The 72,089-nt window shown below is 36.0% G+C and overlaps 3 protein-coding genes, 1 long non-coding RNA gene and 1 other non-coding gene across 7 annotated transcripts; all 5 read right to left on the bottom strand.

The window, feature by feature from the left end:
* Nucleotides 1-25,405: 25,405 nt before the first annotated feature.
* Nucleotides 25,406-29,039, bottom strand: LOC103982016 (uncharacterized). Its single transcript, XM_009398808.3, has 3 exons — nt 28,441-29,039; nt 26,059-26,380; nt 25,406-25,913 (listed from the first exon to the last, which is right to left on the bottom strand). The coding sequence occupies exons 1-3, from the start codon at nt 28,962-28,964 to the stop codon at nt 25,695-25,697; spliced, it is 1,065 nt and encodes a 354-aa protein (XP_009397083.2). The 5' UTR covers nt 28,965-29,039; the 3' UTR covers nt 25,406-25,694.
* A 3,986-nt stretch (nt 29,040-33,025) lies between these two features.
* LOC135636395 (22.0 kDa heat shock protein-like) lies at nt 33,026-36,035 on the bottom strand. Its single transcript, XM_065148083.1, has 3 exons — nt 36,025-36,035; nt 35,871-35,952; nt 33,026-33,307 (listed from the first exon to the last, which is right to left on the bottom strand). The coding sequence occupies exons 1-3, from the start codon at nt 36,033-36,035 to the stop codon at nt 33,026-33,028; spliced, it is 375 nt and encodes a 124-aa protein (XP_065004155.1).
* Nucleotides 36,036-43,075: 7,040 nt separating this feature from the next.
* On the bottom strand, nt 43,076-50,054 carry LOC103982015 (probable serine/threonine-protein kinase WNK5). Of its 3 annotated transcripts, none has more exons than XM_009398806.3 (8): nt 49,109-50,052; nt 47,860-47,897; nt 47,519-47,746; nt 45,710-45,945; nt 45,340-45,497; nt 44,896-45,232; nt 44,139-44,483; nt 43,076-43,746 (listed from the first exon to the last, which is right to left on the bottom strand). In XM_009398806.3, exons 1-8 carry the CDS (start codon nt 49,202-49,204, stop codon nt 43,262-43,264), a joined length of 1,923 nt encoding a protein of 640 aa, XP_009397081.2. In that variant the 5' UTR covers nt 49,205-50,052; the 3' UTR covers nt 43,076-43,261. The 3 variants fall into 3 exon arrangements, with proteins under 3 accessions (XP_009397081.2, XP_009397082.2, XP_065005309.1); XM_009398807.3 differs by having other exon boundaries at nt 45,710-45,933; nt 49,109-50,046; XM_065149237.1 differs by lacking the exon at nt 47,860-47,897 and having other exon boundaries at nt 49,109-50,054.
* Nucleotides 50,055-56,569: 6,515 nt separating this feature from the next.
* On the bottom strand, nt 56,570-58,942 carry LOC135637006 (uncharacterized). Its single transcript, XR_010496129.1, has 2 exons — nt 58,727-58,942; nt 56,570-57,454 (listed from the first exon to the last, which is right to left on the bottom strand). It is a non-coding gene; the product is annotated as an uncharacterized LOC135637006 (long non-coding RNA).
* Nucleotides 57,634-57,740, bottom strand: LOC135637378 (small nucleolar RNA snoR99). Its single transcript, XR_010496240.1, has one exon. It is a non-coding gene; the product is annotated as a small nucleolar RNA snoR99 (small nucleolar RNA).
* Nucleotides 58,943-72,089: the final 13,147 nt, after the last annotated feature.

Raw genomic sequence — 72,089 nt, 5'->3', positions numbered from 1 at the left:
AATTCTTTCATTCGAAGAAAATAATATTGTTAACTTGATTTGAAAAATAATTTTTCTTTTTTGATAATATTCTTAATTCATAGATAAGAATATTTATTTATTTTATTAAAATTAAATTTATTTATTTTATATTTATTTCCTTTTTCTCCTCCCAGAGTAGATATCACATGTAACAGCTATAATATCTAATTTTATTTAATAAGAGATAAACTAAATTTTTTTCACATTATATGATTAAACTCATCTCGAGTCCATATAATTGAATTATGATTCGGCCTTCATAATTCAATTAAATAGAGATGAACAGACCGATAATAATGATGATATAATAAAAATAATTCATTTTGGCTCAAAGAGTAAACTCCCAATGAATGACTCGTGCCTTTGCATATCTCTCGCATGGATGATAAAATTAGGAAAGATAATTGAGTCCTTGCACTAGTTACACATTAGAAACAAAAATTATTGACTCATTCTGTGATGATGCATCATAGCATTCTAGCCCCTTTTTATGGGCTAAATTACAAGCAAAAAAATATAAAAATAAGAAACTTTATAATTACATAAAATTAAATATATAGTTTATTTTTTTGAAGAATATAATCTTTTCTAATTTGATTTTAGAATAATATTCTCTTTTGATAATATTTTTATTTGATAAAATTTTATTTAAGATATGGAGCCAAAAATTTAACTCTCTAAAAATTTTGGGATATGAGCCGTACAACTATTGACACTGGGCAATATTACCATCATAACATTTGATACTATAAATTTGGACTTCGATAGTATTAACATCATCATAAATTTGAATTCTGAATAGTAGTATCGTCGCTATAGATGGTACTACTATAGTTATTATAGGCAATACGTTGAAAATGCTAACACAAATAATACTTATCAGTTGACTCAAGTGGTACTATTGCCTAAACTTAATGTCACCATCACTTAGGTCTAATTTATGCTACTAGTTTAGTCTTCTAATAGGCTCAATTCGGCTTCAAGCCAAATAGTTTTCTTAACTAGTGCGGTTTAATACTGACTTAAATTAACTCAAAATAATATCGATTAAGATCTTGATAAGTCAACTATATATTTGGTATATTTACAAAGATTTTAGCATATTGTATGCTCTTTCGGTATATTATTCGATCTTCTAGTATTTTGTTTGAATTTGTAACACATTGTCCTTTCCTTCGGTATATCACTTATTTTACCGGCACGTCAGTTTTCCTATGACATTTAATCTTCTGGTGTAATATTTGATCCTTTAAACATAATGTCCAAACGTTTAGTGTGAAATTCGATCTCTAATACATCAACCAATCCTCTAGCTTGACATATAATTTTTGACATAATGTTTGACTCTCCTGCTTAAATAGTTATTCCTCGTAACTTATTGAATAAGCTAATATACGAACTTAACTTAGTATGAAATGAAAGCATTATAAAAATCGTAAGATCTATGAAGCTCATTTTATGGCTTATGCACTAATCACTAAGAAGGCTTCTTTCGAGTCATATAACCTATGTGAAACATAGCTCATGGCTAATCAACTTATTGAAACTCTAAAACTATCCTTCAAATGCATTTTATTTTAGCCCAGAAAGTTAGCTGCTCAGCTCTTCACCAGGCTTGCTCTTACATACGTTGGAGCATGATTTCAAGTTGGCAATCAGAAATGGTTCGGCAATCAGAGATGGTTTCAAGTTGGCAATTAGAAAAGGATTGAGCTATCCACACCAATAATGTAATTGAGTGCAAAATCATAGAATGCAATTTTAAGAAAATTTTGTAAACAACTAGAGCATTACCTCCTTTCTTCCAAAGTTGCGAGATACCTTCTACTTTCTACTCTAGCTTGTTTCATTGAAGAAAAAAAATATAGCAAGCAATTAATCTAATGTAGTTACGAAACAGTTGGCTAATATCTATATTATTTATGTGTGCTATGTGACTTCAATTCTTTGTGTGTGACATTCTCTATTTCATTACTATCTAACTTAACGCCTCTCTTAAATCTTACTGTATTCTTTATTTCTTATTGTATTCTTTAGTATACGTGTGACTTCAATTCAATTCTTTTCTTGAATTTCACTATCAAAATAACATAGAAAGTAGGAAGCTGTTTTAATTTGTATCATATGAGGTGCACTCACATTCAACACGCGCTAGCTTATGTAAGTTTCCAAGCACAGAGGCATAGGACTATAGACGAGAAAGAACCCAACTTAATAAATAAGCTAAGTACTGAATAAGAGTATCAACAAGGAAACAAAAAGAAAGGTGCCGATATGAGTTTTTAAAGCTATGCTATAGTTGGCTACTGACTTGTATAAGTGGATAGTGCTATCTTAAATTCAATGAGTAGAGTTCAAACAAGTAATGGAACAAGCAAGACTATGTTCATTAGCGGGGGCAGAATGGAGTGCTAAGGCTTATTACTCGGAGGTGCCTCAATCAGTTCTACTTTTCAGTGCCTCAATCAATTATATTCTTCAGTGAGAAAGCCTTTTTGTCACTGATTCATTTCTTTAATAAGGGAGTTTCAGAGTTAGGTACCCCATACACAAATTACATTCAGGACAGAGCTAGAGTTGAGTTTAGTTCTAAGTTGTGCGTTAGCGAGTTACTCAGAGTTGCGTGTTAGCGAGTTGAGTTAGAAAGACGTTATGCATTGGGGAGTTCTGCGGTGCTGACATCAATCTTCTATTCTAGGTGTGAGTTAAGTAAAGAGTCACGAAAACAAGAAAGGGATGAGTCAAGTAAGGAGTCAGGCTTCCATTCAAGGGATGAGCCAAGTAAACAAGCAATGGCGACTACAATGGCACAAGACATTGTGCATTAGCGAGTTACTTTAGCATTAGGAAGTTTGCAAATAAGATCACTATTAGCAAGAGGTCCATCTCTTTAGGCTCACAGCCAATAGGGTTCCTCGATGATAGATTAGCTATTAGCATACTTTAACCACTGTTCAACGATGAGAAAGAAGGGTTACAGCTTCACCGAGCCCATTAGTATTAGCATCAGGCAAGGGTTCTTCAGCGACCAGCAACTATTCCTGTCATTTCATACTCGTTCCAGAAGCCAACAAGCAACATTGTGCATGACTGAGCTCTTGGGACGCATTAGTATGGGAGTTTCGGGAACAAGCAACGTTCTTTGAGTTGTACATTAGCAAGTTCACTTGTTGAATTTAATTGAATCTGAATGACACCTAAGAATTGCATGAAAAACAAATATAAGTGAGTAACCAGACTGCTTTGCTTATCTTCTTGAAAAAGAGAATGCAACTGCTTGACTGAGAGCTCTCAGGCCAGGACGAGATACTTCTCTTGCAACAATAGTTGGGCCAGTATAAGGAAAAAGAGTAAGAATTCAATTTCATATTATCAAATCAATTAGCATAAGAACCGGTAAACTATTAGAGCTGGCCTAAGAAATTTATCAAAAGGTAATTTAACAATCCAATAAAGATAATAAAGCAGAAAAATAAAAGAGACAAGAACATCAAATTTACATGGTTCAAACAATTGACCTACGTCAATGGACGGAGGAGCAAAACACTTTCAAAGCCCAGGCTTTTATTTATAGTTACAATTGGAGATAACAAGCTTGATTTTCCCGATGTGGGACTATGTGGAACTTCCTAAACTAAAGCCTCAACGGGCAATTACCAATAATGAACACTAACCAAGTCCAAGCACTGCTTGAACCTATAAACCGGAAGAGGCTTTGTAAGCATATCAGTTGAATTGTCCTTTACATGAATTTTCTGAACAAGGACCTTTCCCTCAGCAATGGTACCCCGAATAAAAAGAAACTTCACATCGATGTGTTTCATCCTCTCATGATACATCTGGTCTTTAGTCAAATTAATAGCACTTTGACTATCATAGTAAATTGTAGTAACACCTTGATGCAGATATAATTCGTCGAACAAATCTCTTAACTATAAAACTTCTTTGATCGCCTCTATCACTGCCATATATTCTGCCTTTGTAGTAGATAAAGCCACGATATGTTGTAAGGAAGCTTTCTAACTAAATGCACAACTATCAATGCAAAAAATATAGCCTATCAAAGATCTTCGTTTATCAAGATCCGCAGCATAATCAGAGTCGACGAAACCAACCAAAGTGTCACAATTTTTTCTAAACTCCAAACAAGCATCTGAAGTCCCTTGCAAGTATCTGAGAATCCACTTCACAACTTGCCAATGTGTTTTACCTGGGCGAGACATATATCTGCTAACCATATTGACTGCATGTGAAATATCTGGATGAGTACAAACCATTGCATACATAATACTACCGTTGGCATTAGAATATGGAACTTGCACCATATATTCTTCCTCTTCAACTGATTGTGGTGACTGAGCAGTAGATAGCCAAAAATGACTAGCAAGAGGAGTACTCACTAGCTGAGCATTTTTCATGTCAAACCTCTCGAAGACTTTCTCGAGATAATTTTTCTGGGTCAGAAATAATTTTCCAACTCCTCATTCTCTTTTGATCTCCATGCCAAGAATTTTCTTAGCTGCTCCCAAATCTTTCATTTTAAAGTCACTACTCAACTGCATTTTCAAAGTGTGAATTTTTGATAAATTCTTAGCTGCAATAAGTATGTCATCAACATAAAGCAACAAATACACAAAAGAGCCATCGGTTAACTTCCGGAAGTAGACACAGCTATCGTACATGCTCCTCGTGTAACCATGACCTAAAATAAAAGAATCAAACCTCTTAGACCACTGTCTTGGAGACTACTTCAATCTGTACAATGATTTCTTTAACAAGCAAACATGGTCTTCTTTACCGTCAACTTCAAATCCATGAGGTTGCTCCATGTAAATTTATTCTTTAAGTTCACTATGTAAGAAAGCTATCTTGACATCAAGTTGCTCTAATTCCAAATCATACATGACAACTAAAGCAAGAAAAACACGAATAGAGCTCTGTTTAATAACAGGTGAAAATATATCATTAAAATCAATACCATGTACCTGACTATAGCCATTTGTAACCAATTATGCTTTGTACCTTACATCTTCAACCCTTGAAATACCTTCATTCTTTTTTAAGACCCATTTGCATCCAACAATTTTCTTACCCAAAGGCGGCTTCACAAGATCCTAAGTTCTATTTTGATAGAGAGATTCAATTTCTTTATTCATCGCAATCAACCATTTAGCGAAATTATCATAAGAAACTGCATCTGAGTAGGTAGTAGGCTCACTAACTTCTCTTGTTTCTTCTGCAATAGACAAAGCATATACAACCAAATTTGCATATATTTGTGGTGGTCGAATATCTCTCCATGGTCTATCCTTGGCTATGGAATATTGTTCTTCCTCTAGATCATCTTCGTTAGTAGACTCGGGAACATCTACTAGAATTCTTTGAGTAGAAGAGTTCGATTGAAAAGAATCAGAACAACTAATCTCAAGCTCCACCTGCTTCTGCACACTATTATTTGTACAACTAGTAGATTCCTCTTTGGAAGATAACATAGATAATTCATCAAAAGTAACATCTCTACTGATTACAAATTTTGGGGATTTGGGATCAGAACACCATAATCTGTATCCTTTCACCCCAGAAGCGTACCCAAGGAAAATATACTTTTTAGCTCGAGGCTCTAATTTTCCTTCATTTACATGCATGTATGCTGGACACCCAAAAAATTTTAAATCAAAGTAATCAACAGGAGTACCTGACCAAACTTCATCTAGAGTTTTAAAATTAAGTGCTGCACAAGGAGCGCGGTTGACAACGTAACAAGCCATATTAATCGCCTCTGCCCAAAAGTCCTTTGTCAATCCTATATTTGAGATCATACACCTTGCTCTCTCCAAAAGTATTCTATTCATACGTTCGACCACACCATTTTACTAAGGCATCATCCTAACAATGCGATGTCGAACAATTCCTTCATTTTTGCAGAATTCATCAAAGTCACATTCACAAAATTCCATGTCATTATCTGTTCGAAGTCGCTTAATCTGTTTACCTGTTTGCTTCTCAATCAAGGCCTTCCATTATTTAAAGGTTAGAAAATTATCATTTTTATGCTTCAGAAAATAAACCTAAACTTTCCTAGAATAATCATCAATGAAAGTCAACACATACCTGGCACCACCCTTAGACTGAACACGAGTTGGACCCCAAAGGTCTGAATGAATATAGTCAAGAGTATCTTTCGTTTGTGAACTATTGGAGAATTGAAGCTGACTTTTTTCTGCTGTCCAAAAATGCAGTGTTCATATAAATTCGGTGGTCTAGTACTCTGTCCGTAAAGAAAACCCCTTTTGCTCAATATGCTTAAACTTTTTTCGCTCATATGACCTAAACGCATATGCCATAATTTGGTGATGTCAGAATCATACAATGATGATGACGAGACTGCAACCGAGCCTATGATAGTAGTTTCCTGTAAAATATACAAGCTACCAGACCTACAAGCTTTCATAACAACAATAGCACTTCTAGAAACTTTCATAAATCCACCTTCAGCTGCATATTTACACCCAAGAGCATCTAGGGTGCTTAAAGAGATGAGATTCTTTTTTAAATCAGGAACATGTCTAACATTAGTGAGCGTCCTTACAATACCATCATGTATTTTAATTCGGATTGTGCCTCTACTAACAACATCACACGCGACATTATTGTCCATCAAAATAATTCCACCATTACAAGATTCATATGTGGAAAACAAATCTCTATTGGGACACATGTGATAAGAATAATTCGAATCTAAAATCCATTCATTTTTAGACCTCATCCTATCATTAGGAGTAAAGAAAATATTTCCAACATTCTCATCAGTTGCTACAGTAGCTTTAGCGGACTCAGTAGTTTTCTCAATATTTTTTTTTCCTTTTGCTTTAATTTATTTTTCAATTTAAAGCAATCAACCTTAATGTGCCACATTTAATGACAATATCTGCACTTCAAATTTCTATGTTTGGATTTAGATCTAGATTTAGATCTACTACTATTAAATTTCCTTTTATCTATTCTACCCCTAACAACTAGACCCTCAGCCTGATTCCCTCTACTTTCCCTAGTGATATCCCTATCTATATACTCCTTAGATATTAGTGCAAATTTAATTTCCTGATATGAAATTATTTTTTTCTATAAATCATAGTATCACGAAAATACTTAAAGGATTGGGGAAGAGAACACAAAAGTAATAGGACCTTATCTTCGTCATCAATTTTCGCATCTATATTCTCCAAATCCATAACTAAGGAATCGAATTTATCAAAATGTGAGAGTATAGATGTACCTTCAGTCATCCGAAGCATATACAAACTATGTTTCAAGTAGAAATGATTCTTGATTGTTCTCTTCATATACAAGGCTTTAGCTTATCCCATATACTCTTAGCTGTAGTCTCCGTAGCTACCTCCCGTAAAACCTCATCCGAGAGATTTAAAATAATGCTTGAACGAGCCTTCTTATCCATACTCGCAAGATCTTCCTTTGACGTATCATTTGGAATGTTCTCAACTCCTGGAATGTTCATATACAAGGCTTTAAGCTTATCCCATATACTCTTAGCTGTAGTCTCCGTAGCTACCTCCCGTAAAACCTCATCCGAGAGATTTAGAATAATGCTTGATCGGGCCTTCTTATCCATACTCGCAAGATCTTCCTTTGACGTATCATTTGGAATGTTCTCAACTCCCTGTAATGCTAAATTAACTCCGTCTTGAACCAAAATGACCTCCATCTTGAGCTGTCATATGTCGAAGTTAACATTTCTGTCGAATTTCTCGACAACGATATTTGTTTTTGTAATCGTTGCCAAAAGATCCCGAAACCAGGCTCTGATACCAGTTTGTTAGAGCTTGCCCCAAGAAATTTACAAAAAGGTAATTTGACAACCTAATAAAGATAATAAAGTAAAAAAATAAAAAAGATAAGAATATTGGATTTATGTGGTTCGATCAATTGACCTATGTCTACGGACGGAGGAGGAGCAAAACACTACTATAAAAGAGACAATTACAAATACCTTAGGAAAATGTTCCTAGGCTATAAAACATATGAAACTACTAAACAAGAAAAATCTAAAGCAAACAATTAGATTTTCTTGTAGTGCATCTTGCTTCAATGTCCAAACCCTTATTTATAGTTGCAATAGGAGATAACAAGCTTGATTTTCTCGATGTGAGACTTGCCAAACTAACATAAACTTTATTCAAAACTTACTAATGCACGTAAATATCAATTTCTAGTTATTACTAATGCCCTTGCTCGTTTGCTTCTTCGCTTGTTGAATATGGTGCACATAACCACTTCCCTTGCTTGTTGAAGAGAGTAAAAAGAGATTGTTCCTACTCCTATTCTACCTAACCTAACCTAACCTAACTGCTTACGGCAAACTCCACTCTACTTATTGACAATGCGCTGAAGAATGAAGTAAGGCAAAGGGTGAACTTACTATCGCCCGTGTTTGTTTGAATCTTTCTCGCATATAATACAATGGAGTAAACAACCATCATTGCTTCTTCGCTTAGTAGCAGAATAGTTTATACTGGCCAGATGCGCACTGCTAGATGCTTCATAAGTGGTGGTTTACCTTTCCTTTCCTTTCCTTTTCCTTTCGAGCTTTCAACCCTTTCCATTCCTTTTGCACCCCTAAAATAATAAGCTAGTTTTCAACCCTCTCCTTTCGCACCCCTGAAATAATAAGCTAACTTTCTCCCCTCACACTCCAGTACTTGACTTCTTACCCTTGCTTCTTCTTTCGCACACGAATGCTCTATAGGGGAATGGTGAACTCGCTAATAAGGGCTTGCACAACGACGAACTCAGGCGAATCTGGAACCTGCTTGTTAACTTGTTCTCTCAACTCGAAAGAAATCATTTAATGCTATCAATATAAGCACAGTAAAAACACTTCACTGCTTACTCCCGACAAGAACTCAGTTAGGCAGCCCGCAATTCCAACCAATAAGTTAATGCATCGTTGCTTGTTTACTTGTTCTCTCGTGCATGCTTATTGAGTTTACTTGTTCATCGTTCTATAAGTATAAAAATATATAATATGCTAAGTTAAATATGAAAATAATCTTTTATACTAGGATTGAAATCAAATACTTAGATCTGGTTTAACGATGCATACATTTTGATGCCATCTGTTCAGAGATATCTGTTTGATCTACAAGGCACCGTCTTTAATCCAATATCACTGTCAATCTGCAAAGAAGAACTAGATTCTTTCTCCACTCTTCCTATCCTTTCATAGGACTACCTAGATTAATGGTTTAGGAAGAGAGTTGAGGGAAAACTGTAATCCCTCAATTATGTTCGCTGTGAGCCTCAACTATGTTCGCTGTGAGACGTGAACACGTTTAGTCCCTATCTATTTATAGGCGAGAGCAGAAGGTCTAGAATAAGATATTAGGAGATTTCCTCCTATTAAGGTTATCTCCTAAGGAATTCTACTTTAAGTGATTTCTATTCTATTGGCTAAAATATTTCATCAGAATCCAATTAGTTATATTATATATATCTTATCCAATTATAAAGGGCCATAAAATCTAACATTTTCTCACTTGATCCATTAATTAATAAGATATAAAAGAGATATTCAAAATCAAAATAAATAAAATAAAATTTGTTTGAAAATAATTTTACTTAATTCGATTCCAAAGAATTTTGAAAAAGTATTTTATATATGACCATGAATTTTAAAATAAGTTAATAAATCTAATAAATATAATAATACTGTATTAAGTTCAACCATCAATGCGAGTCATAGTGGTTGTATTTCATCAATATCATACTCCCTTCTATGTACTACAATATTGTTAGTCTTTCTTAATATAGTCCATAATGACTCCTGTAATTTGTCTTGTCAAGGCAATCCTATTATTACATTCAACTATAATATGTATAAACATAAATGTAAATAGGATAGCAGAAACAAATAACTTTAATTAAGGAAGAAGAATGTCAATAGCATTCATATAAACATGCATTACCATATCTTTTATGATTTGCTCATAAGCCTCATTCTAAGAATATGTTCTTTATACTATAAGGCTTTTGTCAATGGATCAACAATCATTATAGTGGTGCTCAGGTTATCAATTGACACTCATTATTTTTGGACTTTTTCTCTAACCACTAAATACTTCATCTCAATGTGCTTGGAACCACTAGAGTACTTGCCATTCTTAGAGAAGAAAACTGCTACGGTGTTATCACAAAATATCTTCTGTGGTCTGGCAATTGATTCGACTATACCAAGTCCTGAGATTAAATTTCGTAGTCATAAAACTTAATTTGTGGTCTAAAAGCATGCCATAAATTCAGCTTCCATTGTTGATGATACAATAAGCGATTGCTTTGTACTTTTCCAAGAAATTACCCCACCAGCTAACATGAATACAAATCCTGAAGTGGACTTCCTACTGTCGAGGCAATTTGTAAAATCAGGTACTGAATATCCTATCATTTCAAGCTGATTTGATCTCTTATATATGAGTATATAATCTTTCATCCCTTATAGATATCTTATTACTTTCTTTGTAGCTTTCCATTGTTTCATTCCTGGGTTGCTTTGGTATCTTCCTAGCATTGCAATTGCAAACCTGATATATGGTATTGTACAGGTTTGAGCATATAATAGACTTCCAACTACGCACCCATAAGGAATATTCTTTATTTGATTCTTTTCTAAGTCATTTTTTGGACACTAGTTTTGATTGAATTTTTCACCTCTAATAATAGGTATATCATTGGCTGAGTAAAGCTGTATATTAAATCTCTCCAAGATACGATTAATATATCCTTCTGAGACAATCCTAATAATCTTTAAGATCTATCTCTGAATATCTCAATGACAATAACATAATCTGCCTCATTCATATCAACCATCTTAAAGTTCTTGTTAAGAAATATTTTAGTTTCATGCAATAAACCAAGATCACTACTGGCAAGTAAAATATCATCTACATATAAGATCAATATAATAAACTTGCTCCCACTTACCTTCAGATATATACACTGATCAACAGTGTTTTCCTTAAATTCGAAGAAAGTAATGGTATTATGAAACTTTATATACCATTGTCTAGAAGCTTGTTTAAGGTCATAAATAGATTTCTTAAGTTTACAAGGCTAACCTTCTTTTCCCTTTTCTATGGATCCTTTTGGTTGTTTTATATAGATTTTCTCATCTAGATCCTCGTTCAGAAATATTGTTTTCACATCTATCTGATGTAACTTAAGATCATAATGAGTTACTAATGCCATGATGATTCTTAATGAGTCCTTTCTGGAGAAAAAGTCTCATTATAGTCGATGTCTTCTTTTTGAGTAAAATCTTTGGTTACAAGTCTGATTTTATATCGTTCGATATTGCCCGTTGAGTCACATTTTGTCTTAAAAACCCATTTACAATAGACTCTTTTACAATTATTGGGTAATTCAATGAGTTCCCAAACACCATTCTGGACTATTAATTTGAACTCTTCTTTCGTTGCATTATACCATTTTTCAGAATCGTTACTTTCTATGGCTTGTAAAAATGATAAGGGATCTCTTGTTATTCATATATCATAATCTGATACTTGTATATATACCACATAATCATCAGAAATGATATGTTTCCTTTTTCTTTGAGATCTTCTCAAATCTGTCAATTGTGATTATTCTACAAGATCATTAGTGGCAACATCAATATCATGTGAGAGTTCTTCGATATTATTTTATTGTTCACCCTCATCAATACTCTCATTGATTTAAGGAACAATAATTTCTTGAATAGGAGATGATATGGGAGAATTAATATGAATCTCCTCAATATCAAAATTGATCATTTGAGATTTTTTACTCCCACTGATTTCGTCATTTTCTAGAAATTTTGCATTACCAAATTCTACTATCCTCGTACTATAATTAGGGCAATAAAATCTATATCCCTTGGATTTTTCTGGATAACCAATAAAATATCCTGAAATAGTTCTTGGATCCAATTTCTTTTCATATGGATTGAATACTCTTATCTCTACAGGACATCCCCAAATATGTAAATATCTCAGACTAGGCTTCCTACCAGTCCATAATTCAAACGTAGTTGATGGAACTGACTTACTAGGAACTCTGTTCAAGATGTACATAGTTGTCCTAAGAGCTTCTCTCTACATCGACTCAAGTACAGAGGAATAACTTATCTTGCTTCTAACAATATCCATAAGAGTACGATTTTACCTTTCAGCAACACCATTCTGCTATAGCACACTTAGTAATGCATATTGAGTACAAAAATCCTGTTGTTTTAGGAATCTAGCAAAATAACTAATATTCTAACTAGATCCATCATATCTATCATAAAATTCACCACCCTTATCAGATCTGACAATTTTAACTTTTCTATCTAATTATCTCTCGACCTCATTTATGTACACTTCAAGAATATCAACGACTTGAGACTTTTTTATGTATTAGATAAACATAACCATATCTGGACAAGTTATCTATAAATGTGATGAATAATCTCAAGGAGTTCTTTACTTCTTGTGGTATTTTTCTTTATATGTTTAGTTTGCATTCTCTTAATGCAATATATACAAACATCAAAATCAGTGAAGTCTAAATGTTCTAAAATATTATCCTTTACTAATCTTTCAATTATTTCCTTAGAGATATGTCTCAATCGCTTATGTCACAATATAGAAGATATTTTATTATTGAAATTACGTTTCAATTCAACACTTGATTGTAAGGTCATTAATGTCTTTGCAAACTCAAGATCCAAATTAATTCTGTATAAATTATCACACATAATTCCAGAACTAACTTTTATTGAATCATAAAATATATTGAGTTTACCACTACCAAAAGAAAGATAATATCCTAACTCATCAATTCTAGATAGAGAAACTAAATTTCTAGAAATAGTAGGAACATAATATGTGTCAACAAGATCCATCAAATTACTCGTCTCTAAGCGTAAACGATAAGTTCCCACTAATAGTATGAACCTCTCATGTTCTTTTGATTTCCGGATTGAAAGAAATTCCTGCATGTTATTGGTAATATGAGTTGAAGCACTAGAATCAATCCACCAAGTATTAGAAAGAACTTCTATAATGTTTGATTCGAAACATACAAATGTTATGTTAATACATTTCTTTTCGAATTAAGTCTTGCGTTTAATGCAGTCCTTCTTCACATGTCCTTTCTTGTCACAAAAGAAGCACTTTACAGAAAAGGCTTTCTTTTCATTAGTCTGTTTAACATTTCCAGAACCGGCAAATTTCTTTGATTGATGATGCTTCAATTTTATTTTCTTGTTACTAACTCCTTGAGTCACAATCATGACATTATATGAACTTTCTTGGTTTAATCTCAATTCTTCCTGAACACACATGCTAGTGTATTGTAGTGAATCTTGAATGGGCCAAACTGAGAAGGAAGGGAATTGAGAATAAACTGCATGAGGAAAGACTCATCAACATTCATGCCTAATTTTTAATTTTTACAACTTTATCAACCATATTGAGGAAGTGATCTTGAATTCCTCAAGTGCCATCATACTGAGCCATAGTTCTTTCATTGATGTGCCAACCAATAACTTATTAGCAGATTTAAATATGTCCTCAATAACCTTTAAATATTCCTATGCGCTAATTGCAGTTGGTAATAAAGTCTTTATATTATTTACAATTGTCATTCTTATGAATATTAAACTACGCCTATTAGATCTTTACCAAGCCTTCATTTCATTAACTTGTTCTATAGTACTTTCATTAGTTCAGTCTGCAGGCTTTTCAACAAGAAATGTTAAATCAAGATCTAATACACCCAGTGTAAATTTCACATACTCTAACCATTCTAAATAATTTGATCCAGAGAGTACAAGGACACTATAAGCATATGAATGTATGGGCAGAAGTACCACTGTAAAAATATAGAACAACATTATGTTAGGATCAAGAGCACTAAGATGTTCATACGATTAAAAAGGTGTTCATACGATAAAAGCGATTTCGGTAGAAAAGCCGATTCGTAAATTTCTTTAACTTGTAATCAAGAGAGATGTAGTTAAAGGAAATCTATGAAGGCAGTTTGCAGTTATGATGAAAGTTAAAATGTAAGCACAAACTGAAATATGATGTTCGTACGATAAAACTGATTTACGTCTAAACGTCGATTCGGAAAATACTGAACTTTAAAACACGATCGTAAATGTGCAGAAGGCAGTAAGCTATTGAGGAGGTTTGCAGTAAGGATAAGATGCTCAAAATAAATGCAAACCGAGATTTAGAGTGGTTCGGTCAATCTTGACCTACATCCACTTTTGGCTTCCTCCACCGACGAGGTCACCGACGTCTACTAGAGGCCTTCCTTCAATAGGCGAAGGCCAACCACCCTTTTACAGTTTCACTCCTTTTGACGGGCTTAGGAGACAACCCTTACAAAATTTTCTCTCCTCTCTTTAAAGATCAAAACTTGGAAGAAAAGAGAGAGAACTTTTGGCCTTTACAACAATTTTAAGCTCTAAAAATCACAGAATAAGATCAGGATTTCAGTGTGTTTTTGGTGCTCTTTCAGTGCTGAAAGGGTGGGGTATTTATAGGCCCTAACCCAATTTGAATTTCAAGCTCAAAACTATCAATTCCAGAAATTTCGGGATCTGGCGGTTGCACCTCCTGACTGAGGCAGTTGCATCACCTAGCAGAGCTCGAAGAGTGAGCCTCTGGGCGGTGCCACCTCCTGTCAGGGGCGGTTGCACTTCCTGCCAGAGCTCGAAGACCGAGCTCAAGCGGTGCCACCGCTTGACTGAGGCGGTTGCACCTCCTGCCAGAGCTCGATGATCGAGCTCAAGCGGTGCCACCTTCAGGCTGGGGCGATTCAACCTCCTGACAGAAATCTGGGTTCGAATTGGTTGATCCATTCGGCCCAATTTGGGTTTTTCAGGGGCCCAATTGCCCCAAGATTAAGTTAATGGGATCACCTCCCATTTCCAACTTAATCATTGTACTAACTACGATATTTCCTAAGACATTTACTACAACTTGCTCCGGTGCGTCAATCGCTTCTTCCGGCGAGCTTCCGGCGAACTTCCGTCGATCATCCGATGAACCCTTGGTGATGCTCCTGCGGACTTCCGGCATGCTCCTGGACTTGCGACGATCCACTTCGCGAGTTCTGACGAGCTTCTTTGGCAAGCTCCGGGACTTCTCGAATTTGTTCCCGCAGAACCTCCGACGACCGTCCGGACTTCCATCGAACTCTCGAACTCCCAACGTGATCATAGTCTTGACTCCGGCGCAACTCCTACTGCATGTCTTACTTTCATCGTAGTTAATCATGCACACTTAAAACAAAATTCGATCTAGACAATTAATACTAAGCATTAATCAAGTTGTCCGGCATGTCATTGGTCTCTCGACGCTTCGTCCGATTCTTCGGCGCATCGTCCTCTCTTGCGGCCTATTGCCCAATCGGCCAGTTGACTCCGCAATGTTAGCATCAAGAGCACTAAGAGGGGGGGGGGGGTGAATTAATGCAGCGGAAAACCTTCTACGAAATATAAAAACTGCGTTCGTTCGTTAAAAGTGATTTTGGTAAGAAAGTCGATTCGTAAATCACTTTAACTTTTGTTTAAGCGAGATGCAGCAAAGATATAAATGCAGTTTGTAGTTATGATTCTAATCAGATAGTAGGTGCAAACTGAAATATGATATTCGTACGAAAAAACTGATTTACGTCTAAATGCTGATTCGTAAATCACTTGATTAAGCGAGATGCAGTTTAAGCAAGGATATAAAGGCAGTTTGCAGTTATGAGAGAAATCAAAGCGTAAACGAAAATAGAAATATGATGATCGTACGATGAAACTGATTTACGTCTAAACGCCGATTCGGAAAGTGTAAAACTTGAAACCCGATCATATATGTGCAGAAAGCAGTAAGCTGTAGTGAAACTTGAATGGGCCAAACTGAGAAGGAAGGGAATTGAGAATAAACTGCACGCGGAAAGACTCATCTACATTCATGCCTAATTTTTAAGTTTTACAACTTTATCAGCCATATTGAGGATGTGATCTTGAATTCCTCAAGTGTCATCATACTGAGCCGTAGTTCTTTCATTGATGTGCCAACCAATAACTTATTAGCAGATTTAAATATGTCTTCAATAACCTTTAAATATTCCTATGCGCTAATTGCAGTTGGTAATAAAGTCTTTATATTATTTGCAATTGTCATTCTTATGAATATTAAACTAAGCCTATTAGATCTTTACCAAGCCTTTATTTCATTAACTTGTTCTATAGTTCTTTCATTAGTCCAGTCTGTAGGCTTTTCAACAAGCAATGTTAAATTAAGATCTAATACACCCGGTGTAAATTTCACATACTCTAACCATTCTAAATAATTTGATCCAGAGAGTACAAGGACACTAGAAGCATATGAATGTATGGGCAGAAGTACCACTGTAAAAATATAGAACAACATTATGTTAGGCTCAAGAGTACTAAGAGGGAGGGGGTGAATTAGTGCAGCAGAAAACTTTCGACGATTAAAAATGTGTTCGTACGATAAAAGTGATTTCAGTAGAAAAGCTGATTCATAAACTTCTTTAACTTGTAATCAAGCGAGGTGTAGTTAAAGGAAATCTATGAAGGCAGTTTGCAGTAATGATGAAAGTTAAAATGTAAGCGCAAACTAAAATATGATGTTTGTACGATAAAACTGATTTACGTCTAAACGCCGATTCGGAAAATACTGAACTTTAAAACACGATCGTAAATCTGCAGAAGGCAGTAAGCTATTGAGGAGGTTTGCAGTAAGGATAAGATGCTCAAAGTAAATGCAAACCGAGATTTAGAGTGGTTCGGTCAATCTTGACCTACATCCACTTTTGGCTTCCTCCACCGACGAGGTCACCGATGTCTACTAGAGGCCTTCCTTCAATAGGCGAAGGCCAACCACCCTTTTACCGTTTTACTCCTTTTGACGGGCTTAGGAGACAACCCTTACAGAATTTTATCTCCTCTCTTTAAAGATCAGAACTTGGAAGAAAAGAGGGAGAAGAACTTTTGGCCTTTACAACAATTTTGAGCTCTAAAAATCACAGAATAAGATCAGGATTTCGGTGTGTTTTTTGTGCTCTTTCAGTGCTGAAAGGGTGGGGTATTTATAGGCCCCAACCCAATTTGAATTTCGAGCTCAAAACTATCAATTCCCGGAATTCCGGGATCTGGCGGTTGCACCTCCTGACTAAGGCAGTTGCACCGCTTGGCAGAGCTCGAAGAGTGAGCCTCTGGGCGGTGCCACCTCCTGTCAGGGGCAGTTGCACCTCCTACCAGAACTCGAAGACCGAGCTCAAGCGGTGCCACTGCCTAACTGAGGTGGTTGCATCTCCTGCCAGAGCTCGAAGACCGAGCTCAAGCGGTGCCACCTCCTGGCTGGGGCGGTTCAACCGCCTGGTAGAAATCAGGGTTCGAATGGGTTGATCCATTCGGCCCAATTTGGGTTTTTCAGGGGCCCAATTTCCCCAAGATTAAGTTAATGGGATCACCTCCCATTTCCAACTTAATCATTATACTAACTACGATATTTCCTAAGGCATTTACTGCAACTTGCTCCGGTGCGTCAATCGCTTCTTCCGGCGAGCTTCCGGCGAACTTCCGTCGATCATCCGATGAACCCTCGGTGATGCTCCTACGGACTTCCGGCAAACTCCTGGACTTGCAACGATCCACTTGGCGAGTTTCGACGAGCTTTTTTGGCAAGCTCCTGGACTTCTCGGATTTGATCCCGTAGAACCTTCGATGACCGTCTGGACTTCCATCGAACTCTCGAACTCCCAACGTGATTATAGTCTTGACTCCGGCGCAACTGCTACTGCATGTCTTACTTTCATCGTAGTTAATCCTGCACACTTAAAACAAAATTCGATATAGACAATTAATACTAAGCATTAATCAAGTTGTCCGGCATGTCATTGGTCTCTCGACGCTTCGTCCGATTCTTCAGCGCATCGTCCTCTCTTGCGGCCTATTACCCAATCGGTCAGTTGACTCCGCAATGTTAGGATCAAGAGCACTAAGAGGGGGGGGGGGGGGGGGGTGAATTAGTGCAGTGGAAAACCTTCTACGAAAAATAAAAACTGCGTTCGTTCGTTAAAAGTGATTTTGGTAAGAAAGTCAATTCGTAAATCACTTTAACTTTTGTTTAAGCGAGATGCAGCAAAGATATAAATGCAGTTTGTATTTATGATTCTAATCAGATATAGGCGCAAACTAAAATATGATATTCGTACGAAAAAACTGATTTACGTCTAAATGCTGATTCGTAAATCACTTGATTAAGCGAGATGCAGTTTAAGCAAGGATATAAAGGCAGTTTGCAGTTATGAGAGAAATCAAAATGTAAACAAAAACAGAAATATGATGATCGTACGATAAAACTGATTTACGTCTAAACGTCGATTCGGAAAGTGAAAAACTTGAAACCCGATCGTATATGTGCAAAAAGCAGTAAGCTGTAGTGAATCTTGAATGGGCCAAACTGAGAAGGAAGGGAATTGAGAATAAACTGCACGCGGAAAGACTCATCAACATTCATGCCTAATTTTTAAGTTTTACAACTTTATCAACCATATTGAGGATGTGATCTTGAATTCCTCAAGTGCCATCATACTGAGTCGTAGTTCTTTCATTGATGTGCCAACCAATAACTTATTAGCAGATTTAAATATGTCTTCAATAACCTTTAAATATTCCTATGCACTAATTGAAGTTGGTAATAAAGTCTTTATATTATTTGCAATTGTCATTCTTATGAATATTAAACTAAGCCTATTAGATCTTTACCAAGCCTTCATTTCATTAACTTGTTCTATAGTACTTTCATTAGTCCAGTCTGCAAGCTTTTCAACAAGCAATGTTAAATCAAGATCTAATATACCCAGTGTAAATTTCACATACTCTAACCATTCTAAATAATTTGATCCAGAGAGTACAAGGACACTAGAAGCATATGAATGTATGGGCAGAAGTACCACTGTAAAAATATAGAACAACATTATGTTAGGATCAAGAGCACTAAGAGGGGGGGGTGAATTAGTGCAGCAGAAAACTTTCGACGATTAAAAATATGTTCGTACGATAAAAGCGATTTCGGTAGAAAAGCCGATTCGTAAATTTCTTTAACTTGTAATCAAGCGAGATGTAGTTAAAGGAAATCTATGAAGGCAGTTTGTAGTTTTGAGGAAAGTTAAAATGTAAGCGCAAACTGAAATATGATGTTCATACGATAAAACTGATTTACGTCTAAACGCCGATTCAGAAAATACTGAACTTTAAAACACGATCGTAAATGTGCAGAAGGTAGTAAGCTATTGAGGAGGTTTGCAGTAAGGATAAGATGCTCAAAGTAAATACAAACCGAGATTTAGAGTGGTTCGGTCAATCTTGACCTACATCGACTTTTGGCTTCCTCCACCGATGAGGTCATCGACGTCTACAAGAGGCCTTCCTTCAATAGGCGAAGGCCAACCACCTTTTTATAGTTTCACTCCTTTTGACGGGCTTAGGAGACAACCCGTACAGAATTTTCTCTCCTCTCTTTAAAGATCAGAACTTGGAAGAAAAGAGGGAGAAGAACTTTTGGCCTTTACAACAATTTTGAGCTCTAAAAATCATAGAATAAGATCAGGATTTTGGTGTGTTTTTGGTGCTCTTTCAGTGCTGAAAGGGTAGGGTATTTATAGGCCCCAACCTAATTTGAATTTCGGGATCTGGCGGTTGCACCTCCTGACTGAGGTGGTTGCACCACCTGGAAGAGCTCGAAGACTGAGCCTCTGGGCGTTGCCACCTCCTGTCAGGGGCGGTTGCACCTCCTACCAGAGCTCGAAGACCGAGCTCAGGCAGTGCCACCACCTGACTGAGGCGGTTGCACCTCCTGCCAGAGCTTGAAGACTTAGCTCAGGCGGTGCCACCTCTTGGCTGGGGCGGTTCAACCGCTTGGCAGAAATCAGGGTCCGAATGGGTTGATCCATTTGGCCCAATTTGGATTTTTCAGGGGCCCAATTGCCCCAAGATTAAGTTAATGAGATCACCTCCCATTTCCAACTTAATCATTGTGCTAACTATGATATTTCCTAAGACATTTACTATAACTTGCTCTGGTGCGTCAGTCGCTTCTTCCGGCGAGATTCCGGCGAACTTCCGTCGATCATTCGATGAACCCTCGGTGATGCTCCTGCAGACTTCCGGCAAACTCCTGGACTTGCGACGATCCACTTGGCAAGTTCCGACGAGCTTCTTTGGCAAGCTCATGAACTTCTCGGATTTGTTCCCACAGAACCTCCGACGACTGTCCGAACTTCCGTCGAACTCTCGAACTCTCAACGTGATCATTGTCTTGATTCCGACGCAACTCCTACTGCATATCTTACTTTCATCGTAGTTAATCCTGCACACTTATCTCAACATATAGATTAGATAACAAATGACAATTGACTTCATCGTCAAAATCCGAAATTCAACACATTAATGCTTTGAGTTTATCAAAAATTGATAAACTATTGATATCATCTATATTACACCTTTGGGTGAAATATTGACAAATCTAGTGTTCACTCAAGAACATTTATGGATGACTGAAACCATCCTTGTAGAATAGTGTTGTTACCTTTAGGTATACAACCCTAAATTGCAAGGATATCCAAAACAGTATCATCCTACCCCATCACATAATTATTTAAAGTAGATTCTCCTTTGCGATTATCTAAATCTCCTAATTATGTGTGCCATTGTAAATATTATTTCCTTAATATCATTTATGAGTGATTCCTTAATATTATTTTATCAATCATTGGTTTAGGTCACTTTGGTGGCCACAATACCAATACAATAATTTAAAACATAATTTAAAATATCTTATAAATAATAAAATTTTTATTATAATTCACATCACAAAAGCTTATCATCCCAAGCCACTTTGGCATTTACAAATCAGATAAAACTTAAAGAGATGAATTATAAATAATATTCATCAAATTTCTTTAATTTATACAGTTCAATAATAGAATAACAACTATAATAATTATTGAATATTAATGCTAAACAGTTCAATAAAATAACAACCATAATAATTATTGAATATTAATGTTAAGTAGTTCAATAATAAAATAATAATAATAATAATTATTAAACATTAATCAGTAAAATAAAACATATATGATAATCATGATAACATATAAATCATGCTTTCATGTGAAAGTTAAACATTATTTCACAATTTCAAATATATACATGTGAAAAAGCAAATAAATATCCAAGAACAATAATTAGATTTTATTTACCACATGTATAATCAATAATTCATATGAGAAAACTATAAAACTAAACCATAATTTATATTTTTTTAATCAAAGATTAATTCCAATCAAATAGTCAAAATATAATCATGATTAAATTCAATCATAATTATAATGAACCATATTTATCAATTTTACAATTGAGAGTATAAATTGAAATTCTGTAAAATTATAAATATGTTGTCAGGACATAAATTGGAATTACTAAATCTATAAAGGACAGAACTATAATTTGATAAAACTCTAGCCTCGAGGGTAAAATCATAAATATGATAAAAACCCTAATCTGCCTGTGCTACCTTCGCGTACGGCGTTGCCGTTGCCCGCGCACAGTCGCTGCGATGGTTCTTGCTTGCGTCGCTGCTGCCTATGTGTGCGGAGTCGCCGCTACCTGCACGTGCGGCACTGCTGTTGCTCGCGCACGGCCACTGCGACAGTTCCAGCCTGCACGCGGTCACTACCGCCGCGGCACTACTGTCATGGGGCTGCCACTACCTCTACGTGCGGCCGCTGCAATGGTTCCTGCCCTCGTGCAACAAAATCGTTGGCTGTACGCAATTGAAGCGATCAAGGATGATCATTTATGCATCGAAACCAAAATAATAGATTTAATATATTTAATCTCAAGAACCTAGGCTCTAATATCAATTGTAAGCATAAAAATATGTAATATGTTAAGTTAAATATGGAAATAATATTTTATGCTAGGATTGAAATTAAATACTTAGATCTAATTTAACGATGCGTACCTTATTAGATCCTTTCTCCTCTTTTTCCTATCCTTTCCTTTCAAAGGACCACCTTTGATGGTAGAGTTGAGGAAAAACTATAATCGACTTCTATTTATAGGCGAGAGCAAGGGTCTAGGATAAGATATTAGGAGATTTTCTCACATCAATGTTATCTCTTAAAGAATCATACTTTAAATCGACTTGGCTAAAATATTTCATCAGAATCCAATTAATTATATTATATATATCTTATCCAATTATAAAGGACCACAAAATCTAACACGTTCATTATATATCAATGCTCTTTGAAGAGAGAGTTAATCATATATATCAATTGGTAACCTCGCATCCTGCAACTCAACTCCAAAGAAGAAATTGTGAATCTAGCGTGACATCAATAATTCAAGTAATAAAACTGTAATCAAATCAAATATTTAATTTAAAAATCAATTTTTATTTCCCTACTTTTCATTTAGGAAATATTAATCTTATTTTCTTGTTTGTTATTGTGAATTAGGAAACGACTATTAAGTATTCTAAATAGGATGATATTATATTTGTTAATATATTAAATAAAAATAATTCATATTAAATAAATATACAAAATTAGAAAAAAAAATTTTAATGAAGGCTTATCACCTCCTTGGAGGGATTTAGAGAGAGGAACGAGAAGTTACATTCTATTGAGGAGAGAAATGTTTTCTATCTTTCTAAAAAAATAATTTTTTTTATTTTGATTCTTTAAATATTAAAAATTTTATTGTTTGAAAATATTGATCAATCTTTTAAATATCAAAATTTTTATTGTTGCATTAAAATCTATCAACTAAAGTTTTTATAATATTATTGAACCCCTATTTAAGGTTTTTATTTTTGAATTTAAAATGCTAAAGTTTTACATATTTTGTGTTTTAAATATATGATATTTCTTGGTATTACAACTTATTTTTTAATCTTATCTAGATTAAAATTTTCTTCTTAGATTAAAATATGTTATCTAAAATTATCGATATTCTTTGATATAAAATTTAAAATATGTTATTTCGAATGGTTTAAAATTTATTTGACTAGATTAGGTTGAAATTATGTATGTATTGAAAGTATGATTTCTAATTTTTGTTGAATTTAGAAGGTTATTTCTTCGTATTAAAGCTTATCTCCTAACCTTATTTTTAATGTGTTGTTATGTTTTTTTTTCTTTATATATAATTGTTAGTGAATATATATTGTCATAATTCAGTATGAAATTGGATAAAAATTGAGTTGAAATAGCTTGCAAGTCAAGCCTAACTCATAGGTCAAGTCATAGCCCATTGGTTAGGCCCACTCAATAGACCAGACTTAGCTCGTAGACTAACTCAACCCAGCCATCATGGGCAATCACGTGCGATGTACATGACCAGTCCACAAGCTAGGCCAGCTTGGTGTGATGCATACATAGTCATGTAGTATATATGACTAGTATATAGACTGTCTTAGCTTAGTCTAATATTATTATTGGATTTGAGTTCAAACATTAATTAAATTAAATCAAACTTGATTAGTCTAGATCGATTCAGGGTGATTTTGAATTGATTAACTTATTCAAGTCAATTTTACCTAATTTGAACCTAATCTAGTCTAAATTAGTCTTAAATAGTTTCATACTAGTTAAATAAGGATTAAATATCGGTTCAACTAGGTTCTAATTAAATCATTTAATGTGATTGATTGAACTAGGGTTCAAGTCAATTGAGGGCTAATTAATAGTCTTTGATATGAATGATATTTAAAAAAGATATTTTTGATGTGTTAATTCATCCTGACATAAACATGACCAGTATGAGATAATGTTATTATTTTGCCGAGGACAAGCAGGATAATTCTCTTCAGGGATTAGCGGGCCATAAGATATAGAGACTGAATGGTTCCTTCATCCATTATTGAGAGGAATGTGTCTCCACGGTGAGGGACGTCACTTCATCCGCTATTGGGAGAATACAAACTCATCCCATAGGATAAAGCTTTTCTATCTACTATTGAGGAAGTGCTTCTTCGAGTATCTAATATATGCTAATGGGATAATTGATTTTTGATCGTGTATTCATTTTAAGTTGATTTTTGAGATTCCTATTCAATATTGATTTTTTTTATTTTTGATTTTCAGAGCAACCTCTCACTAACATTAAATGAGATTCTAATGAAAATCAAATATTTCTTTAATGTTAGGTCGAGCCACTTAGATAATTTTTTGAGTTAATATCACTGCATTTACTTTTTTAACTTATGATTATATGAATAAATGAGTTGTAATAAATATTTACCTATTTAACTATGAATGTGTGGAAAGATGTGATTAAAAAAAAATCCGAGCAAAACACTGCTTGTCAAAGGACGGAGGCACCAACAAGATTATGATTAGTTGGAAATATAACATGCAAAATACACCCAGCTCGTGAAATGCAAGCAACGACTTCGATTGAGACAACACAAAATTTGTGAAGAAACAATGCAAGCAACGACTTCGGCACACAATTTGTGGAGTAGGGGGAATAGGCATTGGCTATACGGAGGAATATCCATAGAAATCATGTGTTCGACCTGCTCGGTCGGAATTGGATTCAGTTTCTAATAAGAAAAAGGAAGAGGAATGTAACTGAAGAAATCTAATTCGCTGTTATGACTAGGCTATATTAACTCGTAGTGGCGTCCTTGTGAAACCTTCACGGTCGGAAATGTACCTTTTGGACAGGCGGGGATGATGGATAGTCTGTCTCTCTGTGCCAGGGAAAGAGAACAGCTATTCGCCTTCCTCAAAATGCAATCCTTTTAGACCTCTCGATATTTCCCTTCTTTCGTTGGCCTTCTGTTTCTTCTTCAATCCGACTGGTCGGTCGGTTGCTTGGTTGGTTGTTCTCACCAATCTGATATGGTGTCCTCAGAACCTGGTTGACCATTTAGCCAAAATCTTCTCCAAATGAAGAACCAAGTTACACAATCCATTCTCTGCCCCGGCAGTTCATTACTCGATTTGCCTTCTCTCATTCTATCCAGATAAAACAGTGTGAATATTAATTAATGAATGCAGGAGATACATTTATTCATGTTTTCATCAAAACAACAATATATATTATATATATATACATGTTTATGTATATGTATCAATGTCCAAATGATACATGTTTCATGCTACTCACATCCTCCAAGTCACTCTTCTGAGAAGAATTAGACACCAACCAGTCACTTATTTCAAAGGCAACCCGCGCCTCCCCCCCCCCACCCCTCCCACTCAAAAAACAAAAAAAATCGCACAGCATTCAGCTAACATGGAATGAAAGAAATCAAACTCAAAAGACCTTTATGGTCTCAAAGCACACCAAGAAGTGTTCAACCCCCAATAAAAGTCATGTAAGAAACCACCATGGCCTTCCACTACCACTGCAAAACCTTGTTGTAGGTACAGCCAGTCGATTCCCGACGTATAAATAAGGGAGCTGTGAAGGCTCAAACAGATGAGTCTTTGCTAATCCTTGATATGAAGAAGCAAAAGCAGCACTCAGTTATGCGCCGGATGAAATCAAGAGGATACAAACCCAATCAACTGATAGCAACCACGCGGAACTAGGAGAAAATCCAAGACCAGATTTTGTATAACAAGGCAAGAACAAGCATTGCTAACAGTTGATCCACTAAGGAGATCGTCTTTGCTCCACAAGCAGGTTCATGAGACAAAACCAGAGGAGAGCACATGTATTCGATGGAGAATGAAGGACTCGAATCACCTGTCGGCTGAAATAGTATCTCCCCTGAGGCACTATTTAGTTCTCCATTGCACCATTCCTGAATCACAGGAGAAAGCTACTCAATAGACAATTTCTGCCTAAATCATCATACTTCTCATGGTCGCTGCTGGATGGGCAACAACCCTGTTTTAACCATGACTATTCTGGTGAGAGATTAAATCGACGATCACAAGCGAAATTACCTGAAGTGGTTTACCAAAAGTAACTAGTATGTCGCCGGCCGGCATCCCAAAAATAGCAGAGCCCTCTGACCGACGGATGCAAAAGTCTTCATCGTATCCAGAAATGTGGAGACTCAAAGCATGAGAGTGAAGCGATTTTGGGTCGCTCAACTCCCTCATGTTGTTTCTGCTATGATGAGATTCATACTTTCTCAGACAGAGGACTGACTGAACCTTGCCAATTCTCTTGGAGGGTGTTTGACTCGCAACATGTTCAGAAAGAATCTTGGCAATGCACTCCCCAACGGTTTCCATCCTAGCAGCAACATTCTCCATTGTATCCCTGAAAACAACACCGCCGTGTGCCAATGAAATCTATCTTCCACTTCATGATAACAAAGAAATGGCTGCGAGAGTGTTTTTTGGAGTAAATAAAAATGCTGTTTTTGTGGCTCTCTAAATCCTGTTGTAGCCTGACTAAATCTGCTAATATCTTTCGCTTGGCTTGCCCTGGACTGTGCGTTGTCCCCAGGGGCTTTGTTCTTTCTACTCTTCTGTAAAACGAATTTGGCTGGGCGTCCACACCCTTTTCTTGGAACAAGCAAGAAGATAATGTTCCAAATTGCAGAGGTTACATTCCAACTTGATTTTTACAAAAGAGCAAAGTAGAAAAAAAAAGGTTGGGGAAAGTTGCAAAGATTTCAGAGATATAATCTTGGGATGTCTACAAACACACTGAATCAGAGATGAAGCTTTGCATATCACTCTTATAGTTAGCAAGCTCTCTTGCTTCTTCCTGTTTCTTCTGTACTCGTTCTCAATTATTTATTTTTCTTAGAGAATATATATTTTTATTATCTTCCTTCTTTCCTTCTGTTTGTTTTCGTATTATTTGCTCATTTCAAACTTATTAAATAAATCCTAGTATTTTTTCCCTGGATAAGCTAACCAGAAATTAAGAAGAAAGAAATATATATCATTTTGCATTGAACAATGATCATGAACTGGGAACATGATTGACAATCCATTGAGCTGATCAAGTAATATGTGAAATCTCTATGCATCGGATTTATCAGTTCTGGGAGAAGCTGGAAGGCTAGGATCACTACAAGAATTAGTCTCAAAAGACTTCAAATGAAAACAAGATTAACATCAAAGTAAAAAAAATAAAATATGAGAGAATAAGAGAGAAAAATAGGAACCGAGGGAGAGAGACCAAATAGGATGACTTGGAGAGGCCAACAGTATACAAGAATGGAAGTAATTCAAGTCAATAAATTGGCTTTTTCTTAACATGACATTGTTGTATATCCTTGTAACCACAGGCACCAGACCAAGCCACTACGATCCCTTTTGCCGATCTCTAAAATGGTAAAAATCTGTCCAACGGCACTCGAGCCACAATGTCGAGAAAGACATGGATCTGGAATCCATATATCACAATCATATGATTCAGACGTGAACAATCATCGCAAAAGCACTTTGCAAAAAGAAAGTGTAGAATTGATATGTGATAGGAAGCCTAGATATGTGACACATTACCTAATTCTCTTAGTTACCCTTTTTAATTGCATTAACAAGGCAAGAACCATGCACATTAAGTCGTCAAATAAAGAGAATTATATAAATAGTTTATTTCAGAATCCTAAAAGAACTCATAGGTATGACCATATGATCCAAGTCTTAAATTTTTATGTGGCTAGACCAACAGAAGGAGATGTACACATAAATAGATCAGATATAGTTGCATGAGTGTAATCATATGCTATATCCAATAACTACAATCGTATCATAAATATTTCAAGCATTAATCATCTCGATCAATGGCAAAATATAACGATCATAACACAATGAAAGCTTTTATAAAGATAGCATAATTGGTGTTAGAAAGAAAAAACACATGAAAGACATCAGAATTTTAAAGTTGCTCAAAAGACCCATCATAAAATTTAGGCTTTGCATCAAAGAAGAACAAGAGAAAAAGATGAACTAATTACAAAATACCTCATGTAATCAATCACCTTTATCTTGATTCTTATATTTTTCAAAAGTTACATTAAGATATCTATAATTACGAAAATAAAATATTTAATCCATTGTTATTTCTTTTTAACTTTGCATAGGAATCTCAATATTTCACTTTCATAAATATAAATATCCTAATATAATTTTTAAAAATATAGAAATTGAAACGTTAAAAATAACTAATTATAAGAAATAATCTATAATTAATCTGAAAATGATGACGATCGATCCATTTTAATCTATACTATGCTGGCCCTTTTTAGAAGAAAACAAATTTATTTGGTAAGCCAGGCACCAGTTTTATTAATTAATAAGCAGCGATATTGGATCAATGCGTGGATTTTGTTAGGTATTGCTTTGATGATCAATATATCGCACCTGAGGATCCGATAGGAATTGGGCCACATCCGCTGAAGGAGCCGCTCCGTCTCCGGGCTCCGCAACCGATACCAATAGAACTCCTCGCCGACACCATCCCTCCGCCCGAACCACCGCTGCCCCAGCTCCCCCTTATTTTTATCCGCCTCCGACGTCGCGAACAATGGGGCACCAGCCTCAATAGCCGCCCTGGCTTCCTCGACCAGCGACGTCTCCCCGCAGGCCACGCGCACCGCTCCCACTTCAGACGCAGCCGCGAGCACCCTCCGTATAACCGACTCATCGCCGGATACGAGCGATGTGAGGTCAACCTCCGGCGGGACCTTGAGCGGCGACCGTGACGGATAGTAGGATCCCGGGAGTGTGAGGTCGGGGACGCGGAGCGAGCCATCAAGGTATTCAGAAAGGACTTGATCGTCGACAGCGGCAGATCGCAGGCCCTTCCCGGTGGCGATCGGGGTCGGAGGCGGTGCGCGGAATCTATGGCTCCGCGCCCCCATCGGGTTCGTCGTGGTCGTTGCCATCGAACAGCCAAGCGATCTCCCAACGAACGTGAGAGAGAGAGAGGAATTCGAATTCCTCGGTCATAAGTAGAGTGGTCCACCAGGTGCAGCCGTCTGATTTCGAGATGGACGGTAGATATAATATATATATGTATATATATATATATAAAATATGCTACAAGTATATATATTATTCAATTGAATTTTAAATTTATGACTTATCGTATAATTGAAATTTATTCACAACTAAATTATCTCGATGCCATTGATTTCTTAAATTCTTAAATAAAATTCTTCCAGATGTTCGATCTATTGAAACAACAATAGAGACCGAGTCCACCACCACCCAGGAGTGCTTGGGCATGCATGCAAAAAGGTTTTAGCGGTGCATGGCCTTGAATCAGTTTCACTGTAGCAAGCCAAGGGTGGGATCTGATCGATGGCGATGCAGAGAATACATACTCTATTCACGGACAGGATGGTAAAGCAGGAGGCTATCAAAGCGGCGCCGTTGATCGTAATTCTGAAGCAATGGAAAGAAGAGGCACTATTACTTTATAGAAAAATTGATACGGAAGACTTTAAAAAGGTGGTGGGTTGTCTCCCACGATGCACGTCTCGCTAAAAGAAAAGTAATGCTTCTGTCGTAGTTAGATATGGAAAGCACAACCACCACCCATCATCGCCTATCATAAGAAAATTGATTTCACATCTCCTTTTCTTTTTGTTTTTCTTCTCTTGTGTGGACCTTAAAAATGTGGTCTTTTGTCCTCACCGACACATACATGTTTACGAGGTTGAACTCGTAAGCGTACGTACGTCCGAAGGTGAAACTGAAACATAAATGTGATTATATCAAATAGTAGAGTATAATAAGACTATATTGCATGTGTTTATATAAATACAAACATGCCACAATCTAATCTCATGCGCAGCCCTGATATGTCCCCAAAATTATGGTCTTCTCGTTTCGATTGACGATGATCCAACAGTACTCTCCGACAATAATATCAATCCGAGCACTACAAGACCATATTGCATGTCTATAAACACAGACTCCACACAATCCATCCTTAGGTACAACCACGATTTATCCTCAAAATTATGGTCTTTTGGTGTCGATTTATGGCAATCCAACCATTCTCTCCAACAATGACGGCGACCCAAAATCAAAACTTATATGTGTTTTTTTCCAAGAAAATTGCATATTCCCTCCTTAGGTAATCTTCTCATCTCATCTGGGTCATGGACTTGCACGTTTAGGTCTTTGAAGTTTCAAAATTAAAACAACGTAATCCCTACTATCCTATCCATGTCTTTGACAGAAAAGTCTCGAACATGACATCATATATGAAAGTTATAGTTAAATGAAGGATAAAATAGTCATTTCAAACCTTCACCAATCATACAAAGTGTTGAGATTTTATTTTAAACATAAAAATAAAAATAAATTTTTTTATTTATTTCCTTTAATTATTTAATGGTGTTCATTACTCTTTGTTGATTTATTTGATGTTTTTAATGATAATTATAGGTTATGATTACATATAGAAGTATCATTATGACCTTTTAGCGGTTATAGATTCTACTCTTCCATATAAAGTGAATATATCGCTTGGTTTATAAGAAAAATACATCTCTTCTCATTTCTTATATTCTTCTGACTAAAAAACTTTTCTTCTAAATTTTTCTTAACATCTTTCTTAATTCTATTACTCATTTTTTAACTTTTGATACTACGTGAACCTCCATGTCGTTGTGTGCAAAGAAGAAATCTCGGTATTATCTTTGAAAAATAGATTTAACCATAAACCTAGACAAAGGGGTGGAATCATTCCTAGCATCAAATACAATTTTGGATAATATCTAATTCTTTATTATTTCTTATTTTTTAATTAAATCAGATTTAATTTTTATTATTAAGTTTTTATCTTAACCCAAAGAGATCATGCATCAGATTAGAAAGATCGAACATTGCGCCAAGAAGATTGATTGTTGTAGGAGTTCAACATGTCGATAGATTGGGCAATACATCGAAGGAAATGACGATACGTTGGAAGTTCGAATGAAATGCCGGATGAACTAATAACATGCCGGACAATGTAGGCTTCATGATTATTAAGTTTTGATCGAAGTAGTTTAGAGTCTAATTGAGTTAGTTTCAAGTGTAATTATGTCAATTTAATTAGGAGCCCATTGGGTCTAAATCTAGGTTGAATTAGGCCAATTTAGTGACTTAAGGTTGAGCTAAGCGGTGGCACCCTTAGCCCAAGCGATAGCACTACTAACCTAGGCAATGGTACCACTTATGAGTTGGAAAGTACGTATTATTCTTTTTCGAGAAACCCGACGATAGTACTACTAGGGTCAGCGGTACATGGTGTCAGGTGGTAGTACCACCCAATCAAGTGGTGGTATCACTAGAACACACTCTCTCAAGCTATGTCGGGCAGTAGTACCACTGGAGCCCTAGTTCCCAAGCTTTGTCAGGCAATAGTATCGCCCAACACAAGTGGTGGTACCATTAGTACCCAAAAATATAAGGATTTAAATTTTTTACTTTATTTTTAAAGCCATTTGGGACTTATAAAACCTCACTCATGTTTGCTTGACAAAGCATGGAAAGCTTATGATTTTAAAGTATTGTAAACTCTTGAAAAGTGTTGAGTCTCTTTCTCTTTAAGTTTATAAGTTATTCTCAAGGAGGTGTGAGGTCTTTTATAAAAAAGGGGTGTAAAAGTTCTCTCCTAAGCTTGTGAAAAAGAGAGAGTTGTAACAAGGATGGTTGATCTTTGCTCATTGAAAATAAGATCGATAGTGAAAGCTAGTGGTCTCGAATGAAGAGGAATAGAGAATGAACATAGGTTGGGATGATCAAGCCACTATAAATCTGGTTTGCATTTCTCTCTATATTTTTTTCCTTGCTATTACTGACTGATTTAGTTGTTCACTACTATTACCCACATTTCAAGTTAAATACATTTTTGATACATATTTTTCAATCAAAATTTTGGAATCGAAACTTTATGTCAATTAGTATCTTTACGATCCTAACAATCATGACTCCTCCCCTAATTAGGTGATTTATATCATATTGAATCTTACTTTGAAGTTGAGGATTCTCAATAGCTTCTTTAGAGTATTATCTTATTAAACTTGATTTATACCCTTTATATTTAATTCAGAAAGCATCTATGAAGCCTCATCGGTTGGTAGTAGACTTCTTCTTGATGATAATATCTTCTTTAAGAGGATTCTCTTAGTCGGACACCTAAGTGTTCTAAAGATAATGTCTCCTTCAACTTTTTATATGAAATTGATGGCTCAAGCATCTTCAAATTCTTGATATTCACAACTGAGTATATCTATATGAGATGGGCTTTAGCTTCTTTTCTTCTCATTTGAGTCTTTCTTACCTAAGGTGTAGCCAAACAAGATCTCCTTCATAGAATTATTTTTTGACATAGTATCAATTGTGTTATTCTTTGTATTTCTATTGGCTTTACTAAAATTATTTCTTAACCTTTTCATGCACCGGATATTCTCCAAAAAAATTTTGGGCTTATTTGTGTTACATTGCTTTTGTCGAAGGTAATTGATTTTGAATCGATCACAAACTATAGGTCAAAAGAACTTTGATATAAATAACTTAAGCATACCTCAAATAATGATTTATTGTAGAATTATATATTGCCTGGTTGAAAGCAAATTGAAGGTACGATAGGATTTCATCCCATGTCTTGGGAGTCGAGAGTTATATTCTCAAAGGAGATGAACCATGGTATAGTTCACTATTGATAACAACTAAGATTTTCCTTGATAATAGTTAAGATTTTTCCAACTACATGAGGAAATATCATAGCTCTTTTGAGGGAAATCCTCCTTCCTAACGTATATAAATAGGGAGCATGATATCAAACATAAATAATATCTTCTTTATTTTATTTCTAACATGATATCATTTCATTTCTCATATTCTCCTTCACCTCTATCTTCAGCTCCTCCTTTAACCCTATAGCTCTCGACTCAACATGGATGGGTAGATATAAGCTTATAGGAGATGCACATAACACAATGGTCCTTTAGAGATCCACCTTCTTGTCTTCGTTGTTGCTCCATTGAAGCTTCTCCATGTCTCTTGCATCGTCTCCGCCGGCAATGCTCACCACCCGGGGGCCCCTGATCTTTTTCGATACTAGCTTCGGAAGCGCCACTATTAACACACCGTCCTCTAGCTTGGCACTCACAAAGTTGAGATCGACATTGTTCGATAGCCGAAACTGGCGCCAGAACTTACCGTAGGAGCGCTCCACTAGTGATTCACTGCTGGCTGCCCCTTCCCGATACATTGCAACTCCATTCAACTAGAGAACCATTCAAATAAGCCAGTCTGCACAGAGCTAAACACATCTAACAAAGAACTCGTCTGCTAGCAACCCACCTCAAGCGATGCTGATCTGCACCGGCATCACTACCGTCATTGCAGCAACAGTCCCAAGGAAGAAGTATGACTTATTGCACCAAATCATAATAGTCTTCTCACCCACCTTGCAGAGTCCCACTTTGCTTCTTTAGATTGGTACATATCCTCAACATGTCCTCATCATTTACATATGACGCTCCACTTACTATCCCTATAGGAAACCATAGTACTTTTCCCTCTATATGCCTTATTTCCATCAATGTTATAACTTTCATCCCCTTTAAGTTATCTAAAGATGGTAACTATGCATCCTAGCGTTCTCAATTTTCTAATCTCCTATTTGGCTATGATCTACTAGGCTACGTTGATGACTCTCTCCGTTGTCCACCAACGATGCTCAACATCCCAAGAGCACCCAATCTAGTACCAAATTCGGACCACAAACTATGATTACATCAAGATCGTCTCATCCTCCAAGCAATTCAAGTCTCAATCGTTGAATCCCTTATCCTACTCATATCTTTATGTAACACTACTGCCGAAGCTTAGTGCAAGTTGCAAACCACCTTGGCAAATCATTCACATACTCACATGCTTAGTCTCCTATCCAGTCTCATGAAAATAAAATAAAAGGGAAGTACTATTATCAATTATCTATAAAATATAAAAGTTATCATCGATAACTTAGCCTTGATAGGTCATTATGTCAGTGATGACGAAGTCATAGTTCACACCTTTAACGGCCTAGGGGACGAGTACAAGAAACTAGTAGCAGCAATGCGGGCACATGACTCACCAATGTCATTCGAAGGACTCTACGACAAGTTGACTGACTTTGAGATATATCTCAAGCGAGAGGACAAATTATCAGGATCATCCATCACAGCTCAAGTTAGTTAAAAATCTAAAAGGAGGGGCAACTATTATAACAAGATTGCTAACAAAGGTTTGACCAAGATGCCTCATGAACTTATGAGCTCCAAACAAACCATCCCTCCTCCATAGCATCAACATTTTAGTCATAACTATCAAAGCGGCTACTTCAATTATCCTCAGCCCTAACATCCCGAACATCTAAATCAACAAAGAATTGTCTACCAACTGTATGACAAAGTCGAACACTCTGCAAAAGTCTGTCGATCTCGACGCAAACTTACTCCTCCATTACATTGGCCCCAAGCAAATCTCACAACTACTCTGAATACCAGTCAACATAATTGGATTATAGACTATGCTGCATTCCATCACATTACCTCTAATCTACGAAACTTGTACATTCATAACAACTATGATGGAAATGAAGATATCATCATTGGTGATAGTAAAAGAATTCTCATTATTCATACTGGTTCCACAATACTTAATTCACATAACACAACTTTAATACTTGATGATGATGTTTTGTGTGCACCTCACATCAAACGAAATCTTATTGTCGTTTCTCAATTCTGCAACCAAAATAATATATCAATTGAATTCTTTCCTAACTCCTTTCTTGTCAAGGATTTGAGCATGGGGGCATCCTTAGTCCGAGGCCAGCGTAAGGGCAATATATATGAGTGGTCGTCAATTCCATAAATCACCCAGCACACTGTCTACTCTTCCATCGCAGCTCTAGTTGATGTGTGGCATTGTTGTCTTGGGCATCCCCCATCCTTTATCTAAATTACTTTCTCGTTTTAAGTAATGAAAGTCATAGACTCTCTTTTGGAATTTCTTCCATATCCTGCTCTAAACCTTTTGAAATTATTTATACCGATGTTTGGGGCCCTGCCCTAATCACTTCTTTTGATAAGTTTAGATTTTTTGTCATTTTCGTCGACTACTTTACCAAGTATACATAGTTATACCCTCTCCACCATAAATCTAAAGTTTCAATAATATTTTTCAACTTTAGAAAGTGAGTTGAGAACTTCTTTTAGTCTACAATTAAAAAAGTTTACTCTGATGACGATGGTGAATATCAAGCCCTCACATCCTATCTCTCAGCTTGTGGTATACAATACCTTAAGTCACCCCCATATACTTCTCAACTAGTTGGTTTTGCTAAACGCAAACATCGACATATAGTTGAAACTAGTCTCACACTCCTCCATCAAGCCTCTATGCCAACAACTGTTTGGCCTGCGGCCTTTCTAACTACTGTCTACATCATCAATCATATGCTCACTCCAGTCCTTTAGTACTAGTCACCATTTGAAAAATTATTTTATAAATCTCCAAACCTTTAAAAACTCAAAGTATTTGACTATTTATGTTATCCATGACTACGTTCCTATGTCTTGCATAAGATAACATCAAGATCTAAGCCTTGCACTTTCATTATATACTCTCTTGAACATAATATATTTCGATGCTACGAACCCCAAACTCAAAAAGTCTTTATATCATATCATGTTATTTTTGTGGAGTCTACCTTTCTATTTTAAAACCCTGAGTTTCCTGCTATGCACCCTACTCCAACAAATATACATCACTAGAGTATACTATTGATCATATAACACCATCCAGTCCTTCTCCTCAATATCCACTGTCTTCTTCTCCGAGTTCAGCAGCTCCTCACCCCCACCATTGCTCTTCTCCCCTCTTCACAAGGTTCCCCAACTACTGAAGTAATGCCAACACAACCACTACCTAGGACCAGTGATACTAAAGTACCTCAAACCCATGTCGGTACATCTCCACTGCCCATACCTACAACATAACGTATAGCCCTTACACATCTAATGATAACATGATCCAAAAGTGGTATCTTTAAACTACGATAAGTCCTTGACCTACATGCTATCACGAAATCCTCGTTAGAGACCTATGAACCTACCACAATTACTCAAGCTCAAAAATCTCTATACTAGCTTAAATCCATATGTGAAGAATATGATGTCCTCCTCCATAATTCTACAAGGACTCTTGTACTCACTCATCCCACACAAAATATCATCGGGTGTAAGTGGGTCTTTCGAATTAAGTAGAACTCAGATGGATCCGTTGCCAGATATAAAGCACATCTAGTGACCAAAGGGTTTTATTAACGTCCTGGTGTTGACTTCATAGTGACATTCATTCCCGTTGTTAAACCCACATTCATTCGGAGTTTGGTTATCTCAAAAGATTGGCATTTACGACAACTCGATGTTAATAATGCCTTTTTACATGGGACTTTAACTGAACATGTTTTTATGCAGCAACTTACTGGCTTCATCCACTCTTAGTATTCAAGGCATGTTTGTAATCTCCAAAAAGCTATTTATGGACTTTGTCAAGCTCCAAAAGCCTGGTACACCGAACTTGGCTCGTTTTTGACATCAAATAGCTTCATCAACTCCAAGTCTGATACCTCATTATTTCTCCGTCACCAAAGTAGCAATACAATATATCTTCTGGTATATGTGGATGATATTATTGTCATGAACAATAATCCTCTGGAAATCAAGTCATTCTTCAAGCATTTAGCATATTGTTTCTCCTTTAAAGATCTAGGAACCTTAAGCTACTTTTTGGGAGTGGAAGCAACATATACAGGACTCTTCCTATCATAAAGAAAGTATATTCAAAATCTATTATCAAAGATGAATATGTAGGATGCAAAAGCGGTTATAACTCCTTTGTCTACTAGTGAGTCACTCAAACTATATGATGGAAGCACTACAACGGACCTAACTCAATACCGTCAAGTACTTATCTCTCACCCATCCAGATATCTCATTTGCAGGAAATAAATTATCACAATTCATGCATCAGCCATTTACTATGCATTGGTTTGCAGTTAAACGAATCTTGTGATATCTTCACAGGACTCTCAATCATAACCTCTTTTTTTGCAAACACTCCTCTATTCATCTCCATGCCTTTGTTAATGCTGATTGGGTAGAGAATTTTGATGACAAAACATCCACATCGGGGTATATTATCTTCCTTGGAGCTAATCTAGTCAATTGGAGTTCTAAGAAGTAAAAGACAATTGCACGATCTACAACTGAAGCTAAATATCGTGAAATTGCAACCATTGCTGCAGAACTCAATTGGGTCACGAATCTACTTAAGGAACTTGACATCAACTCTACCTCTACTCCAACAATATATTATGACAATATCGGAGCCACTTACCTATGCGTCAATATAGTATTCCACTCATGCATGAAACACATAGCCAGCGATTTTCACTTTATGTAAGAATAAGTTGTCAGATATTAATTACATGTTTCTCACATACATACACAATTGAACAACTAGCAGAGTCACTCATGAAGTCTTTCGCCTGTAAACCATTTTCATCCCATCGGTCCAAGATCGGCAATCTTGACAGGAACACCGTCTTATGGGGGCATGATAATAGTTATGATTTCCCTTGATAACAGTTAAGATTTTTCCAACTACATGATAAAATATCGTAGCTCTATTGAGGCAAATTCTCCCTTCTATCGTGTACAAGTAGGGAGCACCATATCAAACATAAATAACATCTTATTTATTTTATTTCTAACAACTACTTTATTTTAGTCATCAATTTGGTGATAGAAGGTTATGCTCTTCTTCAATTTGGTGCCTATTAAGGTCTAGAGTGAACTTCAAAAGCTACTCAAGAAACACCTGTCATGGTTGGACATGATGGAACCTGAAAGGCTAAAGTGTGCCTACATATGTTGTAAGAATAATCAAGTTCTTCTCTAGTGATAGATATGTTTTTCTATAGTTGCGGTAGAATGGGCAATGAAGTGTACAACTCTAATTTCTAGTTGGCCAGCTTTAAAGTGCTATAAAGGACATATCCTCACAAGAATTAATAACATCTTACTAGATTCGGAGCTAGTAAACATGTCATTGTAGGTCTATCAAAGTCTTGTTTATACTAAAGTATCTTGTAACTTTCGACTAGTGTGTTTCTCCCATCTAATTCACATGATTTGCTTTTTTCAGTATGCAAAGCTAAGCACCTTTGTAGAGCAATCCTCCTTGAAACATGAATTCCATATCGATTTTTGCTTTGACTTTCTTTATGGTGTTTTTTGAATTTTAGATCATCCATATACATATTCGCTTAGTCTTTGTAAAAACTATGTATTATCAACATATACACAAACAAGCAAAGACTTAAAATCAAGGGTCACAACAATCTGTTGTCAGCTAACTTATTTCACACTCCCTTTTTGTACCTGATCACTAAGTTAAATTATTATAAATATGGCATCCACTTCATGTGTCATGCTTGCTGCAACTTAGATTGTTTTTGCAGGTATTAACATGGCTAATAGTCGATGTAGACAATCATCTCCTTTTATGAGATACACACATCAATGTTTGATTACTTAATGTAGCATGAGCAATTCTTTATTATAAGTTGGATAATTCTTCTAAGATCCTTAAAATATCTTAGAGTGGCATGCCAAGGTTGGCCATCTTGTATCAAACAGCTTCTATTGCATACTTCAATACATCCACTTCCAACTTAAACTATCGTTATAGATTTAGCAAGACTAGCATAGGTTTCTTACCGATTTTCTTCTTTGGCATATGGAATGTATCATCATGCTTTTTCATCTACTCAAATATTTAACCTACCTTAGTGAAGGAATGTAAAGGAGCTACAAGAATACAGAAGCCACAAGAACAGAAAAGTTTTGGATGAATTTATATAGGTATTGACATGCACCTAAAAAACTCTAAACTTTTGTCACCATCCTTGGTTTGGGTCACTCTCAGATTGCCTCGACCTTGTCCAAGTTGATTTGGATTCATCCTCCACTAATGATGAAGCCAAGATAGCTAAGATTTCTTTTGCCAAATTAGCACTACTTTTGGTTGAGTCATTGTTTGGTGCTTCATCAAAAGCTAGAACACCTTTTGCATGAGCTCAACATATTTTTTTCTAAGTCTTACTATAAATGAGGATGTAATTGATGTAAACGATAATGAAATCCTAATATAAGGGCATAGCACATCATCCATGAGTCACATGAAGATAGCGTGCATTGCAAAGATCGAAATATTACAAAGGGGGGGGGGGTGGAGGGGGAGGGGTGATTTGTTGAATTAATGTAATAGCATTTTTAATCAATTTTAAAACTTGATAAAAAATTAATATATTTTAAAAATATGATTAATTAGGTTAAAATTGTAAGTAAAGAGAATAAGATAAAATAATAAGTAATAGGACAAGTAAAGAGAGATAAACTAATATATAGTGGTTCGGTCTTCTCGACCTATGTCCACTCTCGATTCCTCTTTTCTCGAGGCCATCGGCTTTCATTACTAATTGTCTTTCAAATGGGCGAAAATTAACTATCTTTATTATAACTCTATCATTTTTTTAAGCTTATGAGATAACTTTCACACTCTCTTTTTATACAAGATATTTCACCTTTTACAACTTAAAATTATAACCAATATTAAGATAAGAAGAAGACTCAAACTATACTCAAAATGAGAGCTTACAATACTTCACTATCTTAAGAATAGATGATATATTAACTAAGCCTAAGTAGGCTATGTATAAACTCTAAAAGGCTTTAAAAATGAAGCCAAAAAGTTAAATCCCCATAAATTTTGAAATACAAGCGGTACTATCGCTGACACTGGGTGGTACTACTGTTGTAACTTTTAATGCTGCAAATCTAAACTATAGTGATACTACCGTAATAAAATTTGAATTTTGAGTGGTACTACCACCACCCTAGGTGGTACTATCATCAAAAAAGCTAATATAGCACAAATAGTGCTAATTCAGCTCGACTTCGAGCTCAATGACTTTTTTTATAAATGGACTTTGTTTCATTCTAATATCGACTTAAATTGATCAAAAATAATCTTGATTAAGACCTTGATAAATCAATCATACATCTAATATATATATATATATATATATATATATATATATATATATATATATATATATATATATATATATATATATATATATATATATGAAGTTTTTGGTATATTGTTTCGATATATTATTTGATCTTCTGACATTTAGTCTGAACTTTTAATGCATTGCCCTTTCCTTCGGTATATCGCGTATTCTACTAGCATATCAACTTTCCCATGATATTCAATCTTTCAGTGCAATATCTAATCCTTCTGTTATGATTCCTGAACCTTTAGCTTGAAGTTCGATCTCAAGCACATCGACCAATCCTTAAGCTTGACATTAAATTTTTTATACAATAATTTCTCAGCACAACGTTCAACTCTTCTGCTTAAAAGTTAACCCCTTAGTAGTCTAATTCTATAATCGAGATATTTTTCTATATCACTTAGCTCAAAAGTATATTAATCTCATAAACTTATCGATTAATTTCATCATCAAAATATAAGATTCAACATGAAAGACATCACTGACTACTCAAACCGTCCTCATTTTGTCTTGAATGTTGTTTTCTAAGTATCTTCTTTTGGATTTGAACTTAATGATATCCTAATTTAAGTTCTAACTTTAAAAAGACTATAACAGGTTGTAGTTTATCTAGCAAATCATTGATCCATCGTGGGGTATCGATTTTTTTTATGATCTTCTTCCAGGAGCCATAGTTGATGCATATGCGCCAACCTTTATCTTTTTTTTTGAATCATCACCATCGATGAGCCGCAAGGTGAACTACTTGACTAAATGACATCACTCTTAATAAATTGAGCAACTTATCTTCGAATTTTTTTATTCTCCATGATTGAACTCTAGTACATGTGAAACTAGTGCTAGCTTCATTTGTTCACGGTTGTGGTTGTCTTATGTTGATTCTAGTTGTTCTTCTTTTATTTCTTCAAAAAGAGTTTCGGGTGAACCTTTCAACACTACTATAATGTATGACTTATAATTTTATAATGTTCATAGAATAAATTATTTCTTTTGGAAGAAATAATTGTCATTGCTATTATGATTGCCCTCTATAAGGTGAACCTTTCAGGGGCTTCCCTTTAGCCTTCCCTATATTATTTTCAGTATGAGTTTGATTCTTCTTCTCAATTGTCATTGCTATTATGATTGCCCTCTTGATGTTTTGAGTTTTAAGGAGACTCACTTATGTATCGATCTTGGCATGGAGGTTGATGATGTATTTAATAATTATCGAGTGATCATCAATGGAGATTCTAAGTGTCACCGCTTGTTATCGAAACTCGATGGTGTATTTTTGCATAGACTGATCCCTTTCTTGACATAGGTAGTGTCGCTTTCTCCATCTTTCTTCGAGATATCCCATAAGGGAAAACTCTTCTCATATGAGTCTTGTGAATCATGTCCATAACATATCTTCATCGTTGTTGGTCAAAAGATAAGCTTTCCACCATGTGAGCATGTGTCCAATCAACTTGAGTCACGTAAGCATCACCCTATTATTACTATCATAATCATATAGATCAAAGTAAATTTTAAGTTGATTTATTAGATTCATAAGTCTAATACCTCATTATTAATTAAGCTATTGTACAAGGATATGTCGATTCGAGTCTTGACTCGAAAGAGTCGAGTCCTTGCTGTGATGTTCTACTCGATAACATCTTCTTCTTGACTGCACATCTTGGATGAAGATGACTCTGTCTCCTTTGCCATAATATTCTTTACTCGGATATCCTTTACTGTAGGGTTAGTTTTGGGCCTACATCCAGCCTATCATGATCTCTATTTGTTGGGCTAATACTAACATATGGGTAGTAAGGTCAACCAAGGCTCTTAGGTTATTGGCCGCCACCCTATCAGTGTTGCTTCTATCGGGTGAGCGTAGCATGAACTCTAACTTTTGTAGGTTCTTTGCCCAACATTTAATATATGTCTTATAGGCACCATCCACAAGATTATTGCTCTAGTATGACCTGATTCGTATGAGGTATGGGTTCGACGATCTATTAACTCGATATTATCTTTTGGATAAAAATTTAGTAGAGGAGAGAACTATTGCTAAAAGATCAAGCGTAAAACCAAAAATGAACAACCTCTATTGCTTATAAAGCTAAAGTGCTAACTAAAGACTTAAAAGAAACAAAATTAAAAATACATGAGTGGACTAATAAGCACATAGAGTGTAAGTTGTTTTTGGACATCACCTAAGTGCTCTCAGTAGATCACATATTGTTGCTAATTTCGATCTCGCTCTCTCTTGTTAATGGAACCTCCTCCTCAGGTTTAGACAATAGGCAACAAGTGTCGAAGGCTTGTCATAGTAGTTGAGTGGAACTTGATGTTGGGCTTCAGCTATTGAACTCAAGGAAGAAGGTTACGGTTGGAAGGATTGTCTATTCCTCATGGAGTTTCTCCCTTCTCTCTTCTCCTCTATTCTCTCTTTTGAGGCTAGAATAGCCAGAGTCAATTAGTCTCTTGCTATGGACTTCTTTAATTACCTTTAGATGAGAGCACACCTCTTATCTTATAGGATGAGATGAGCCCTAAGTCCTTTTATAGAGCTGTCATACCCCCTTGGTGGCTACTCTTATTTGAGTGAGTGCTATTTTGATCTGAGTCATATTAAAACTAAGATTGATGTAAGTGGACTATTGTGTTTTGAGCTTCTTGAATTAGGATTAGCTAATTTTTTTTATTTTGAAAGGGTAAGTGATAGAAGCGAGAATAATTAATATTTATGATTAACTGTCAAAATCTTTATCAACTAAATTAATTAATATTTTTAAAAACAACTAAATTTATCGAATAACATTGAGATCATCTCTCATCAGAAGTAAGAAGTCAAAAACAACACTTTGCTCGAGGCAGAGTAAGATATCGATCAAAAAGCTGTAGCCCATCTGGCCATAGGCATTCTACCAAGATAGCTAGTCACATAACGCGCGCACACACGTAGGATGACAAATATTCACAATTTTACACACGTGGTCAACAACTCCAGGTCACATGCGTATATGTATTAGCATCAGAAACATGGCTGAGAGGTTTCCCCGGGAAGAGCCTTCAACATCTTTGCCGCTCAGGCCCATACTTTTTCTTCCGATAGTCTCCTCGAGAGGCTCCTCGGAGGCCATCACATGGCACTTGGAACCCTATGTTCTCGACCGCACCAACCGTCTTAAACATGCGCTTGTTTAGCTCCTCCACCAGAGCTTTGTGCAGCAGCTGGCTTCGCACGTCCATCATCGACTGGTTCCTCATTAACCGCCGGCTGTCGACACGCCTCTTGCCTCCACCAACGTGCGAGGCCTCTGTCAAAATGTTGCACTTCTCGTGGAGTTTATGGCTTATGTAGTCATCCTCGGCGGAGCTGTCCTCGGGACAAAACCTTGTCCATTTGCAGCGGCTACTGCTGGGTACCAGCGGCATCGGTTCCTTTCGGTGGAAGCTGCCATCGCTTTCTAGCTCACCACCTGAGGTGTAGTTCACAGCAGAATATTTACTCGAATGAACAGAGCTCTTGTCGTCATCATCTTGGAACAGGCCATCTGCACAAAAGAAAAAGTCGATCTACTAGTTAGCAAAGTAATGTTAAGGACCAACTTCTCTTTTCTTTCTTTTGTCAACTACTCCTTGGATCGATAGTCGCAGAGAATGAAATAAATTCCTTCATTATGCCTAAGATCAATTTCCAACACATGCACATAGATATATATATATATATATGCTGATCATTCATATAGATTATGATCATTAGTATTTGGTCTGATAATGTCCTTCAATTTAGAACTGAGTCTATCTTACTCAAATATCACATTTTCGAGCTGAACTCGCTTTAAGTCCATAGACGACGACCCAAAGCTGGCCTCACATGAGCACATTATAAATAAGATGACCCCGCGATTATATATCAATCAAGAGTGTGGGTATGCTTACATACCTCCAAGCCAGTCTACTTGGCGAGGATTGTGCTGCTGGCAGAAGATCCCCTGAGAAGAGCTTCCCCCGAATTCTGACCCTTGGGAGGACGTAGGGGAGGAGAGGCAGTAGAAAGGATGGTTGCTCCCGTCCTGGTCATCTTCCACATAGTTGTATACATGGTGACAGTCCTCGGGAGCACCTTCCCTCCAACCAGGCACCAACCTTGATATCTCCTGGGCTATCATCTCTGCTATCTCTGATGCTTCTCGATCTGTTAAGTCCAGCTCTTTTACCATCTCATTGGCCACATCTATTGATGTGTCGCCAACGATGTCGAAAGGAAAATATATGTTGCTCATCTTACCTGATGCAAAATAAGTAGCAAAACGTCACGCTAGTACAAATTTATCATAATTCTATATAATGCTCGTACGAATATATAGGGCTGCAAGAGATCACAAGCTTAAAGAAATTTTATTTAAGATCAAATTAGTCTTTCGTGGATTGGCTCATAACACAGTAAAGATATGTTCTTTTGATCCCTGGAACATTCAGGTTAGGAGCACATCTAACTTTCATGCATACTTGCTAATGAACTATGTATATATGTATGTTGAGAACATATATGCCACTAGTTTACCACTGTATGCCATTCTGTGTATCACTAATGACTCATACAATAAAAATCAACCAACAACAAAGCTCAAAGCATTATAAGATCCGACCTAAATAAATTGTGCATAGCTTGGAGTGGATTTGAACAAAAAGTTCCGTACCTTCTCGATCAGAAATCTGCACTTTGAGGAAGATAGTATCGTCCTCAGGATTCATCTTGCCGGTAATCGTCATGTCCGTACGCTTCGGTACAGGACTGGTGGCTCGGGGGCCATCTGTCGCCTGTGAGGGATCATAATCTCCATGGACGATGTTCTTAACCTCATGAGATGGACTCTTGAAGCATGGCGAAGTAGTCGGACGATCTTCAAATGCTAGAAAGGGATCGTGAAGGAGCTCCTTAGCCGATGATCTCTTGGAGACCGTTTCTAGGCACCTCCCGATGAAACGCTTTGCTTGAGGGTCTCGGATGCGATGGAAAGCATCAGGCAATTTCCCCTAGTAAGATTAAAAGTCAATTCAAAATGCTCGGTAGTGAAGTTTGAGGAAAGGAGATAGGAATAGGATGAACATGGCATTAAGATACCAGTTGCTTATGCTCTTACTGAGGTAACTTTCTTATAAATCTGAGCTGGATTGGAGCACTCGCTATAGGGGTATTCAGAGGTCAGCATCTCCAGCACGCACATGCCGAAGGAGTATATATCAACAAGCTCGTTGTATTCTTCTTCGTAGACTTCCGGCGCCATGAACTCGGGCGTTCCTGATGCAAAGAGTGGTGTACTCATTAGGGACCATTAAGTTATTCCAGTCAAGCAAACGATCTGATTTAATGAATCGACCAAGACACACTAAGCCACAAGCATCGGACTCAATGAATCCCCGCCCCCCCCCCCCATTAAGCCTAGCCTTGCAGACAGACGTGTATCGTCGCCGAAGTCAGGGATTGAAACTGGTGAGGGAATAGTTGGATACCTATGACACTGTGCGCGCAGTGGGCTTCCCGGAGCATGGCAGCCAGGCCGAGATCACCAATCTTGAGTTGCCCGAGGTGGCCATTGACAAAAATGTTGTCACACTTGAGGTCTCTGTGTATCACTGGCGGATCATGACTGTGCAAGTAGAGGATCCCCTGAAGTATCTGCCGGGCCCAGGTTTTGACAGTCCTGATATGGACTCGTGGATATCTTTGTCGGTACCTAAATCCATTTCTTTCATTTAACTTAATTATCATATTGCGTCCGTTAGAGCATTTCAGAAAGACAATAGGAAGGAACATGAAATGTAACACTAATCAGTCAGCCCGATCACAAATGTTACATTTATAATAATAAATAGTAGGTCTCAAACCGTTGCCATTGTAGAAACAGAAGCATCAATTTTTGAACCAACACCATCAGAAAGATAATTCATGCATTGAATATGCCATGGTTATATAAGAAAATATTAGAGCTGGCTAAGAAATTTATCAAAAAGTAATTTAGTAATCTAATAAAGATAATAAAGCAAAAAAATAAAAGAGACAAAAACATCATATTTACATGGTTTGATCAATTGACCTACATCTACGAACGAAGGAGGAGCAAATCACTACTATAAAAGAGATAATTATAAATGTCTTAGAAAGATGTTCCTAGGTCATAAAACACTTGAAACTACTAAACAAGAAAAGTCCAAAGCAAGCAATTAGGTTTTCTTGTGGTGCATTTGACTTCAAAGTCTAGACCCTTATTTATAGTTACAATAGGAGATAACAAGTTTGATTTTTTCCGACTAACTTGCTAAACTAATAGAAGAAGCCTTTAGTTATACACAGATTCCTTAGATTGATGTCCCCATAAATAATTATTATTTTTCAATCTATATTTTGTGGAACTTTAAGAATGCATGTGTTAAAAAGTCATAGCCTATATATAAATTAGATAAGGGACCACAATTCATTTCATTTCAAGAAATACTTAATGTCTTCCTTTTTTGTATTTATCCATCATAAAATAAAATATAAAATAATTTTAATAACCCCTCATTTGTGACTAGTAAACAATTTTTTTTTACTACTAACTATCATATAACTCCATATCATCATAATGACAATAATATTATTAAAATCACTATTGGACACATGGATCATATCAAATGTGTTATGAAATTTTAATGACTTATAAAATTTTCGACGTATAGAACATTGGTGATTCTCGGGTCACCCCCATCCCTAATTCTAAAATACTTTTTTCTTAAAATACTTTTTGGATAGAGGAAATTCTTAGGTGAAAATCATGTCTCTCTTAATCAAGATTGTGCATGTGAGAGGCAATGAAAAATATAAAACAGTTTAATATCTTTGATCGGTGAATTAATGTTTACAGGAAGTAAATATAAATAAAAAAAATTAAAAAGCACTCTCACTAATTTGAAACTCTCAAACAAATTGAAAAAAAATAAGAAAAGAAAAGACATTAACTAACTTATTAGACACCACCCTCAGCAATTGTTGCAATCCATGAATTTATGTTCAAAATAAGGAGGTGACGAAGCTCGGCTCAGAGTGGTCTTATGTAGACAGCCCATCTTCTACCCTTCATCACTAAGGTCAAGCTTTTAGATATCTGAACTAGCTTCTTCCTAGATGATGTTACATATTACTAGGCACTGAGATCGATATCCGATAAGTTCAACGCAAATATTCATTCTGACTTGAAGCTATCAAAGCAACAAAAGTCCAAGACAAATAAGTCGGCCCTACTGACGTGAACATAGCAGAATATTGGGTTTCAGAAGCCATACTCTCGGAGCGTGCCAGATGTGAACATCTCGGTGATGAAGTTGAAAGTCCTATTTGCTGCATCAATCCACGAAGCATGGAATTTGATGATGGATTCATGGCAGAGGGAGCTGAGGAGGTGGACCTCCGAGTACAGGCGCTGCAGTGCCTCAGGTGACCGTATCACCTCGCTGAGCTTAGCTTGGTTCCATGCCACCTCCGTACCATTTAGCTCATCAAATGCCCTGTAGCTGCCAGTCCTCGATCAAGGAATTAACTACTCATGTCACGCGATCTAATTTGTTGTTGCACTTTAAATAAGATATTGTGCTATCTTAGTCGACAAGGTTTGCTTCAAGGATACACTATTTTCACAGCACCTCTTCCGAGCACTTGATCAAACTGCAATGCATGTATATATAAGAGACATGAGGGTTTTCAGATTTTGATTTCGAAGACTCGTTTTTCTTTTTCTGGAAACTAAAGTTAAGGGAGAGAATGGAATGAATTCTTTTGTTTATATAAAAGTTAAAAGTGGATGCAAAAAACTGTAAAATTGATTGGATCATCAGACAAACAAGTTCTTGCATTGAACCAAAAGATTCATAAATAACCTCAGTAACATCCGGAAATAATTTGATGTGCATCTGATCTACCCGGAACAGTTTCACAAGAATCCCATTTACGACATCTACGTTACTGCAATATGATGTTGGAAAGCATCAAAATACCAGCCCAGCTATGTCGTCGCCATGTAAAAGATGAGAATGAATTTATTGTCTCAAATGCATTACACTTGGGTCACTCAGTTGACGTAGGGTATTAGCTAGCCTGGTGTCTTTTCCCACTTTCTCCACTTGTTCAGTTATTCTTACAAAGTTAAAATGAAGGTCTAGTCATAAAGCCTAGCAGCTCAACATGTTCCTGATATGCGTCCTATCATTTTGGATTACTTTATGATCGTAATCCCCAAAAGCTCAACGCTTTCCGAGCTAACAATGATGCCCGTAATATTTATAATCGGATTGGTCTGTGTCAGCTTAGGTCTCTCGACTTCTTTGATCCAAGTACTTGGCACTTGGGAATCTAGATCTGGATATACCATCCTAACCTTCACCGTACTTCCTAGTAACGACAGTATCATATTGCCATTCTTTTGGATGAAGATGTTGGTCAGCTGCTGTAAACAACAGCAAAATCTAACTTAAGCCTCACTCGGGATTTGAGGTATTGCAAGCAAAAGTAGCAACTTTGTGAAGAGCACATTAACTACAAGATACCAAGAAACCGAAACATCGTACTTCGTGAACGGACACAAAAACATATTATAGAGTATAAAGCAATTGCAGGAGAAGAAAGTATCTGATGATACGTAAACAACTAAATATCAAAGCACTCTATTTTCCTATTCCTTAATGGTTTACAATAGCATGGACCTTAATTGAAAGAGAGAAAGAAAAGAGGGTAGATTCTATCTATATATATATGTAGTAAGTACATCAAATGGAGTGCAATCGACTAACTTGATAACATATCTCAAATGACGATGCATCTTATCAAACAAAGAAAAGACAAAAAATAAATCTAGGCATTTGATCATGGCGAGAACTTACACGACCATAGCGACCAGTCGGATCGGTCTCTACGAACCCGTTCCCCACGGCAATCCGCTCCGCACGCCCTTTCTCAGGCATGACCGGCGGCCTCATTAACAAACAAGAAGAAGACGATGATGATGATGATGATGATGATGAGAAAAGAAAGAACGCTGGGATGGATCGACTGCAATCTCAGCTGGAAGAAGTATGGAGAGCCCTGAAGGACGAGGTTGAGGGACTGCTAGATCCGAGGCTTTCCTTCATGGTTCTCGTAGGAGAATACGCCGAAGAGCTGCCAGAAGAGCCTCGAGTAGTCGATTCGCAGCATGATCCAGGCCATATTCATGTCACCCCCGAATGCACGTGAGAAGTCGTGACGGTACCTTCCAACCATTGGTGTTGAAAATAAACCACAAGTTATAGGTGGTAATTAGTATTGGTTGATCGACACCAAGAGTTTTGGATGGACAAGGTCAGTCTCCTTTTCGTCTTGGCTCTATCTTGTAGGAATTCGATGTGCAACTTTTTGTGTGCGCGCTATGTAGTTATTGTGGTGATGGAGGGCGTGGGTGCCTCCTATTCGTGATGTGGGGGACTCCTTTTGCCCTGCTATGTGGGTAATCTGGGACGTAGGCAGTCGATCGCAAGGAGACTAAGATTGGAGAGCGTGTGTGCTTTCTGCTGTAGTGCCTCGTGGATCTCTAAACTTGAAGAATCTATTGCTACGCTGTGACACCACCATTGTTTTTGAAGCAAAAGAGGCGAACAAGTCTGAAACTTCTCCTATGGATCCAGATCAACTTCTGTGTAGAGGAGGAAGAAGCAAATCTCTCAAGTTTTGGGAGGTGCAACGGAGAGTTGGATACCAAATCGAGAAGAGAGCGAGCTAGAGGATGGAGACCAACGGAAGAGGGGGATGGAAGAGAAAATGGAGGCGTGGCTGTATAGATAGGAAGGTGGAAGACGGCATTTCCGGCTGGGCCCCATGAGTTTTACGGACTTGTTTTATGCCCGATAGACGGAGCGAATCCAACTCGACGCCGTCGACTACTGACCGCCGTTACAAAACGGAGCAGGTTGTAGATGGTGATTCTTTGGACATCGGTGCACATAAGCTTCTTCCTCGGTCATTCGCTGTCACGTCGCGTTTGTCCTTTCTTTGGTAGAAGGCAGCCAATGAGCTGATGAAAGTAATTGGGGCCACTTGCGTCTCCGTGATGGTCGACTCTGCGCCACTTGATTAGGTTATTATCTTAATGCTAACGAATATCTAAACAATCGATTAAGAAAGGTCAACTTGTGGTTATCAGGAAAAGCCCTCTCTATTGGATTGGATGTAACTCCCTCCCTCTCTCTCTCTCTCTCTCTCTCTCTCTCTCTCTCTCTCTCTCTCCCTTGGTCGGGACTTCAGTTAACACATAAATCACACACACTCCTCTCCTCCGTTCTTTAATAGATTGTGGATCCTACAGCTCTCAAACACCGTCGGACCCACAAGACCTCTCTTTTCTTATCCCGGTGCAACTTTTGGTGTTTTTCTAGTTATGCCACCAAGCATGGTCCGAAAGCAAAGGACACTTGCTCTTCTCCTCCTCCTGAGGTTGACATGCCATGCCACGCCACGCTTCTTCAACTGCTCATGCCTTGGCCCTCTCACTTGTCATTATTTGGCGCAAAGACGAGACATATATATATATATATAACGTGCAGCCATAACTCAGCAATAATGGAGTGCCCTTGGCCCCACCGTCGCTCGGTGTTGGTGGGGGCGACCACTTGTCTTCTCAGAGGAGATGTAGAGTGGTCAACCCTTGATGTTTCTCTAAGTAAGCAAGCGAATGAACCAGAGTTGAAACCTGGACCTCCTAATCCGGAACTAACTATGGAAGATAATAGGTTGACTTTATTGTTTCTCTTTCTTTTGGGCTCTTGTGTTTGCATTGGAACGGGGAAGAAGACGGGGATTTGAAGTTTATTCCATTTTTTGGTGGATAAATATTGTAAAAGACAGGAAAGAGAGGAAGCAGCAACAGCCACCGAAATGCCATCGCATAGCGTAGCATATCTGCGTGCTATCTTCTTCTTTTTCCCTCTCACTCTCTGTATCTCCCAAAAGAAAACGTATCTGCCTAGAGTTTGGCTTTCGAATTTGGTGGACCAAACGCGTGATGAAGATGGGAGAGACGGAAGTGACTTGCTCGCATTCCAATCCCAATTATTCCCGGTGCAGTCCCCTCGCGCGAGCAGAGCCACACAAGCGCACAAGTGATGGACACAGAGAGAGCAACAGAGGTGAACGATGTGGAACGGACACAAACTAGTGACCTGAATGTATTCTCCACGATCAGATTGGGTTGGATGGACCACATCAATCAAGTCCTCCAACTTTTCAGAAGAGAAAGATAGAAAGCAAGAAAGGGAAGCATCTCCCATCATTGTTTGGGTGGACCAACTCTGGCGTACACCACTGGGGGAAGGACGTGTGTGAGGCAATAATTTAATTTTAGACGTCACGTTAATGATAATATGATCAGTACGCTTACGCAAGCCAAGAGTAGTTCCCTAATGTAGCAACATAGTCTCGCTACCCTTTAGATAGGGTTGCAAGATTAATAGATACAGTCGTTCGTAGTAGAGAGATGGGTATATGTATGAGATTGAAAAGAAAATATGTATAATATATATCAGAGTGGTTCGCATTAATCGGTCTGACATCTTCCAATTGGCAAAAATGTAACATCGGGATGCTGATTATTTAAGATGCCATGATTGATAGTATCATATTTGCACTGACACGTACTCGCAACCAATAATTCACTAAACAAGTGTCAACTTGTGTTACATCGAAATGTGAGTCAAATCACTTATATGGTTCGGTCTGTCGATCTGGAAACTATCTTACATGTATTCGATTAAAATTACCTCTCAGAATCCTCGACATTTTAAATTAAGCTGGGCATATTACACAACGACAAGTAACTTATTACCGCTATGGCCAAGCTATCCATCCGACCAGTTGACCAAGTTATCCAAGCTGTTTATCATGTGAAGGCCAAGAAGTATTGTTTCACCCAAGAGGAAATCGTGTTCCAGGATCATCATGACCGAGAGTGTATTATTTGCAGGGTTATAAAAGTGAACGATCGAACTATATATATATCATTCATCGACTTTGTGAACCATGATTGACAATTCGTAGAGGGCTTACGTGTGATGTGATAAGGAAGTTGTGGAAGAAGGATCAAACTTAGAGATCTTTACAGAAAAAAATACGTGATAAATTCAATTGCCACTTCCAGAGATGCACCCTCTACGAGTCGGAAGAAGTACGGAAATTTTGGTAACGCGGAGACGTCAAGATCAATATCAAGTATTGCACAGCTGGGTGGTAATGGTATGACCAGTACTATTTACTAGTCCAACAAGACTGAATTGGATGGTTCAGTTCTTACTGATGTATTGCCTTGTATATCTTTATTACCTATCAAAATACTCGAACTTGGATTGTTACCGGTCAGTGCATGTTGGTAACAATTAAATGTCGATCATAGCACTAGCCAACGTTTTGGAGCTTATTGAAGCCCCATTGGCTCCCTCCCTTCCTCTTTCACTGTCACCATTCCCACTCTGTGTTGAATTTTGATTAAGATATGTACCAAATCTCTATACTATTTTCATCATTTAAGAGTTTAACTATTAATTAAGATCTAACTAGAGGTATTTAAGAATCAATGGCTTAATCAATCATGTTTAATGGTTTATTAGGGGCTTTATTTATGTATGATTAAGAAAATTAATCATAATTAAGACTAATTAGAGGTAATTAAGAATAATGAGTTCACTCTAGCACGTTTTAGCTTCTTCAATAATTTAAAAGGTCATTTTACCATGTTTCATGGCTAACCAGTGGTTTATTTTTGAATGATTATGAAGAATAATCATAATTAAAGCCTAATAAGCATTTCATTAGCACTTAATTATCATAAATAGGCATGATTTTCAAACATCTAGCTTGAATTCATTTGGATCTTGACATGATCCTAGTGGATCTAGCCTTGATCATTGTGGATCTTTATTAGATCCATGTATCAAGATCCAAATTGATCTAATTGATGATTGTAAATCAGAGCTGGGTTCATCTTTGCTCGATTCCTTTAGACCAAGGTTACTAATTTTCTCTATGTTTTTGGAGCTTTTGGGCTATTAATATTAGGATTGATAATTACTCTCTCAATTCCGTTAGACCAAGGTTACTAATTTTATCCATATTTTTGGAGCTTTTGGGTTATATATATTAGGATCGTTAGTGACACTAGTGACACTAAGAGGGGGGTGTATTAGTGTTTCTATAAATTTTAAACAATGATATTAAGATCAAATAAAGATGCAAGTATATGAAATTTATTTTTTTGGGGCTTTTGGGTTATAAATATTAGGATCGATAGTGACACTAAGGGAGAGGTGTATTAGTTCTTCTATAAATTTTAAACAATGATATTAAAGTCAAATAAAGATGCGAGTATATAAAATCTAATTGACGCAAGTAAATAAACACAAGAGTGAAAAACAAATTAATTTATAGTAATTCGATCATCATGATCTACATCCACTCTCAATCTCATTTTTCTCGAAATCATTAGGTTTTACTACTACTTGATCTTGCTAACAAATGAATATCAATTATGATTTTTTTTAAAATCATCCATAAATATGAATATTGATGATACTACTGCCTATCCATATAGTACGACTATCAAACAAGATATCACTTAAGCTATTCTAAATATATCAAAAAGTACTACCATCAATCTAGAGGTACCATTGCTAAGGTTGGATGGTACTATCATGGTTGCCAAGCCTAGTAAAAACTTAAAATAGCCTAAAAACTAACTCAAATAACCTAGTTTATAAGGGCCTATGTTGAACCCAAATAATAACTTAATTATAGCCCACTTAAGCATTATTAGAGTCACCCAAAGAAAATCATAAGACTCTTAAACTTTTGTCTTAAAGCAGATTCTTCATCATCTAGTAAAGATTGGAGTTCAAATCTAAGTTGCGGCTCCTTCAAATGAAGGGCCTCATTAGAAGGAGCAACAAAGATGAGAGTTTTGAACATTACTTAATTCCTCTCTAACAAATGATAGGATAGTAGAACCATATTTTACAACTTGACGTGACCATTTCTTCAATCTAACATTGACCCCTTTTATCTTTTATATGAGAATAGGAGCAAACTAAACGTCTATAATAATTTTATGGAAATTAGGATAGTTAGAGCAATAGTTGAAGAATTTAAAACTCTTGTTCCTCTTGGGGGAGTTGCTGACCCTGAAAAAATTCATAGAATAATTAGAAATGCAAGGTGACAAAAATAATGCTTCCGAATCCACAAAGTGTAAGTACCAATCAGTATTAACCATAACTTCAAACTCCCAAAGAGGAGTAGATTATGTAAAATGATACCTCATCCATTTTAGATATGATAAAGAGAGCTCATGTAAATAATCTGAAATTTAAGTAAAGGTCAAAGAGCTTATAAGTTGGCCTCCAAACTTTTTATGGGGGAAGAAAACTATATTAAAATCACCTAGAACAATTTAAGACCTCGTGCAAAATTGCCAGAAATCAACAAGATCCATCCAAAAATGATATATATCAGCATAAATATATATGCCAAATATAATCGATAAATTAGAAGATTTGCCCAAGAACTTGAAATGCACTGTGCCAAAAATGACTTGATCAATCAAGTTGTAAACTACTGGATCAACAATACAAGAATTCCATAAGCACCAAATGCCAGCATATAAGTACTGAGTTAGTATAAATGTGTCAATCTTTGAAAATACAAAAGGCAATAGAAGAAAATTACAGCCTTAGTACAAATGTGTCAAACTTTGAAAATACAAAAGACAATAGAAGAAATTTATAATCTTGAACACGAGGCTCCAAAATGAAGAAACAATCTAAATGTGAGAGTGTAAAGAAGACATTACAGCAGCATATTTAGAAGAGGCATGGAGATCCCAAACATTCCACATGTCGATATTAATCATAATGGAGTAGTAGAAGAGCCCATCCCAGTAGTGTCAACTTCATGCGATTGTTCTCTTAGAGTGGGTCTAATGAGTTCACTGGATGGAAATTTTCATACAATTAAGGTAAGCTTTGTTTTGTTTTCAAGATGTTGTTTTGGAACCCACATGATTTTTGTAGTAGCTTTAGAGTTGTTTCTGGTTGCACGACTGATGATATTGCATAAGGAGCATCTAGCATGCTTCCAATCATATTCAACCTTGATAGTGTAGTCGTGACATTAAAAGAAATCTGAATAGTATCTGATAATAAATTGCATGCAGAAACTTCAACACAAACTTCAACAAAACCAATACACTCTCTTCTACTTATTGGTTTGTCCATGAATAGGGGTTTGTCAATTCTACTCACTATAGAACTCCAAATTTTTAAGGTTCACAGAAGGCATGTTACAGAGTTCCACCCAGTGAGGGAGGGATAGTAAAGAAATCAAATTTTTTTCTAATCGAGCCTCATGATCCCAATGACGGAAAATAAATAGTCTATTATGTATGTACCAAGGGCAAGATTTCATCACTATAAGAAAATCATCTTGGCTGCTGAATCTGAAAATAAAATTTTCTTCTTCCATTGAAAACACCACAAGTAACCCAATTAGTTTTCTTCTTGACAACATGAAAGGGTGATCGGGACCCAACAAATTTCTTCAAAATTCCTCCCCTTTATTTGTCTCATCCTCGAAAACCTTAAATGTAAAAAACACAATCATCGTAGAAGGCTAAATCCTCATGATATATATAGTACATAATTTTCATATCGAGGGGAGGGTGCTAAAACAGTACAGGACTTGATACCATGCTAATTTGCATTTTGATTAGGAGGAATGGATGATGAAGGGCCCCAATTTTGGGAGTTATTGTTGCCCTAGATTGATCAATACCTAAGTGCTAGAATCAAGTTCCCAAATTGGACAGGAAATCGCTTGCAAATTGACTCCATTTTAAATATCACTCCTGCGAGCAGTCACCAAACTCCAAACTGGGCGGAATATCAACTACTCATATTTAAAAATCAATATCCAACCCAAAAATGTGTTGTCGCAGTAAAGAGATATGACTATTTCATATCCTACTTTGACCGATGAAAATAAAAATTTCGATTGGATAAAAAGATTGCCGCTTGGATTGATTTTCCTGCCCAGCCATCAATCCGTCCTATTAATTTAAGATGCCAATAAATCCTACTACAATGCTCTCACATTGAGGCAGGCTCCAAAAGCGTACCATCCGTGGCTGGAGGACACGTTAATCCAAATAAACCACAGCATTATTTGTCAACCAGAGGTCCTAGAGAAATGAACAAGTCAACAAATCCTAACTTAGAAATTAGGATTAATTAAACTCTTAAGACTGACAAATAAAGGTAAACTAACACACAAATAAGAACGGCGGTTAACTATTGATTTATTAAACCACAGTTTATTCGTGTTCCTCCGAATAATCACCAACACACATGGCACACTCAAAGCCCTGAACCTACTTAGTGAGGTGTGCACCTCATCTAATTTTACCCTGCACCACCCTCTTGGTGCCAAACAAAACGCAGCACTCCTTGCTCATCCTATATTTCTCCAACAGTGCATTATTCCTTGTCTATATCACATCAAACTCTTTGCTCGTTATATATCCCCCCCAAAAGAAAAAACTTAAATACAGGTACAATATTTTTGTATCAATCATCATTCACCGCAGCACTGTGTCAATGCAGTACAACAGAAATGTGCACCACCATCAATGTACAAATAGAACTAGATCCCATTTTCTACCATTGGACGGGCGCATCTTTATGATCCAAAGTAGCATCATCAGCATAAGGTAAGAGTGCAAGTGGGATCTCAAAGACTAAAATAATACTTTTGATGGTGGAAAAGGAATCTACAAGTGAAGCACAAAAATTAATATTAGTATCAGTTCTACTCCAAATCATATACATATAATTGTGGGAAGTTGAGAGGGTCGTTCCCTAATGATGCTTTGGAGACTGAACTCTTTGAAAGAACTCTTCACAAGTGGTTGGTCAAAAGCCGAGGCAGCATGAAGAGGAAAGAGCAACGCAATCTTGTTTGCAATAAGACCAAAAGCATAAGTAGAGCAAGAAGCCATATGGTTGGCAAACTTCAATCTCCCCATTATCATAAAATAAAATGACAATTAACAACACATATTCGACAACCATTTATGACCTTGCACACAGTGGAATCATTGAGCTTGATCTGAGAGTTACGCTTATTCTCTTTTGGACAACCACAATATTCCTCAAAGCCTAGAAAATATTAACTTGTAAAATCTCCATGCTTAAATCCAATTACATTCTTAAAACTTACATGAAGGATCTTTTAAAGTAAATTGGCATAAATCTCAATGAGACAGTCTTATGCCTCATGCATAACAGTTCATGAAGTCAATCAACCCACAATATCTATTTCAGTTTTGGTATATATGAAATATTTCATCATTAATGATCAGCTAAAGGAAAAAACTAGATTAGCTGACAAAGTGAAGATGATGATAATTTCATGTCAGGGACCACCGATTCATCCCAATGGTACAAATAAACGCCAATGGGGGCAGACGTCAAGTCCCACAACATCTAAAGAAATGCTGTAACAACAACCTCAAATACCAATGACAGCCAAATAGAAAACTTAAAACTTAAAATAGACCTTGCCTCACAAAAAAACTGAGAACAGGAAACTAACACGTTTTATGTCCTAAACCAGCTGAAATTAATAGAAGCGCATCTACTTCTCATCATCCAGAAATAAATTAGCAATGTCGGATACAAAGTGTTAAGCTTCACAAAATATAGTAAATATCCACAAGCAGGAACTTAGTAACCACATCCAGCCTGCTTCTGTTCATGTAGTCCTGCGTGTGCCAGTAAAACATATTAATTTACGGTTTCGTTGACACATCCATTGTAAAGTCAAATATACCATGGATGTAACGCCTTTGAAAAGGCGAGTGCCGGGATTTTTTTGCACATGCTCATCACATCGAGAGACCCTGTCCCATGTTCTTCAAAGAATAGGTCTCTTGATATGCCATGTAAGCTCTTGGAATCGTTAGTTTGCCAAACAAATGTTATCAGCCAGAAATGGTTAAGAAATTCAACATCCTAACTCACAGACCATTAGACATTCAGTTCAGAAGTAGTCCTACCAAAGAAGGATTCTACGTCTGTGTGAAGTGTGCTCTAGGAATGACTAGAAAATTCTTTCTAAAGCATCACCCTGTTTTCATTTGAGCTTCTCTCTGCACAATTTGCAATGGTTTGCCTTAGATAAGATTCGACTGTAATTCGATTCGTTTGGATGGCCTTATGTTATTAGTATCATTCATCAACAGAAAGACATATTAATTGGGAAAATTAGGCAGAAGAAGAAAAGAGAAAAAAGGATTTATATGTAGCATGCAATCAGGCACACAAGTGGACCATAAAACCGATAATCAAACACCTAGAGAGCATAAAGCAAGAAGTTGAGAGAGGGCCACGGCTCCATTGCATTTCATTAAAGTAGGAACAGAAAGACACCTGTTGCGATTCATTGAAGATGGCGAACCATCCTGCAGAGCAGGCAGCATTCACCGCGACTCGGCAGAAGACCTGTCTCTTCCACAAACGGTGTCGCCGCTTGCAAATAGAACGTAACCTAATTTGGAGAGGAGAACAAAGAAACCGAGGCGATGCGAAGACTGGAAAGACACGGCGGCGAGGTAGAAAACTACCCACCTTAGGGTTTGGTCTAGTCGCTGCACCAGCATACTTATAGAGAGGTAAACAATATCATATATGTAAAATTCTAGCACGTGCCTTGCAGACAAAGTCATCTTGTGCCGTCGGCCTCCATCAAACGACAAGGAGGCTGACACGTCGATGATTCCAGAGGTACCTGCGACTCAAGTGCATGATGAACAGAAGACCCAGATTTTTTTTAACGGACCAGAATTTTAGGAGGGTCATAAATGTCATTTTAAATTAAATTAGGGCAAATTTCGAAAAAAAATATTCACAGCCCGCATTTTCCTATTAAACATTCCTTACTATTAATAATTTTTAAAAGATAATAAAATATTATTTTATTATTTTAATTCTAGTATTACTGATTTTTTTTTCTTTCTCATAACTTTTTTATTTTATCCTTGATATGATATCGATGTTGTTTGTCACCTCTCTATTTATTGCCAACGTTGCTCGTTCTCGTCGCTCACGTTGTCTTTGAGGAGAAAAAAAATTAGAAGGAAAAAAATTATATTTATATTTATTTATAAAATAATAATTTAAAAATATTTAAAAAATTAAAATTATAAATTATAAATAACAAATAGAGGATTAAAGATAGTAATCTCCTTCGACAAATTCCCATATAACATCCCATTTCTAAGAACTTTTGCAAAGAGACAAACTTTTTAAAATGAAAAAGTAGTTTTTTAAGGAAGTGGGTTTTTAGACCAAATATTCAGGATATATTTTCTGCCTTTTTAGAAGCTAATATATCAAAAAAACATTTTCTGGAAACATCATATTTTAATAAAATTAAAATAAATTAAAGAAAATAGATACAAATTTTGAAGTGTTCAAATGCTAAAAAATTCAGAAAGATGTGGAATAAATTCCCTAGAATAGAAAAGATTAAAATTTTATCAATCTCAGTCCAATGTAAATGTTTCCTAAAAGTCTCATATTGTTTTCACTAGGATTTGATCAGGTTATACTTTTTTGAATTGGCCCCAAAAAATAATATAAGTGGTTCAAAGCCTTGAATTTTTTAGGATCAAAATTTTAGAATAGATATTCTACAAGTTCCAATGTCAAATAACATTTCATTCAAGCATCATATTTTGATAAAATAAAAAATAAAGAAAATCAATAAAAGTTAAAAGTGTTTATATGTTGAAAATGTAATCATCGATGATTTTTTTTCCCTCTCTTAATATAAATTAAATTATCATAAATAATATATTATTTTATTTAAATTATTAACTTCCTAGTTTGTATAGTATGATTAATAAAATAATTAAAGTTAATTTTATTAATCATGTGGACAAGTTAAAAATTTTATCAATTAATTAAATTATTAAATTATTTATTTTCTAATGAGTGATATGATTTTTAAAGAGTAAATAGTTCAAATTCTATTTTTATGTGTAAACCATAAGCAATAAATATTATAATTCTATCTTTATATGTGAAAGTAAATTAAAAATAAATTAAAATTAAAAATAAAATTATTACTTAACTTTCAAGAAAAGTTCACTTCTTTATTAGATTTAGGAAAAGATTGCCAACAAGAAGTAGGATCCTCTATTCTTTTCTTATCAATTTTTATTTATATCAATTTTTTAAATATTAGAACTATTATAATTTATAGTATTTTAATTTTAAAGTTTTAAAATTAATAAAGAATGATCATTAAATTATTATGTTAGAATAATTACTTGATTTAATAATAGTTCTAATTTATTTAATTTATTATTAATTTATTAATTATAAATTATTACTAATTTATTAATAATAATAATTAATTTATTATTATGTTTCAATAAGTTATGTGTGAATTTATATGATTTAATTAGTTTTAAATTTAAAATCATAAATATAGATTAGTTAATTTATGAAAAGAATAAATTTAAGATTAATTATTATTTTATAATATTTTAAAAATATTAAAATTTAATTTAATAAGAGGGATACAATCGAACCCATTTGATTATGCATAACCCATTCCATGTAGTCAAGTACGGCTAGCCTATGTGGCTAAGCATGACTCAACCCTTGTGGCTAGATATGATCCATTCTATATTGTTAGGCATACCACAACACATGTGGCTATGTATAGTTCAACCCATATGGTCAAGTATAGCTTAACTTGTATAGTCAAGTATGACTCAACCCATATAATCAAGTATGATACAACCCATTTAATTAAGCATGACCTAGCTTATGTGATTATGCACAGCCCAACTCATATGACTACATATAACCTAACCCATGCAGTCAAACATGACGTAACCAATATAGCCAGGCATGACTCAACTTATGAGCCAAGTATGAATCAATTCAATGGTAAAGCTTAGCCCAATAAGTGAGCGAGGCTCAGCTCAGCCCACAAAACTAGATCTGCCTAGCTATGTAATTAGTGTTAGATATATCATCATTCCTTTATCCAACTCGTTATACTTTATTCTAAACTATTATCTAAAATAGGCATTTGCAACGCATGTAACCTGTCTAAGGCTCAAGTAAGCCAGTTTGATCTAGACTAGTACCATGTGACATAGTCCAATTTCTTATCTCTTTATTAGTTTAAGCTCATTAGTTAATTGAATCAAACAAGTTTAATCAATTCAAGCCAGTTAAGGGTGATTCCAAACCAACTTAACTAGTTCAAACCTACTTGACCTAATTAAAATCAATTAAATATAAGTTAAACTAATCTAGGAGAATTTCATATCATATCTATAAGGATTTGAGATCACTTCCATTAGGTCCTAATTAAATTGAGTTTCGCCCAAGTCAATTGGGATATTCTAATCATGGTTATGATTTATTAAGGATTATTGAGAGATTGATATCTTATGTTTTTATGATTTAATGAGCCTAAAAGTTTACTCCTTATTCTTCTTCTCTTGAGGCTATTAGCTTTTACTATAGTCTTACTTCCAATCCAGCTTTTACTATAGTCTTACTTCCAATCGATGAAGATGAGTGATCCTTTACAACTCTCTACTTTTCAAAGCTTAGAGAGAAATTTTATACTTAATTACTCTAAAAATTCTCACATATTCTAAACTTAATAACTCAACTAAAAACTCAAGAAGATAGAAGAAACTAAAAAAAAACACTAAGAGATGATTTAAATACTTTGAAAATTTAAGATGGATGCCTCTTAGCCATACTCGAGGTGGGATATTTATAACCCTAAAGAGCCCAAAAATGGGGAGTAAAAATTATTATAAGGTATCCAAATCAAGGGTATTGTGTTCCTATCATCATTCCAAGCAGTATGACCAACGACATATCTGAAATGTCGCTACCCATGCCATTCGTTATCCTGGATGGTACCACCTCCCAAACTATAGATTTGTCCTAATTCCAACCCATATTAAGCTTACTTTGACCTTAGCTTAGCATAGCATAAAATTAGCCCAACTAAAATATAATTATATTTCAAATTATTTTCAAATAAGGCTTCAAAACATTAATAATTTCTTTTGGCACTTTGTCAATGCTTTTAGCATGTTGTCCATTCTTCTAACACATTGTGTCATCTTCTAGTAATTTGTCTGAACCTTCGAAATATTACCCTAGCCTCGAGCATATCGTTCAATCCTCTAATATATCAACCTTGTTGTAAGACTCAATCTTGTAGTATGATATCCAATTCTCTAACATGATGATTGAATCTCTAGAATGAAGTTCGATCTTCAATGCGTCGATCAATCCTTTGGCTCGACGTCTAATTTTTGACATGATAATCTTCTAATATAATATCCAACTCTTTGGCTTGATATTTACCCTTTGGTGCTCTAAGTCCATAGTCAAAATATTTTCTATATTATTTAATCAATATGGGGTTAGGGTTCAATGATCCATCGACTAGAAACTACATCTCAAATGAAAGTTTTAGTAGAGGAGATAACTATCACTAGAAGATCAAGCATAAAATTGAAAGAAAACAATCACTATTAGTTATGAAACTAAAATATAAACTATAAGATTTAAACTAATAAAATTAAAAGTGTGTAAAGAGAATAACAAGTGTGTAGAGTATATGCCATCTTTCGACAACACCTGGGTGCTCTTAGTAGATTATGTTAGAGCTAGTCCCAGGAAATTTACCAAAGGATAATTTTGGCAACACAACAAAGACAATAAAGCGAAAAGAATAAAAGCGACAAGAACAAACAAAACACCAGAACACCAGATATACGTGGTTCGGTCAATTAACTTTGACCTACATCCACGGAAGAAAGAGGAGCAAATTACTATTATAAAAGAGGGACACTTACAAATGCCTTAGGAAGATGTTCCTAGGCCATAAAATACCTTCAGCTTACTAAACAAGAAAAACCCAAACCGTAAGCAGGTTTTCTTGTGGTGCCTCTTGTGCTTCCTGTGGTACATCTGACTTCAAAGCCTAGACCCTTATTTATAGTTCCAAGACGAGACAACAAGTCTAATTTTCCCGATGTGGGACTATGGGACTTGCCAAACTAACAAATCTCCACCTTGGCATGTCCCAACAAAACTTGCTCCACCTTCTTCACAAAAGCCCCAACGGGCAATCACCAACAATGAATACCAACTAAGTCCAAGCACTGCTTGAACTTGTAAACCGGAAGAGGCTTCGTAAACATATCAGCTGGATTGTCCTTCGTATGAATTTTCTGAACAATGACCTTTCTTTCAGCAATGGTATCCCATTTGCATCCAACAATTTTCTTATCCAAATGCGGCTTCACAAGATCCCAAGTTATATTCTGATGAAGAGATTCTATTTCTTCATTCTTTGCAATCAACCACTTAACGAAATTATCATAAGAAACTGCATCTGAGTAGGAAGTAGGCTCACCAACTTCACTTGTCTCTTCTGCAACAGACAAAGCATATGCAACCAAATTTGCATACCTTTGTGGTGGTCGAATATTTCTCCGTAGTCTATTCTTGGCTATGGAATATTGCTCTTCCTCTGGAGCAACTGTATCAGTAGACTCGGGACCATCTACCGGCATTCTTTGAGTAGAAGAGTTCGACTTAAAAGAATCTGAACTACCAATCTCAAGCTCCACCTGCTTCTGCGCACTATCATTTGTACAACTAGTAGATTCCTCTTTAGAAGATAGCATAGATAATTCATCAAAAATAACATCTCTACTGATTATAAATTTTGGAGATTTGGGATCAGGACACCATAATCTGTATCCTTTCACCCCAGAAGCATACCCAAGGAAAATGCACTTTTTAGCCCGAGGCTCTAATTTTCCTTCATTTACATGCATGTATGCTGGGCACCCAAAAATTTTAAAATCAGAATAATCAGGAGTACCTAACCAAACTTCCTCTGGAGTTCTAAAGTTAAGTGTTGCAGAAGGAGTGCGGTTGACAACGTAACAGGCCATATTAATCGTCTCTGCCCAAAAGTCCTTTGTCAACCTTGCATTTAAGATCATACACCTCGCTCTCTCCAATAGTGTTATGTTCATACGTTCGGCCACACCATTTTGCTGAGGCGTCATCCTAATAGTGCGATGCCGAACGTTTCCTTTATTTTTGCAGAATTCTTCAAAATCACCTTCACAAAATTTCATGCCATTATCTGTTCGAAGCCGCTTAATCTGTTTACCTGTTTGCTTCTCAATCAAAGACTTCCATTATTTAAATGTTAGAAAAACATCATTTTTATGCTTCAGAAAATAAACCCAAACTTTCCTGGAATAATCATCAATGAAAGTCAACATATACCTGGCACCACCCTTAGACTGAACTTGAGTTGGACCCCAAAGGTCTGAATGAATATAGTCAAGAGTACCTTTCGTTTTGTGAACTGCCGGAGAATTGAAGCTGACTCTTTTCTGCTTTCCAAAAATGCAGTGTTCACAAAAGTCCAGTGGCCCAGTACTCTGTCAGCAAAGTAGACCTCTTTTGCTCAATATGCTCAAACCTTTTTCGCTCATATGACCCAAACGCATATGTCATAATTTGGTGATGTCAGAATCAGACAATGATGATGACGAAACTGCAACTGAACCTGTGACAGTAGTTCCCTACATAATATACAAGCTACCAGACCTACAAGCTTTCATAACAATAAGGGCATTTCTTGAAACTTTCATAACTCCACCTTCAGTTGTGTATTTACACCCAAGGGCCTCTAGTGTGCCTAAAGAGATGAGATTATTTTTCAAATCAGGAACATGTCTAACATTAGTGAGCGTCCTCACAATACCATCATGCATTTTAATTCGGATTGTTCCTCTACCAACAACATCACATGCGGCATTATTGCCCATCAAAACAATTCCACCATTACAAGATTCATATGTGGAAAACAAATCCCTATTGGGACACATGTGATAAGAACAACCTGAATCTAAAATCCATTCATTTTTAGACCTCGTCCTGTCATCAATAGCAGAAAAAATATTTCCAACATTCTCATCAATTGCTACACTAACTTCAGCGGATTCAATAGTTTTCTCAACAAATTTTTCCTTTTGCTTTAATTTATTTTTCAACTTAAAGCAATCAGATTTAATGTGCCCTATTTTATGACAATATCTGCATTCCAAATTTCTATGTCTGGATTTAGATCTAGATTTAGATCTACTACTATCAAATTCTCTTTTATCCATTCTCCCCCTAACAACCAGACCCTCAGCCTGATTCTCTCTACTTTCCCCAGTGATATTCTTGTCTATCTGCTCCTTAGATTTCAGTGCAAATTTAATTTCTTGATACAAAACTGTTTCTTTTCCATAAATCAAAGTATCACTGAAATGCTTAAAAGATTGGGGAAGAGAACACAAGAGTAACAAAGCCTTATCCTCATCATCAATTTTTGCATCTATATTCTCCAAATCCATAATCAAATAATCAAACTTATCAAGATGCGAGAGTATAGATGTACCTTCAATCATCCGAAGCATATACAGTCTTTGCTTCAAGTAGAGACGATTCTCCACTGTCCTCTTCATGTACAAAGCTTTAAGCTTGTCCCACATGCTCTTAGTCGTAGTCTCCGTAGCTACCTCCCGTAAAACCTCGTCAGAGAGATTTAGAATGATGCTGGATCGGGCCTTCTTATCCATACCCGCAAGATCTTCCTTTGACGTACCATCTGGAATGTTCTCAGCACCCTAAAGTGCCAAATCAACTCCGTCTTGAACCAGAATGGCCTCCATCTTGAGTTGCCACATGCCGAAGTTGACATTTCTATCGAATTTCTCGACAACAATCTTTGTTATTGTCATCGTTGCCAAAAGATCTCAGAACCAGGCTCTGATACCAGTTTGTTAGAGCTAGCCCCAGGAAATTTACCAAAGGATAATTTTGGCAACACAACAAAGACAATAAAGCGGAAAGAATAAAAGCGACAAGAACAAACAAAACACCAGAACACCAGATATACGTGGTTCGGTCAATTAACTTTGACCTACATCCACGGAAGAAAGAGGAGCAAATTACTATTATAAACGAGGGACACTTACAAATGCCTTAGGAAGATGTTCCTAGGCCATAAAACACCTTCAGCTTACTAAACAAGAAAAACCCAAACCGTAAGCAGGTTTTCTTGTGGTGCCTCTTGTGCTGCCTGTGGTACATCTGACTTCAAAGCCTAGGCCCTTATTTATAGTTCCAAGACGAGACAACAAGTCTAATTTTCCCGATGTGGGACTATGGGACTTGCCAAACTAACAGATTACATTATCACTATCAATTTTAGTCTTCTCCTTCTTTCTGTCCATTGACATTGTCCTAATTCATCGTACTTTCAATAATATTTACCACCTCTATCTGATATGATAATTTTCATCTTTTTTATTTAATTACTTCTTTAATGTACACCCGATATCCACAAATTGAGATTTTTTATGCAATAGATAATTATAACTATAACATAAAAAATAATCAATATAAGTATATATAATTTCAAAAAGTTATAAACATATTTTGGCTCGCTTGTGTGTCCTTGTCTATTTTCTTTTAATATAATCAATACATATGAGTAAAATTTAGATTCAAAAGAATCTTATTTTTTTTATCAATCTCTGTATTATTTATTTAGATATATGGTCCAAACATTTATGTCATAAGAACGTAGAATGCTTATCTACTAACATTTTTATGGACCTTGTACTTCAATTTCTCCAAGATTTCTTTTTACAGTTCATAATGAATGACTCTTTTATAGCTCCTCAATATGTTGAGAGAGGCTGAGAGTACTATCAAGAAAAAGAAACCAATTCTCTATACCAGTGATACCAAAAAAAAAAAGAAAGGTAGAAAAGTCTCTTAAGAAGGGCAAGGGCAAGGGCAAATCGGGTAACGTAAAGGTTGCTAATAAGGACCCGACAAATGATAAAGGCCAGAGTTTCCATTGCAATAAAGATAGTTCCTAAAGAGGAACTACAAAGAGTACCTTGTAGAGAAGGCGAAACAGAAGGTTAAAAAAGCTTTTGATATATTCATGATTGATCTCCGTCTATCAGAAAATTATGATAGTGCATAGGTATTGAATACTAATAGTGCATCTCATATTTGCAATTCATTGTAAGTTTTGGCAAGGCCTAAGAGATTGATGAGAGGCGAGGTGGATCTTAAGATGAGGAATGACACAAAGGTTGTTGCTATTGTCGTTAGGGAGGTCACCCTATAGTTGGCTGGTTGAGCTCTTTTAGCATTAGATGCTTTCTATTTTGTTTCTTTAATTATCAAAAATATTATTTTCATTCATTGTTTGACAAATAATGTATATATAGTAGTTTTTTAGAACAATGGTAGTTCATTGATCATAGATAATGAGATCATTAGTAGAGGAACATTAAGCAATGGTTTATTCATATTGGATGATACTCCACATATCATAAATGTAAGCGTGTCTAAGAGGAAGCGAGATAAGGTAAACAATGCATACCTGTGGCATTGTAGGCTAGATCATATCCATGAATGAAGAATCCAAAGGTTGCTAAAAGATGGATATTTAGATCCATTTGATTATGAATCATACGCAACATGTGAGTCTTTATCTTCGAGGAAAACTGACTAATTCTTCATTTAGTGGAATTGGAGAGAGAGCCAAAGAGTTACTAGAACTTATACATAGTGATGCATATGATCCTATGTCGACTCAAGCCATAGGTGGTTATTTGTAGTTTTTACATTTACTGATGACTTCTCCAAGTATAGACATATGTACTTGATGTAGTACAAGTCTGAGGCTTTTGAGAAATTCATGGAACATAAGAATAAGGTAGAAAACAAAACTAAAAAAGAGTATCAAGACTCTTCGATCAGATCGAGGAGGTGAGTACTTAAATACAAAGTTCACCTAATTCCTTAGAGACCATGGAATCCTATCTTAATAGACCTCCTTATACACCTTAGCTCAATGGTATATCGGAAAAGAGGAATCACACGCTATTAGACATAGTGTGGTCCATAATAAGTTTTGTCAATATACCCATCTCATTTTGGGGATATGTCTTAGGGTCTACAGCTTATCTTCTGAATAGAATTTTAATTAAGTTGGTAGTGTTTATACCATATGAGATATAGAAAGGAAAAAAGTCTGATCTTAAGGTTGTTAAGATTTGGGACTGCCTTACCCACGTTAGGAGACACAACCCCAACAAGTTGGAATCCAGGATAGAATGATGTAAGTTCGTGGGATACACCAAAGAAACTTATGAGTATTATTTCTATCACCCCGAGGACCAAAAAGTCTTTGTAGCCAAGAGGACGATATTCCTTGAAATAAAATATATTCTTAGTGGAGATAGTAAGAGTGTAATAGAGTTGAGCGAGATTAGAGAACCTAGCTCAAGTATCAATCTATAGCCCAAGTCTGTTCAGGTACCTAGCACACAAGTTTCAACTTTCCATAAGTCCGGTAGAGTACCACATCATATTGAGAGATATGTGAGACATATCAAAGGAGAGGACATTGAGGATATTAATCCTCAGACCTATGAAGAGGCTATTACGAGTATAGATTCCGGGAAGTGACGGATATTAAATTAGTATTTTTGTAAACTTTAAAAAATTTTAAAATTTCAATAAAGAAAAGAGACAAGTTTTGAAAGCTAATTCAGCCAAGAAATAAGCAGTAATAAGGGAGCAAGTAAAGATAAAGAGGCAAATCAATTTATAATAGTTTAGTCTTGACCAATATCTATTCCCTATTCCTCTTCTCCTAAGGGTATTGATTTTCATTATCAATCTTATTTTTAATAGATGAATATGAGAGATCCATTACAAACTTTAAGAAAAATTAAAATTTAATGAAGAAAAAAATACAAGTATTGAAAGCTAATTCAACCAAGAAATAAGCATAAATAAGGGAGAATGTAAAGATAGAGAGGTAAATCAATTTATAATGGTTTAGTCTTCCTGTCCAACATTTACTCCTTATTCCTCTTCTCTTCATGTTATCAGCTTTCACTATCAATCTTACTTCCAATCGATGAAGATGAAAGATCCTTTACAATCCTCTATTTTTTAAAGCTTAGGAGAGAACTTTTATACTTAATCACTCTAAAAAATCTCACATATTCTAAACTTAATAACTCAACTAAAAACTTAAGAAGATGGAAGGAACTCAAAAAAGACACTAAGAGATTATTTAAATACTTTGAAAGCTTAAGATGGATGCCTCTTAGCTTTGAGATGGGATATTTATAGCCCTAAAAGAGGCCAAAAATTGAGAGCAAAAATCATTAGAAGATATCCAAAATCAAGGGTACCGTGTTCCTATTATCATTCCATGCGGTATAACCACCAACACCTCTGAAATGTAGCTACCCATGCCATCCATTGTCTTGGATGGTACCACCTCCCAAACTATATGTTTGACCTAATTCTAACCTATATTAAGCTTACTTTGACCTTAGCTTAGCATAGCATAACATTAGCCCAACTAAAGCACAATTGTATTTTAAATTGTTTTCAAATAAGGCTTCAAAACATTAACCTTTTTTTTTTGCCCTTCGTTAATGCTTTTAGCATGTTGTCCACTCTTTTAGTATATTGTCTGATCTTCTAGTATTTCGTCTGAATCTCTGAAAGATCGCACTAGCCTTAAGCATATCGTCGTAGCCTTGAGTATATCGTTCAATCCTCTAATATGTCAACCTCGTCATAAGACTCAATCTTCTAGCATGATATCCAATCCTCTAACACGATGCGGACCTCTAGCATGAAGTTCAATCTTCAACATGTTGATCAATCCTTTGGCTCAATGTCTAATTTTTAACATGATAATCTTCTAACATAATATCTAACTCTTTGGCTTGACATTTATCCTTTGGTGGTCCACGTCCATAGTCAAAATATTTTTTACATTACTTAATTAATATGAGGTTAGGGTTCAACGATCTATCCACTAGAAACTACATCTCAAATGAAAGTTTTGGCAAAGGAGAACTATAACTAGAAGATCATGCATAAAATTGAAAGAAAACAACCGTTATTACTTGTAAAACTAAAATATAAACTATAATACTTAAAATAATAAAAGTAAAAGTGCATAAAGAGAATAACAAGTGTGTAGAGAATATGTTATCTTTGGACAACACTTGGGTGTTCTTAGCAGATTACATTATCACTATCAATTTTGGTCTTTTCCTTCTTTCTTGCTACTAAAATCTCCTTCTAAGGTTTAAAAAATGTCTAGTAGGGTTTAGAACTTCTCATAGAAGCTAGATGAAACTTGGATAAGGGGCTTTGACTATTAGAGCTCAAGGACAAAGGGGCTACGGTTGGAGGGCAGAACCTTTTTCTAGACAAATAGTGCTTTTAGTTGAAACTAGGATTGGCTGGAATAGCTTCTTGGTTGCCTTGGGATCTTTTTTTTCTTATTGCTACCAAAGGCCTATTTGAAAGTTATTAAGGCTAGTAGCAAGTTAGAAGAGATCTTTGTAGTAAGGTAGTTGTAAGTAGAAAGAAGGGTTGCTAAACATTCAAACTTCTTCCTCTCTTTGCAACTTAGGGTCGGTTAGGCATTCAAGAGAAGAAACAACTTAGATGCTTCAAGAGGGCTATAACCCGTTAGATTTATAAAACCTAAAGTCATAATCTGATTAAGACTTCTCCTCATAGTAAAAGTCTTTTATTGGAGACTGTCCTAGTTGGCTATGGGCTATCCTAATCCAAATCCTAAGATTGAGATTGATCTGACTTGGGAATTCTTTAGACGGGTCTCTCCATCCTCTTTTATAGCTAAGGTAGGGGTGAAGTCTTAGTTAGGTTATGACATGAAGAATCTTGATGTAGTTAGAATTTAAGAGTGTCATAATACCTTTAGGACATCCCTAATCATGGCTCCCACAATTAAGTGATTTATGTCCCATTTAATCATGTTTTAAGGTCTCTTCTATCTCCATCTGTAGGTTGAGCATTTTGCTTTGGTTTATCGATATGGTTAATATCTCGATGCCTAGTCGTGTAGTCTATCCATGTCGTTTTGATGAGATTCTCCTTATTGATCATGATTGGCTTGAGGGCTTCTTTGGAAAGAGTCTTGAGTGAACCTTCCAATGTTTTTCTTTAGAGTGACATGAAATTATATAATATTCATAAAAAAATTACTTCATTTGAAGGATGAAGAAGTCTTACCATCTCTAAAATTCTCTTGGGCCTTCAAATGGCTTCTTTTGACTATCTCTAAAAATTGCTTTGTTGCTAGCCGTCAAAATATCATATACTTTGAAACTTTGTATGAATTTGTGCATGGAGGTCGATAGTGTAATTCATCATCGTCAAGAGAGATTCTGAGTGCCAACACTTGTTATTAAAACTCGATAGTATACTGTTACACGAATAGGTCTCTTCTTTAGCATAAGTAGTGTCACTTCCTCCATGTTTCTTTGAGATATCTCATAAGATAGAAATCTTCTTATATTAACCTTTTGAATTATGTCTATAACATATCTTCATCACCGATGGTTCGAAGATATATATTCCACCATGCAAGCATATATCCCATTAACTTAAGTTATGCAAGCATCACTCTATACTCACTACTATAATAATATAGATCACAGAAAATTTCAAGTTGATCTATCCATGAGTCTACTAGCCCAATATTGATGGAGTCATCATAAGAGAGTATATTGATACGAGCCTCAACTTGAAATAGTTGAGTTATTATTGTAATGTTTTGCTTGATAGTATCTTC

This window comes from Musa acuminata, chromosome BXJ3-4 (genome assembly GCF_036884655.1).
Source record: "Musa acuminata AAA Group cultivar baxijiao chromosome BXJ3-4, Cavendish_Baxijiao_AAA, whole genome shotgun sequence".
Taxonomy (NCBI): domain Eukaryota; kingdom Viridiplantae; phylum Streptophyta; class Magnoliopsida; order Zingiberales; family Musaceae; genus Musa; species Musa acuminata.
This window is presented reverse-complemented; position numbering and strand designations above follow the sequence as displayed.

What these genes read in the sequence shown, in the direction of transcription:
- LOC103982016 (XM_009398808.3), bottom strand. Translation starts at nt 28,964, where the DNA reads ATGGCAACGACCACGACGAACCCGATGGGGGCGCGGAGCCATAGATTC. An exon ending in AATTCCTATCGGATCCTCAG is followed by an intron (nt 26,381 to 28,440) that starts GTGCGATATATT and finishes TGTTGTTTTCAG; the next exon opens with GGATACAATGGAGAATGTTG. An exon ending in CTTTTGGTAAACCACTTCAG is followed by an intron (nt 25,914 to 26,058) that starts GTAATTTCGCTT and finishes CCTGTGATTCAG; the next exon opens with GAATGGTGCAATGGAGAACT.
- LOC135636395 (XM_065148083.1), bottom strand. An exon ending in TTGAGGAGAAGGACTGGATG is followed by an intron (nt 33,308 to 35,870) that starts GTGTTATATGAT and finishes ATGGTTCTCTAG; the next exon opens with TTGAATGGAGTTGCAATGTA.
- LOC103982015 (XM_009398806.3), bottom strand. Translation starts at nt 49,204, where the DNA reads ATGAGGCCGCCGGTCATGCCTGAGAAAGGGCGTGCGGAGCGGATTGCC. An exon ending in ACATCTGGCACGCTCCGAGA is followed by an intron (nt 45,946 to 47,518) that starts GTATGGCTTCTG and finishes GTTAAATGAAAG; the next exon opens with AAATGGATTTAGGTACCGAC. An exon ending in GCAGATTTCTGATCGAGAAG is followed by an intron (nt 44,484 to 44,895) that starts GTACGGAACTTT and finishes ATTTTGCATCAG; the next exon opens with GTAAGATGAGCAACATATAT.